The sequence below is a fragment of the Podarcis erhardii genome (genome assembly GCF_964252035.2).
Source record: "Podarcis erhardii genome assembly, chromosome: 6".
NCBI classification, from domain to species: domain Eukaryota; kingdom Metazoa; phylum Chordata; class Lepidosauria; order Squamata; family Lacertidae; genus Podarcis; species Podarcis erhardii.
In genome coordinates, this window is record NC_138510.1 from 90,284,025 (window position 1) to 90,356,113 (window position 72,089).

General features: G+C 46.0%; 1 protein-coding gene and 1 long non-coding RNA gene across 4 annotated transcripts; both read right to left on the reverse strand.

Moving 5' to 3' along the window:
• Window positions 1-698: 698 nt before the first annotated feature.
• On the reverse strand, window positions 699-7,509 carry LOC309343976. Of its 2 annotated transcripts, XR_014157458.1 has the most exons (4): window positions 7,225-7,509; window positions 4,608-4,789; window positions 1,955-4,179; window positions 699-1,794 (listed from the first exon to the last, which is right to left on the reverse strand). It is a non-coding gene; the product is annotated as an uncharacterized lncRNA (long non-coding RNA). The 2 variants fall into 2 exon arrangements; XR_014157459.1 differs by lacking the exon at window positions 7,225-7,509 and having other exon boundaries at window positions 4,608-4,853.
• A 10,693-nt stretch (window positions 7,510-18,202) lies between these two features.
• TMEM121 (transmembrane protein 121) lies at window positions 18,203-44,645 on the reverse strand. Of its 2 annotated transcripts, XM_081866140.1 has the most exons (3): window positions 44,546-44,645; window positions 19,278-20,160; window positions 18,203-19,130 (listed from the first exon to the last, which is right to left on the reverse strand). In XM_081866140.1, exons 2-3 carry the CDS (start codon window positions 19,413-19,415, stop codon window positions 18,477-18,479), a joined length of 792 nt encoding a protein of 263 aa, XP_081722266.1. In that variant the 5' UTR covers window positions 19,416-20,160; window positions 44,546-44,645; the 3' UTR covers window positions 18,203-18,476. The 2 variants fall into 2 exon arrangements, with proteins under 2 accessions (XP_081722266.1, XP_081722265.1); XM_081866139.1 differs by having other exon boundaries at window positions 18,203-20,160.
• Between the last annotated feature and the right edge of the window lie 27,444 nt (window positions 44,646-72,089).

Here is a 72,089-nt window from a genome sequence, read left to right on the forward strand (position 1 = left end):
CAGGAGACCAGCAGCCCATGGAGCCTTCTCAGACTTTGAAACCTAGGGAAGAAGACGGAAAATAATCAGGGAATGGGTTCTAGATGCTTCCTTGATACTCTCTCTCTTTCCTTTCCCTTCTCCATCACCATCACAGTCTCCTCCTCCTCACAGTCCAGGGGATGGATCTTAGTGGCACGACAGCAGGAGACAGATCAACACTCACCACTGGTAGAAGCACTGGTGGCATCCATCCCCTGGTCTCTCGGTCTCACATAGATGGTTCTCACTTTAATCCTCCTTCCTTCTACCACTACGCTTTCCTCCTTCAAACAAGTCAAGGGATGGAACTTAGTGGCACGACAGAAGGAGACAGATCACCACTCACCACTGGTAGAAGCACTGGTGGCATCCATCCCCTGGTCTTTCGGTCTCACATAGATGGTTCTCACTTTAATTCTCCTTCCATCTACTATGACGCTTTCTTCCCTCATACAGTCCAGGGAATGGATTTTGATGGAACGGCAACCGGAGGTGAGCAACTCTCAAATCCTGTGCAGACAGGAAGATCTAAGGAAGAAAAAGAAGAAGGTCAAGAGGGCACACTCTTTGGTTAGGAAGGGTGCAACCACAAAACGTGTTTTGTTGGAGGCAAGAAGGCAACATCAGTTGGCTCTCCCACCACATCTGGGAGCCTTGCGACCACCATCAAGCTCTGCTCCAGGCGTCAGGTGACCTGGGATTTCCACCCATGCCCAAAACTGTTGGACAAAAGCACTCCCAAGGATCAAAGACTTTATTAGAATAACAATAGAAATATTTATTAATTTATTTTTCTAACTGGATTTCTTGGGAAGGGGAACTGGGCAAAGGCAGGGGGGGCAGCTGTACTGGAGCTTCTGGCCTCACTGCTGTCACTGTCTGGAAGAGAAAAGAAGAAAAAGGATTCTTAATATTTCAGTTATGAAGATCAACACTCACCACTGGTAGAAGCACTGGTGGCATCCATCCCCTGGTCTCTCGGTCTCACATAAATTGTTCGCACTTTAATCTTTCTTCCATTTCTATCACGCATTCCTCCTTCAAACAGTCCAGGGGATGGATTTTGATGGAACGGCAACAGGAGGCCAGCAGCTCTCGAATCCTGTTCAGACCGGAACATCTAGGGAAGAAAAGGAAGAAGGTCACGAAATGGATTCTAGTTATTTCCTCGATTCTATCCCTGCACTGCAAGCCATTTCCTTCAAAGCATATAAGGGGCCCCTGAAGACAATCTTTAAAAACTAATCTAACCATGACCTGGTTCCCTATGTGTCTAAATCTTAAGGAATCTAAAGCTAAAGAAACGGGAAAGAATAAGAGATCCTACTTACAGACGGGATGATGGTTTCATTTTTTCCCAAACCACAATTCACTTCTCACACTTTCCCTCTCTCACTCAACTCTAATAGATGCTCTGCCCGAAGTTCTCGGCCAAGTCACTCAGCAGGGGACGTGTCACAATGGAGGACATGACATGGTTACTTTAGCTACCTTGCTTAACAATGGGCATGGCCTCACTGCTGTCACTGCCTGGAAGAGAAAAGAAGAAAAAAGATTCGTAATATTTTCATTTATGAAGATCAACACTCACCACTGGTGGAATCACTGGTGGCATCCATCCCCTGGTCTCTCGGTCTCACATAAATCGTTCTCACTTTAATATTTCTTCCATCTACCACCACGCTTTCCTCCTTCAAACAGTCGAGGGGATGGATTTTGATGGAGCGGCAACAGGAGGCCAGCAGATCACCCAGCCTGCGCAGACCGGAACATCTAGGGAAGAAAAGGAAGAAGGTCACAAAATGGATTCTAGTTATGGTTACTTTAGCCACCTTGCTTAACAATGGGCATGGCCTCATTGCTGTTACTGCCTAGAAGAGAAAAGAAGAAAAAAAGATTCCTAATATTTTCATTTATTAAGATCAACACTCACCATTGGTAGAAGCACTGGTGGCATCCATCCCCTGGTCTTTCGGTCTCACATAAATCGTTTGCACTCTAATCTTTCTGCCATCAACCACCACAGTATCCTCCTTCAAACAGTCCAGGGGATGGATTTTGATGGAACGGCAACAGGAGGCCAGCAGATCACCCAGTCTGCGCAGACCGGAACATCTAGGGAAGAAAAGGAAGAAGGTCACAAAATGGATTCTAGTTATTTCCTCGATACTCTCTGTCTCTGCACTACAAGCCATTTCCCTCAAAGCATCTAAGGGGCCCCTGAGGACAATCTTTAAAAATAAATCTAACCATGACCTGGTTCCCTATGCGTCTAAATTTTAAGGGATAGCCAAAGAAACAGACTGTGGAAAGAATAAGAGATCCTACTTACAGACGAGATGAAGGAAACTTCATTATGTCCACAAACACACTCTCACTAAATTCACTCACTAAATTTAGGAATATCTAAAGAAACGGGAAACCATCAAGCTCTGCTCCAGGCGTCAGGTGACCTGGGATTTCCACCCATGCCCACAACTGTTGGACAAAAGCACCCCCAAGGAATAACAATAGAAATATTTATCAATTTACTTTTCTAACTGGATTTCTGGGGAAGGGAAACTGGGCAAGGCAGGGGGACAGCTGTACTGGAGCTTCTGGCCTCACTGCTGTCACTGCCTGGAAGAGAAAAAAGAAAAAGGATTCTTAATATTTCAGTTATGAAGATCAACACTCACCACTGGTAGAAGCACTGGTGGCATCCATCCCCTGGTCTCTCGGTCTCACATAAATTGTTCACACTTTAATCTTTCTTCCATTTCTATCACGCATTCCTCCTTCAAACAGTCCAGGGGATGGATTTTGATGGAACGGCAACAGGAGGCCAGCAGCTCTCGAATCCTGTTCAGACCGGAGCATCTAGGGAAGAAAAGGAAGAAGGTCACGAAATGGATTCTAGTTATTTCCTCGATTCTATCCCTGCACTGCAAGCCATTTCCTTCAAAGCATATAAGGGGCCCCTGAGGACAATCTTTAAAAACTAATCTAACCATGACCTGGTTCCCTATGTGTCTAAATCTTAAGGAATCTAAAGCTAAAGAAACGGGAAAGAATAAGAGATCCTACTTACAGACGGGATGATGGTTTCATTTTTTCCCAAACCACAATTCACTTCTCACACTTTCCCTCTCTCACTCAACTCTAATAGATGCTCTGCCCGAAGTTCTCGGCCAAGTCACTCAGCAGGGGACGTGTCACAATGAAGGACATGACATGGTTACTTTAGCTACCTTGCTTAACAATGGGCATGGCCTCACTGCTGTTACTGCCTGGAAGAGAAAAGAAGAAAAAGATTCGTAATATTTTCATTTATGAAGATCAGCACTCACCACTGGTGGAATCACTGGTGGCATCCATCCCCTGGTCTCTCGGTCTCACATAAATCGTTCTCACTTTAATATTTCTTCCATCTACCACCACGCTTTCCTCCTTCAAACAGTCGAGGGGATGGATTTTGATGGAGCGGCAACAGGAGGCCAGCAGATCACCCAGCCTGCGCAGACCAGAGCATCTAGGGAAGAAAAGGAAGAAGGTCACGAAATAGATTCTAGTTATTTCCTCGATTCTATCCCTGCACTGCAAGCCATTTCCCTCAAAGCATCTAAGGGGCCCCTGAGGACAATCTTTAAAAACTAATCTAAAGAAGACCTGGTTCCCTATGTGTCTAAATCTTAGGGAATAGCTAAAGAAACGGGAAAGAATAAGAGATCCTTCTTACAGACGAGATGATGGTTTCATTTTTTTCCACACCACAATTCACTTCTCACACTTTCCCTCTCTCACTCACTCTAATAGATGCTCTGTCCAAAGTTCTCGGCCAAGTCACTCAGCAAAGACATGTCACAATGGAGGACATGACATGGTTACTTTAGCTACCTTGCTTAACAATGGGCATGGCCTCACTGCTGTCACTGCCTGGAAGAGAAAAGAAGAAAAAAGATTCGTAATATTTTCATTTATGAAGATCAACACTCACCACTGGTGGAATCACTGGTGGCATCCATCCCCTGGTCTCTCGGTCTCACATAAATCGTTTGCACTCTAATCTTTCTGCCATCAACCACCACAGTATCCTCCTTCAAAGAGTCCAGGGGATGGATTTTGATGGAACGGCAACAGGAGGCCAGCAGCTCTCTCAACCTGCGCAGACCGGAACATCTAGGGAAGAAAAGGAAGAAGGTCACAAAATGGATTCTAGTTATTTCCTCGATACTCTCTATCTCTGCACTGCAAGCCATTTCCCTCAAAACATCTAAGGGGCCCCTGAGGACAATCTTTAAAAATAAATCTAACCATGACCTGGTTCCCTATGTGTCTAAACCTTAAGGGATAGCAAAAGAAGCAGACTGCGGAAAGAAGAAGAGATATACTTACAGACGAGATGATGGTTTCATTTTTTTCCAAACCATAATTCAGATGCTCTGTCCAAAGTCGCTCAGCAGGGGACGTGTCACAATGGAGGACATGACACGGTTACTTGAGCTACCTTGCTTAACAATGGGCATGGCCTCACTGCTGTTACTGCCTAGAAGAGAAAAGAAGAAAAAAGATTCCTAATATTTTCATTTATTAAGATCAACACTCACCACTGGTAGAAGCACTGGTGGCATCCATCCCCTGGTCACTCGGTCTCACATAGATGGTTCACACTTTAACCTTCTTTCCGTCCACCATGACACTTTCTTCCTTCAAACAGTCCAGGGGATGGATTTTGATGGAGCGGCAACAGGAGGCCAGCAGCTCTCTCAACCTGCGCAGACCGGAGCATCTAGGGAAGAAAAGGAAGAAGGTCACAAAATGGATTCTAGTTATTTCCTCGATTCTATCTCTGCACTGCAAACCATTTCCCTCAAAGCATCTAAGGGGCCCTGAGGACAATCTTCTAAAATTAATAAATTAGTCTAACCATGACCTGGTACCCTATGTGTCTAAATCTTAAGAAATAACTAAAGAAAGGGGAAAGAATAAGAGATCCTATTTACAGACGAGATGGTTTCATTTTTTTTTTTTCAAATCAAAATTTACGTCTCCTGCTTTCCTTCTCTCAGAAAGCTCTCTCTAATAGATGCTCCGTCCAAAGTTCTCAGCCAACCAATCAGCAGGGGACGTGTCACAATGGAAAACATGACTCCGTTACTTTAGCTACCTTCCTTAACAATGGGCATTGCTCTCCTTAATATTTATTTTTCAGATATATCTTCCAGTGGGTTAAGTGGTTTTATTCAATTTAGAAAAGAACTAGAGCTGGCTTCATCCAGCACAGTGCATTTCTGAACAGGACAGGAAACACGGTGGAAGTCTTTTTTTAAAAAAACACACACACTTTTTTTAAGGTAGATAAGGACAAGATGAAATTATACAAATGAATATAAATATAGATGGGAAATGACTATGTATTGTGAGTACTTATCTACTTTTAAAATTTTTCACCTATGATCTTTTTCTTTTACTTCTTTATTTTTCTTTGTCCTTTTTTCCTTTTTCTGATATCTTTCATTTCACTGCTTTATTGTGAATAGCATTTTATAGAGGTATAAATAACTGTAAATATGAAAAGAGACAAAATATTCTCTAATTTTTTTCCCTTGGTTACATGTATTTTCTTTTTCTTTTGTGTTTTCTTTTGTTGTAAATATGTATGTTTTCTAATTTGTACTTAATAAAAATATTTTAATTTTTTTTTATATAAAAAAAGTGGGGAAAAAGAAACACCCTGCAAACACACACACTTTTAAACATGGCGGAGTCACCAAGGGACAACACTTCTGGGCTAGACTATGGCTGCTGTTTCTCACTTAATAGTTAAAAATAACCCCTCTCAACACCCTATAGTAATCTGTCCAGTATTATGATGGACAGGAGCAGGATTTCACCCTTAGACCTCCTCATCCCCCTGTTTCTTTCAGTTTCTGCCCAGTGTGTTCTGCCAATAAACAGCTTTCCTTAGGTTGCAAGGAAGTGAAATGTCATGAGTTTGTGGGTGCCAGACTCCCCTTTGCCATGAGTTTGTGGGTGCCAGGCACTGAACCCCTGGATACTGAACATCTAGGGAGTTGATCTAAGCCATGTTTAAATTTACCCAGTGCTTTTTTCGGGGGGGGATGCAGGGGTACATATACCCCTAAACATTTTGGGAATCTAACAGGAGAAGAAACAAAGATTTTAGAATTTCTTAGTTTCTTCTCTAGTACGGTGAATCGTCAGTTCCAAATCTGCCCCCGATGGCAGCCTCATTTCCATTCCTGGTGTTTCCTGAGTCTCCGACGGAAGCGAGCGTTTAATGTGTGGAATGTGGATGTGTGGTGTTTTAGCGATGAAAGTTTGGCCTCACTGAGGGGCAGTATTTTAATATGAGTAGGAAAATTACAAACTATTTTTCATCAACACAGCCAGAAAAGAAGTGTAAAGTTAATGAAGACTCTGTAAAAACAAAAGATGGGGCAAAGGTGTTGTGTAATATGAGGTAATGCATGTTCTTTGTACTTTTGTCTATTTACTGTTTTTATTTTCCTTGATTTGAACTGTAAAGTGGTGATTTCCTCAAGTCAAAATGAGAGTACCCCTAAACATTTTTAAAGAAAAAAAGCACTGAATGCTCCCCAAGCTCTTCGTTTGATTGTTGGTTATTAAAAACTGATTGAAACCATTTTATTTCATTCACAAAAGAAAATCTGCCATGTGATTATAATAAAGGTGACACATTTATTGATCCTTTTTGTAAGTTGTTTTTTGTCTACTTTAATGTATTCTTTATATATAGTAATAACGGGGTGGAAAGCAGTTTTGAATATGAAACTGGTGGGTGGCAGTCATTAATCCAGATCATTTTCATAGAATCATAGAATCTGAGCGTTGGAAGGGACCCAGGGGTCATCTAGTCTAACCCCCTGCGATGCAGGAATCTCAGCAAAAGCATCCATGGCAGATGGCCATCCAAGCTCTGCTTAAAAACCTCCATGGGAGAAGAGTCCACTGCCTCTCGTGGGAGTCTGCTCCACTGCCAAACAGCCCTTACTATCAGAAAGTTTTTACGAATATTTCATCAGAATCTCCTTTCTTGTAACTTGAAGCCATGGGTTCGAGTCCTACCCTCCAAAGCAGGAGAAAACAAGCTTGTTCCCTCTTCCGCGTGACAGCCCTTAAGTTATTTGAAGATGGCTATCAGATCTCCTCTCAGTCTCCTCTTTTCCAGGCTAAATGTACCCAGCTCCTTCAAGCGTTCCTCATAAGACTTAGTTTCCAGACTGTTGATCATCTTGGTTGCCCTCCTCTGCACATGTTCCAGCTTGTCAACATCCTTCTTAAATGGTGGTGCCCAGAACTGGACACAGGACTCCAGGTGTGGTCTGACCAAGGCAGGAGAGAGCAGGACTATGACTTCCCTTGATCAGGACCCTGGACTTCCGTTGGTGCAGCCTAGAACAGCGTTAGCATTTTTCTGCTGCTGCACATTCCTTGTGGCCGAGGCTCAGAGTAACACTAGGATCCTTCAGTTCATGGTGTCAACATGACTGTCATTAACTCCTAGCCTCATGGCCATGTCTCTGAAAACACAAACCATCCCAGCTTTTCAGAACCGGCTATCATGGCTTCTTTAATCTTTGTGTATTGCTCCACCATGTGGCTGAATCACATAAAGCACTGACTTTTATATATCTATTTTCACTTCCAAACGTTGCGGGGGGGGGGGGGCTTTTCCCACAGTTTGGCGCCACTTTGGAGTGAATCGGACAATGATAACTCCAAGATAAGTAATAATATTGGATGCATTAAGGAAATCTTACAATGGGGCAGCAACAGACAAAGAGGAAACCATTGTGTCACACCCCATTTCTGTGCCACTGAATAACGGCAGCTGTTAAATTTTGGTCTTTTGGCAGCACCTGGTTCTGTAGTTTTTCTGCTTATTTTAAGCTCAGATCCTCTTTGGACAATCATTGTCTTTTTTAGCCATATTATATGACAACTATGATTATGGTCATGGTTACCAGTAAGATCTGCAACAGAGGCTGGAATGTGGAATGTTCTTTTTTTAAAAAAGATTAAAAAATAATAATTCTGCATAATAATTTAAAATAATTTTACATCCTTAAGATATCAATGACTTCCCTTCTTCTCTTTTCATGGTTCATTTTGCATATCATAAATCCCTGCATATTTTACAAAAACTATACCAATCAGTTTTCCATTACTGCATCCCTCAAAACTTATTTTCATTGTTGAATTTATCTTAATGCCGCCAGTGTTTTAAGTTGTACACAATTCAATATATTCAATAAACTTTTTCTAATCCTCTTCAAACGTATGTTCTTCTTCTTCTTCTTCTCTTCTTCTATACGTTAAGTCTGCAAGTTGTGCATATTCTGTCAACTTAAGTTGCCATTCTTCTTTGGTTGGGACCTCGCTCGTTTTCCATTTTGGGGGTAACAAAACCTGGGCCGCAGTTGTAGCGTACATAAATAACCTTTTTTTTATATACCTGGGAATTTCAGTCTGAATTATCCCCAACAAAAAGGACTCTGAGTTTTTTTCGGGGGGGGGGGGGGTGTTACGGAATTACTTTTAAATGTGCTTTTCAATTCATCATGGATCATTTCCCAATACTCTTTTACCCTTTTACATGTCCACCACCACTTATGAAAGAACATTGGGAGTTGGGCCAGATGTTCTGGGCATCTCTTAACTCTGCACTTAAATCCACTACTCACATTTTTCCAGGTTAGGAACGGTAAAGCTTGCAAGTTCACTGCGTGCAAGCAGATTGCTCAGTGATTACGAGTTTATCTCAGTGAAGACCTTATTTGGAAAATCAATACATCCCAGGTGGTTAAGAAAGCCCAACAGAGACTCCATCTCCTCAGAGTATTGCGAAAGAACGGTGTGAATCAACATTTGATGATCTCCTTCTACCGGTCCACAATAGAATGTGTCCTTTCATACTGCATCATGGTGTGGTACGCTGGTTTGACATCAACTGATAGGAAGTGCCTACAGAGGGTGGTGAATACAGCACAAGATATTATTCCGTGAATAGTGGAAGAAAGTTGCCTCAGGAGAGTGATGAAAATTCTCGGGGATGATTCACACCCTGAAGAGTGAGGAAAATTCTCAGGGATGATTCACACCCTGGCCGGCACTTTCTTGATCTCCTGTCCTCAGGCAGAAGATACAGAAGCATGATTAGTCGCACCAACAGGGTAAAGAACAGCTTCTATCCGTGGGCTGTTAGGCTGCTGAATGAAAAGATAACAACAGGGCAACTGACTTTTGGGTTTGGTGGGTGTGCGTCAGTAAACAAGGGGAATTAAGACTAAGAGAGCTGAGTGGGGGGTGCTTGTGTAATCTCACTGTATACAAGTCGTACAAGTGACAACAAAGTATTTCAATTTAATTTCAATTAATCATAGCGTTATCCAAAAGGGATGAGACTGTGGCTGCAAAGGATGCTCTCCAACGTCAACTCCTGGCTGCTCCCAAGTGGGGAGACAGGCATTTAACTAATGTGCTACTCTGGCCGAGTAGCTGATCACAGGCTGCAATTCTCACAGTTCATCTGTCTGTTATGCTTCTGCCCCGAACTCTGCCTTTTTCTCCTATTTTGAGAATATGCTCACCAGAGGTATTTGTTTTATTTCCATAAACAGTGAGAAGGCGCAATCATTAAGTGCGTGCAACTGGACCTCCATGCACCAGTAGCCATGGAAACTCCTCCGAGAGCTTCAGTTTCCTCCTCAAGAATTAATTTACATGAAAATGCAGGTGTGGGAGCAGCGCAGATCTCTAACAAGCAACGCTATTTATAGCACAGATCCATAGGCTTTTCATAGACCGGGAGGCAGGGCTGAGGAGCCCATGGTGCCAGCAGGACACATCTGGGTTTGTCAGGGTTTCCATGGTCTCTGGCTGAACAAGTTTTGCAGGGTTCTCTCCCCCCCCCCCTTCAACCCAGAATGTCTCAAGGCCCTGCTTTTCAGGTGGTTGAACGTGTACCACCTGATTTACTGCGAAGCACCACTGCAAGGGACGCAGGTGGCGCTGTGGGTTAAACCACAGAGCCTAGGACTTGCCGATCAGAAGGTTGGCGGTTCGAATCCCCGTGACGGGGTGAGCTCCCGTTGCTCAGTCCCTGCTCCTGCCAACCTAACAGTTGCCATCAAAGTGCAAGTAGATAAATAGATACCGCTCCGGCAGGAAGGTAAACGGCGTTTCCGTGCGCTGCTCTGGTTCACCAGAAGAGGCTTAATCATGCTGGCCACATGACCCGGAAGCTGTACGCTGGCTCCTTCGGCCAGTAAAGCGAGATGAGTGCTGCAACCCCAGAGTTGGTCATGACTGGGCCTAATGGTCAGGGGTCCCTTTCCCTTTACCGTACCACTGCTTTAAAGGTACACACGAAAGCTGGATTCTGTGCAATTTGCATGTATTTTGCTACAGCCACCTGTGACACCAAGATGAAGTCCTAAGGCTTCCAGATTCACTTTCTTGGGCTGGCTGGATGCTGAGGAGTGTTGGGAGGAACAAGGTGGGAAGAGCCAGGGGATTGGTGATGGGACAACGATGCGTGGTCAGAGGGAGAAGAGGGAAGAGATGATGATGATGATGATGATGATGATGATGATGATGATATTTTATATACCGCCCTATACCTGGAGGTCTCAGGTCGGTTCACAGGTTATTTATGTATGCGACGTCAGCAGCAAGGGTTATAGTGGCAAAACACAGGAAAGATAAAAATAAAAATACACCCACTAAAGATGAATGGGTAGTCAAATTGTGCGAGTACTCGGAGCTCGCAAAGCTGACAAATGCAATAAGAGATAAACCTAAAAAGATGGTGAAAGAAGAATGGGAATGTTTAAATAATTATCTAGGGGATAAGGGTTCATCAAGAAAGACCTGGTTATGTTTAGAATGATACCGCATAGGGAAATGTTCCCTGATACCAAGATGAGGGATTCTATGGAATGCAGATAGAATTGATAAGAATAATGATCTGTTGTGACCTTGACGGAAGCGTACAATAGATGAGCCTTCTTGTGTTTTGGCTCATCTTCCTCTTTTTCTATTTTTTCCCTCCTCCTCCTCCTTTCCTTTTTCTTTTTTCTTTCCCATAATGGCTTATGTTCTATGCCACGTACTTTGATTTTTTTGTAGTTTTTTTTAGCTTTTTTCATTATTATTATGAAGGAATTTTCTTTTATAATTTTGGTTGTCTATATTTATATGTATTTGTATAAAGCAAAATAAAAGTATTTTATTTTATTTAAGAAAAGATCACAACATACCGTATTGGCCCGAATATAAGCTGCACCCAAATATAAGCTGCACCTTTAAAATTCAAAGGGGGAAAAAGAAAAACAAACAATACCCAAATATAAGCCACTTCCTTAATATTCTGCAGGCACTCACACCTGTTCCATTTTACCATATGTCTGTTTCAGCAACGATATCGTAAAAGCCAATTTTTGTAAGGTCGCAAATTTAAGCTGCACTTAAATTTTTGTTTGTGGGACATTCCTAGCCTTCTCATGCCTTGAGAGAGTGTCAGCAGCTGGAGTCTGGTGCAGATCAACAATAAAACAACCGTTGTCAGTGAATTCTTTCTTAAAAAAAAAACCCACACCAAAACAGCTCATGCCTGGTGATCACAGCCAGACTTCCCAGTAGGTCTTGCCCCGCTGAAGCTGTTACAAGGACTGAAGGTCCTCACATTTCCACCACTCTCTAAGGCTCCTTCCCCAGCAGCTTAAGGCTCCTTCGTTTTGTCCTCTACATTTATCTGCATGTTCTGGGAGACCAGGGGCAGGGGAGCTGGTCGCAGCAGGAGGGGAAGACTCCCTGGATTCTTCAGCAGTCCGCATGATTTCTGTCTCCTGGTACTCCTCCTCTCTTGCCTCTGAGTCTGAACTGCCCTCTGCCCCATCTTCCTGCTCACTAAACCCTGTTGCTTCTCCAGCTTCCAACACCTCCTTCTCCTAGCTTTGTTTCCGGGCCCAGTTCAAATTGCTGGCTTTGAGCTATCAAGCCTTAAATGGCTCAGGACCGCAACACCTCAAGGACTGCCTCTTTCCATATGAACCTACCTGAACCCTGAGATCATCTTCTGAGGCCCTCTTTCCTGTGCCTCCTCCTTGAGAGGTCTGGAGGGTGGCAACATGAGAACGGGGCCTTCTCAGTAGTGGCTCCCCGTCTGTGGAATGCTCTCCCTGGGGAAGTTCGCCTGACGCCTTCATTATACACCTTTAGGCGCCAGGCAAAAACGTTCCTTTTTGACCAGGCCTTTGGTTGACCTGATCGACATCCTATACCATTTTAAAACGTGAGTCTTTTGGCGGGGAGGGGGGCAGTGTTATTGGGTTGTCGCTTCCGTTTTGATAACAGTGGTAAGTACTTAATTCGTTCTGGAGGTCCGTTCTTAACCTGAAGCTGTTCTTAACCTGAAGCACCACTTTAGCTAATGGGGCCTCCTGCTGCCGCTGCCGCTGCGCGATTTCTGTTCTCATCCAGAAGCAAACTTCTTAACCTGAGGTAATATTTATGGGTTAGCGGAGTCTGTAACCTGAAGCGTATGTAACCTGAAGCATCTGTAACCCGAGGTACCACTGTATTTGTTGTGGTGTTTTATGTTGATCTTGTTCTGTGAACAGCCCTGAGACCCTCTGTTAGCAGAAGTGACTGTCGGCAGTCACATGGGACTAACTCCCTTATGGGATAGTTCCACATGTATGTATACTTTTGTAACCTAAGTCTGCCTTCAGGGATCCAACTGTGAACTGAATGAATGTGAGTAAATTGCTTTTATACAGACTTTAATAAGATTGTCGTGTCTGTTCTTTTTAAGAGGGACAAGAAGGGATCTTACCAGGAATCTTATACACAGAGGCTCAGACGAGCCTGCAACAAGCAAACCGCTGTGCGTTTAAAGGGGAATGTTTAAACTCTGCTACGATATAGAGCTTGCTAATGCAAGTTAGGAAGGATATCATTAAACAATATATCCTCTCCTGCCTCCCTGAACATTCCCACAATGGTAAAAGATCATTAGGAAAGGGATCCGAAAAAAGACTGCCAGTGCCACGATCTCTTAACATGACATTTGCCCTTTTCACAGCTGCCACAGGCTGAGCCAGGGGTTGCATTAAGCTGCCTGCTATGAGTTGCAGGATTGGTTCAACCAGGAACTTGAGTATTAGCATCTAAATAAGAGGGAGTGACAGAGAATGGTCCCTAAAATGATGGGGGAGGGAGCCTCCATCGAGTCATGCTGGTGGCTGTTTAACTGCCTCTTTCGGTTACTCCTCACCCCACAAAAAAAATCTTATCCCCCCACTGTGACTCTGAGATCTCTTCCCTACTTTAGTATACACCTCGTCCTTTGAAAGGATTTGCTGCCAAGGAACCACATAGCATCACTTCCGAATGGATTGTTTATTCTTTGGAAGAAAATAGGTCATCTCCCCTTCCTTCTGGCTTTCATCCAAAGGAAGCCTCCGTCTCCATGCCTGCCCCACTTCTCCCTTCGGCGGCAGCATCTTTTCTAACGGCATAGACCATGCCGAGCGTGCAGAAAGCTTAGCATGATGCTCCGAGTCTGGGACGGAATCATACAGCCGTTAAATGCTGACTGTACCTGGGGCAGGAGAGGGGAAGAGCTGCAGCAACAGCACCTAGCTAAGAGGTGAGTCGCAGTAGCCTTTGAATTTGGGGCGGCCCCCTGGAGTCCTCCCTGGAACTTGCCTTCATCCTGGTTCCTTTGCACCTCTGCCTGCTGGGCAAGCCCGGGGAATGCAGGCAGGCCATGTTGCTACCACTGTAGCCCTATCTGGAAGCCCTATCTGGGAAAACTGGCCCAAGGGGCCCTGATGTTGCAATTTAAAAGGAGCTGCCAAATTAAGGGCAATGTTCTGGCACAGCCCTAAACTTCCTGGCCAGGAGATGAGCTCTGGTTTCCGTCACAGAAGCGGTTTAGTGTTGCTGGCCACAGGACCTGGAAAACTGTCTGTGGACAAACGCTGGCTCCCTCGGCCTGAAAGCAAGATGAGCACCGAAAATTGGATTCCAGGTGGAAAAATCGAAATTAGAAACAGAATTGTTAGAACCCAAAACTAAGATTTTGTCAAAGATGTATAATTTGCTGCTGAAATGGAACACCCAGGATGAAACGGTGAAGTCTGCTATGATTAAATGGGCACAGGATGTTGGGCATAATATTATGTTTGCTGACTGTGAACAGCTATGGACCACCGGTTTGAAATTTACGGCATGTAATGCCTTAAGAGAGAATATTATGAAAATGATTTACAGATGGTACATGACCCCAGTCAAGCTTGCAAAAATTTATCATTTGCCCGATAACAAATGTTGGAAATGTAAAGAGACTGAAGGTACATTTTTTCACCTTTGGTGGATGTGCCCAAGGATTAAGGCTTTCTGGGAGATGATATATAATGAAATGAAAAAGGTATTTAAATATACCTTCTTGAAGAAACCAGAGGCCTTTCTCCTAGGCATGGTTGGCCAATTGGTGCCAAAGAAGGACAGAACTTTTTTTATGTATGCGACAACAGCAGCAAGAATACTTATCACAAAATATTGGAAGACACAAGATTTACCCACTCTGGAAGAATGGCAGATGAAGATGATCGACTATATGGGGCTGGCAAAAATGATCGGCAGAATCCGAGACCAGGGAAAAGAGTCGGCGGAAGAAGATTGGAAGAAGTTTAAAGACTATTTGCAGAAATATTGTAAAATTAATGAATGTTAGAATGATGTTGGACAGAAATTAAGTGGTTTCCAGCTGTAATGCTTAAGAGATACGGAAAATAAGGTTTTGAAATAAGTAAAAAAACTAATGGTGAGGATTTGCTGAACAAACAATCTGAATTGGAATATAAGAAAGGGAGGTATGAGGAGGTCTGGAAAATAAGTTAAAAGAAAATAAGTAAATGGAAACTATGTGTTTTTAGTTGTTTTTATTTTTGTATTTTTGTTGTTTCTTTTCTTTTTGTTTTACAATGTATTATTTTTGAAAACTTCAATAAATATCTTATAAAAAAAGAAAGAAAGCGAGATGAGCACCACAACCCCATAGTCACCTTTGACTGGACTTAACCGTCCAGGGGTCCTTTACCTTTTACCTTTTTGATTAAGTGGATCGTGGGGTGCTAAGAAAAAACAACAACAACACCAAATGCCTGTCCCTGCCATGATTGAGAACTATCCAAAGAGCCTCCACTCCAATGAACTGAACATCTCCTGGCTAACAGCTCAGCAGAGACGCCACACATTCCCAGTATGATTTGGAGTGAGAAAACAATGCACCTGTCTGTGACTTTGGTTTGTGTTGCTTTCTTCTCCAGAGGATGTTATTGGCTTCATAAAAGCTGCTCTGATCTCCCCACCATCCAAGAGAAGGGGAAGTGAACCAGTACACCAGAATATTCTTTTACAAACAACCACTAAAGGTAAACGTAAAGGACCCCTGGACAGTTAAGTCCAGTCCAAGGTGACTATGGGGTTGCGGCGCTCATCTTGCTTTCAGGCCGAGGGAACCGCTGTTTGTCCGCAGACAGCTTTCAAGGTCATGTGGCCAGCAGGACTAAACTGCTTCTGGCACAACGGGAAACCATAATGGAAACTAGAGCGCATGGAAACGCCATTTACCTTCCCACCACAGTGGTAGCTGTTTATCTACTTGTACTGGTGTGCTTTCAAACTGCTAGGTTGGCAGGAGCTGGGACTGAGCAACGGGAGCTCACCCCGTCGTGGGGATTCGATCCGCTGACCTTCCGATCAGCAAGCCCTAGGCTCTGTGGTTTAGACCACAGCGCCACTTGCATCCCTATAACAAGCAACCACTACAAAATAAGGATCCATGTCCAGTCCCAAAAGCGAAAACCCATCAGGTGACGGCAAGAGCGGCTGTCAGCCTTCCTGGTGGACTGCCTGGTGGTGTGCTGGTCCGCTCCTAGGAAGTGGGCTCCTTGTCTCCTTAACCTTACCTTCCTGCATGCAGAGGTACAAAACCAGCTGGTCCTAGTTGTGCAACGGGGGCTGCAAGGTGGTAGGATGGGTTTGGGGAAGTATATCAGCTAGAGGGGTTCTCTGCCATAACTTGGCTGCATGAAACTGGTTAGCTGGCCTCCTGAGAAAGACCGGGAGGAGGATCCTACAGAGATGGACTTCTGTTTGCAGATGTTGTGCGGACCTCTGGAGAAGAGCAGGGATGAAATTGAAGTGTTGGCAAATAAGACACACAGATAGTGAAAGCAGCTGCCCGCTGGGTGTCCAGAACCCTTTATTACATAAAAACAGAACTGTCTTCAAACAAAATAAAAACAGAGTCCTGTGCAGGGACCAAACTCTCCCTCGGAACTGTGTCGCTTCCCAGGCAAATGACAACATGATCTGAGAGTGGCCTCTTGTTGGGGAGCCCAGCATCTTTCTTACTTCCTTTTTGGGACGGCTGTAGCTGGATGACTCCAAAACACACACCCTGCTGTTATGGCCTGAGAGTAGCGGATTCGTAGGAGTGGTGGATATGCAATTAAGGCCCCCCTGGAGGGGGGCCAAGAGGCTGCTGCTCCCAGCACAACACCTTGCAAAGCAAGACTCCGCAGCACAGACCCCCTTGAGTCATCGACGTTTTCCCGGACACACCCCTCCTCTGCTCACCCTCTGTTTCCATCTCCTCATATCTCTCCCCGCCATTACTTGGCGGAGCGACAATTCCATGGGTCAGAAAGCTCAAACCTTTCCTCTGCCGCTGAGCCTCAGGGTCCCTCTCCCTCCTCTGCCATCAGCATGGTGGCATGGAACAGAATGGCTGGGTATTGCTTGCCCGGTTGAGGGGGGCGGGTTAGAGGAAGAAATGGCAGCCCATGGGGTTTGCCAGCCCCCTTCCTTTTGCACCAAGGCCCACCTCCTCAGAGAGGCATCCCATTGTTGGTTTGCATAAGGGAACTGATGTATTCTGTTCTGACACCCAGGCCGAGGTATCAAAATGTACAATGAAAACACGGGCCGGTGGCAACCTCAGCACAATTGGGAACTTGACCGCTTGGGCTATGGCAGCAGGCCACCAAATGGGACTCCTTCTCCTGTGCAGCTGAACGGGGCAAGTGAGCAATGGACCTCATGGCTGAAGGGGGCAGGGAGGTGTACGGCACATGGCGCATGACACATGCAATGGGAGCAGCTGCCCCCAGACACAGCGAGGCTGACCAGGAGAAGCCAGAGGTTGGTGTGGAAATTGGAGAAAAGATCACTGATAAGGAAGGGGCCACTGGGACATGGCCCTGCTTGGGTGTCAGTCTTATTTGCTGCTAGCAGCTTCAAAGCAGGACAGAGACACTGCAAGACCTTATTTCGGCTTGGATGGGGCTTCCATTCTTGGTAGCATTTTCATGGTGCTTGGATCCGACTGCTGCCCATCCTCTGCTGGATCTGACTGCTGCTCCTCTGACCTGCACAGAGGGACCGGCTCCTGCTCTCGCCTAGAGAAAGACTGTGTGGTTTATACAAAAGCAGCCCTGTTTTAAATTCAGCTGCTGCCACTGCTGCTAGAATAAAAATGAACCTGCATCATCCTTATGGTTGCAGCTTCCACTTGTAGCCCCATCTGGCAGCTCTCCTCACCCTGACCCCCTCTGGCGAACCCACCCCACCCCCGGAAAAATCAAGCCACCAGGACTGAGAGTTGGAAAATGAGAAAATCGTCCTACACCCACACCCCCAAAATAAAAATAAACCCAGGAACCTTGTGCTGAATTATTTGACAAAGCATCAGAATGACCCTTACAAAGCATTCCGTTGGCTGTCAAACACTGTTCCTGGCGCGGCTGCCTTAGCACTTTGGCCACCTTGGAGGTCCTCTTTTCCCAGAGTGTTGCCACGCCTCAACTTTTGCACCTACGCCTGAAGAGAACGGCATGGCTGCTGTGAGCAGCTGAACAGAACCAGGAGCTGCTGCCGGATGTTATAAAACTGTCCGGACTCTGCTGGAGATCCCAGCAATGATCAAACAGGTGTGGCTTTTTCGTCTTAAAAATAAGAAACTGTAAACACAGCCATTTTAAATAAGACACCCATGTTTACAGGGACACTGGTAAAAGTGCAAGGCCCGATTCTCCCCGCCCTCCCCTCCCCTTCCTTAGAAAAGACTGTGATAACAAAAATTCTCATTCCCGTCATGTTGTGATGCACAGGTAACAAACAGATAGAAAAGATCAGATGCTGACTGGGGCAGAGTTCTTCTCCGGAGGTCCATTTGGTTTTGTTTTCTTTCTAGAGGGCCCCAAGGAAATACCTGAGATGCATGGGGTGTCCCACCACTTTGATCAGAACCTTGTGCCGGGGGTGGGGGCAGCTCTGGGTGCTGGGGTGAGAGCACAATCCCCCTCTCCCACTCCGCCAAGGGAAGGTGTGCGAGCGCCAACGCCCGAGGAGCCCTGTCATGTGTCCAAGATCTCCCTGGTGGGCGACTGCTCGTGGGCAATGCCCTGCGAACTGTGGACCGTCTGGTTGTGGGGCACCGAGTTCTGCTGCAGCTCAAGCGCAATGGCATTTTGGGGAAACTCCTTCACCTGCTTCTTGTACTCGAGGAACGTGCAGGCCTTGGTGGCGATGGCGATGATGTTCTTGCCGATGAAGATGGTGGAGACTCTGCTGTCTTGGAACAACACCATGTTGATGGCGCGGATGAAGATGGTGACGACGTTGATGGTCACCAGGCTCAGGACGGGGTAGAGCATCATTTTCTGCGGAGCAATGTGCTCGCCTTGCATGCTGATCTCACTGAGCGATACGCAAGGGAGGATCAGGAGAAGAATGTAGCAGTAGAAGAACATGAGACCTTCTGCCCAGATGGGCAGCCCCGTCTTGTGTGGCTCCCATAGATTGGCTTGAATGTCCAAGATATCCAGGAGGTCTAAGGCTACCCAGAAGAGCCTTCCTCGCAAGTCCTCTTTCTTCCGAAAAGTGCGGATGTATTCCATGCTGTCCAGAGCCACGAGCACCAAGTATAGTCCTGGCACGCAGATGGAGAGCAGCAAGGTCAGTGCCTTCCTGGCCACTGTCTCCAGGTTTCTCTTATCAGCCTTGTAGTTCTGGAATATAAAGTAGAGTTTGATTTCCAGTACAAAGATGTAGAGGAACCACAGAATCATAGCATAGCCACGCTTGGCCGTTTTGACCTCAGCCCCCACCCAGACAGCCACGTAGCGCAGCACAATCAGAAAGCAGATGTCTCCTACCAGGACGATGATGCAGACGCCAATCTTACGGGGCCCCTGATTCTGCTCCACTAGATAAGCATCCATGAATGCCATGCTGGTCATTATAACAATAGTGGTGAGACACACATGCCGCTTGTCTGGGGGTGGAAGCACCATGGTGAGACAATGGAGGCGCCCACTATTCCCTCGGGCCTCCTTGCTACAAAGGCAGGCCTGCGCTCATCTCTGATGAAGTGTCACGAGGCGGGCAGCAGAAGTCCTCTGCCACAGAAGAAGTTCCAGCAAAGCAATGGCAGATGGACCAGAGACTTCATGTGATGTCCTCAGGCTCCAGTAGCCCAGAAACACAGCACCCTCGACACAATCATTGCTCCTGGAGGCTTTGCAACGTATGGATGGAGGTTCCTTCATGGAATGACCTCAAGCAAATCCTTCGCTGCCCCCTACTGGAGTTGCCTTCTGCCCAGGACTATTCTCAGTACCCCTGAAAGCACCAACCTTTTCCTTCCTCTCCCTTCCGTCCCTTCCCACTCTCAATTCTCTCCGACTTTTCACTACTAATTTCCTTCTTAGAGGTAAGAGGAGTCTCGCACTGGTCAGAGGGCAATCTTTCTTATGGACCTCCTGGCAGCAACTTGTTCAGCTCCTCAACAATTAGAGAAACTATCGGACAGCTGTATCAGTGTAAAAGGGGAATATGTTACTCCTCAGCTGGTTCAGACTCTTCCAGAGCCGCAGACAGGACCAGCACAGACGTTTCCCAGGGTATCCTTTCTCCTGTGACTTGTTCTGCTCCTCCTGACCCAAACCTATTTGGAGCAGGATCCATGGTGAACAAGACTTGCATTTCCAAGCAAGGGTTCTGCTCAGCCATCGCTTTCTGGGAGACATCCATTCAGATCTGAAATAAACCAAAGAAAAGACATGAGAGGATGTATCGAGAACCTACATCCTATCCGGTCGGGATCTGAGCTAATCCCTCACCAGTAAACATCACATTTTTCATTCATTTAGGCAAAGCTGGGAGATCACAGAAGAGAATCACTTGGTGGGGTTTACTAGATCCAATGAAAAAAATTAAAAAATTGTCCAGTAGCACCTTAGAGACCAGCTAAGTTTGTTCTGGGTATAAGCTTTCGTGTGCATGTTCACTTCTTCAGATACCATGCACACGAAAGCTTATACACAGAACAAACTGGTCTCTAAGGTGCTACTGGACAATTTTTTAATTTATTTCGACTGCGTCAGACCAACACGGCTACCTACCTGAATCTAGATTCAATGAGTCTTGGATAACAGATGCATCAGAGTCTCCAAACCAGCGTTCTCCAACTTGGTGCCCTCCAGATGTTTTGGACTATAACCTCCATCTTTCCCAGCAAGCACAGCTCTGGAGGGCAGCTGGTTTAAAATATCTGGAGGGTATCATATTGGGGAAGACTGCTTGGCACTCCCAGGGCAGAGATGATGAACAGTCAGATGTGGGGACCAGCAAACAGGAAGGTCTGGATACTGCCACCTTTTCACGCCTGAGACTTTCCCTGTGGCATCTGGCCAGCCGCTGTCAGAATGCTGAGCCATTCCTTTCTCTGTGTGCAGTCCCTGTGCTCTCATTCATTTCCCAGCAGCAAGCAAAGATCTCTATGGAAATCAGAGCTGTGGCAATTGGCAATTGTTGCGATCAAAGGAATGGAGATTCAAAGGCAGTCGGGCTCATGACTTCAGGGGTTCCATTCTGGTTTTGCTTGTTGCTTCAAATCCCAGATGCGTCCGCAAAGACACCCAATTTGCATATTTGCTTCCCTCATGAATTTGCCTGGCAAGAGCAAGACATGGGCCGGCAAAAGTGGAACTCCCAGAATTAACGCAGCAGAACAGCCTGCAGCAAGGTACCAAAGGCAAGTTTATTCCTAAAAGTGGCGGAATTATTTTAATAACTTGACCTCACTTTTCAATATTTAATTAAATCGTCTCTGCCTTTCTGTGGGTTGTTCTGAATAGCCTGGCAGCCACGCACTGGAGAACAACGTGGCTCTTCCTACATACCGTATAAAGCAGTTCTTCTCAATATACCGTATTTTTTGCTCTATAAGACTCACTTTTTCCCTCCTAAAAAGTAAGGGGAAATGTGTGTGCGTCTTATGGAGCGAATGCAGGCTGCGCAGCTATCCCAGAAGCCAGAACAGCAAGAGGGATTGCTGCTTTCATTGCACAGCGATCCATCTTGCTGTTCTGGCATCTGAGATTCAGAATATTTTTTTTCTTGTTTTCCTCCTCCAAAAACTAGGTGTGTCTTGTGGTCTGGTGCATCTTATAGAGCGAAAAATACGGTAATACATGTCTCTCAAGGCAAAGCTTGTCCGTCATCCCTCTTAGGCACCTCCATGCACTTTGGACTGGGGAAACCCAAACATTGGGGAGCATTGAACTCAAGCCCTAGTACGCAGGCAGACCCAAGACCTTCAAAGTGGTTTTGGTGGCAGTCAGGGCCGGATTTAGGTTTGATGAGGCCCTGTGCTACTGAAGCTAATGGGGCCCTTTATATGTCCAGCTGTCCTTTGTCAACAACAAATGGTCAGTGTTTCTTGTGTTGAATATATGCTATATGGTGATTTATGGACCTAATAGGAATCTAAAGCCATTTGCACATGCAGAATGTAGGCACCCTATATATCAGTGGTGTCCAAGCTTTTTTCAAAGAGGGACAGATTTGATGAAGTGAACATGCGTGAGGGCCGGCCAAAGTGGTTCCAAGGGTTGATGCTGGAGAGTTGTAGCTCTCTGTAGATGCATTGGTTCCTGTGCAGAACAAGCTGACCACAAGGCGCTCGGGGGCCGCAACAGATTCACTTCTCAGAATTGCTTGGGGGGCCAGATTAAATCGACCAGGGGGCCGGATTTGGCTCTCGGGCTGGATTTTAGACATGCCTGCTATATATAGAAATGAGCAAACCAGTGATATTTTAGGGAGCAGGCTATAGGAGCCTACACAACACAAAACGCTGTTGCTGTTTGTAGGTTTTATTTTACAGTGGTGCCTCGCAAGACGAAATTAATTTGTTCCGCGAGTTTTTTCGTCTTGCGATTTTTTCGTCTTGCGAAGCACAGACTTTGGAAAAGCTTCAAAAATCACCAAAGTCTTCAAAAACCTCAAAAAAGGCTACCACACCGTGTGCTATGAGTTGCTCCTTGAAGTGAATGCACGGTTTTAAGAAAAAGGAAACAAACTTGCAAGACAAAGGAAACAAACTTGCAAGAAGTTTCCATCTTGCGAAGCAAGCCCATAGGGAAATCCGTCTTGCGAAGCAACTCAAAAAACGAAAAACTCTTTCGTTTTGTGAGTTTTTCGTCTTTTGAGGCATTCGTCTTGCGAGGTACCACTGTATTTGTTTTTTATCTTATATATTGGAAATGTACATTCAGGTTGTTTTTTTCAATTTTTTGGGGCCCTAAGCTATAGCTTGTTTAGCTTATTCGTAAATCTGGCACTGGTGGTGGTAGTAGTTGCTACTGTTCATTTGGAAGAAGGCTGAGGGAGTGGAACCCTGGCATCTCTGCTTATCAAGCACTGGGATCCACCTCTGCTTGGGATCCACTACCAGTCTGAGTCTACAGAGTGGCCATGCTAGTTGACTACAACAAGGTCACCTATTTCAGTCGTGGGCTGGTCCACCGTCCCTCAGACCATGTGGTGGGCTGGACTATATTTTTTGGGGGGGGATGAACGAATTCCTATGCCCCACAAATAACCCAGGGATGCATTTGAAATAAAATGACACATTCTACTCATGTGAAAACACGCTGATTCCGGGACCGTCCGTGGGCCGGATTTAGAAGGCGATTGGGCCACATCCGGCCCCCGGGGCTTAGGTTGCCTACCCTTGCCTTAGATAATGAATGATGTCAATGTTTATTTCCCCATCCCCGTCCCCATTCCATATCTGCATATATGGGTGGGATGCGGGTGGCACTGTGGGTTAAACCACAGAGCCTAGGACTTGCCGATCAGAAGGTCGGCAGTTTGAATCCCTGCGATGGGGTGAGCTCCCATTGCTCGGTCCCTGCTCCTGCCAACCTAGCAGTTCAAAAGCACATCAAAGTGCAAGTAGATAAATAGGTACCGCTCTGACGGGAAGGTAAACGGTGTTTCCGTGCGCTGCTCTGGTTCGCCAGAAGCGGCTTAGTCATGCTGGCCACATGACCCGGAGGCTGTACGCCGGCTCCCTCGGCCAATAAAGCAAGATGAGCGCCGCAACCCGAGTCGGTCATGACTGGACCTAATGGTCAGGGGTCCCTTTACCTTTACCTTTTACCCACTTAGGTGAGCACCCCTGCTTGATTTCTGCAACAAAAATCTGGGTCAGCCTTAAGTGGGCACCTTTCCCAGTCCTGCTTGCATGCTCCCCAATTATCCTCTCCAGAGGAAAATTGTACCAGGCAGGCAGCCGTGACACAGCGGCTTCTGTCGGATGAGAGATCCACACCTAGCCTCACTTTCTCCTTCCCCACATTTGTCTGAAAAGGAAATGGTGCACTTGTAGAGATAGACGGAGATTGGTTTTTGAATAAGGAACACTGCCTTGGGAAAGGAGCAAGTCTGAAAAGCTGCCTAAAGATAATTGGAGGGGTGGGGGTGGGGAATAAACTGATGCCTCCCCAGGTCAAAGAGATAAGTAACTATACAACCTTTAGAAGACAACCTTTAGAACAATGGCAAGAAAAACTGATGAGCTATGCGGAGTTGGCAAAGCTGACATATAAGGACAACCATGACTTCAAGGAAGAATGGGAACTTAACAAACTGTCTAAAAAAACAACAAAATGATTTGGACTCCTTGGCAGGTTTTGAATAAACATCCACAAATTTATTAGTAGAATATATGACAGATAAGGTAATGATATGTACAATTTTTAACATGCAGAGAATAATATGTGTAAACAAATCAGAGGGGGGAGCTGAGGTAAGTCCTTAGGGGGTGGGAGAGGGAGGGAAGGGGGAAAAGGGGGAAATGTAATTGGTTATTTTGATTGATAATTGTTTTGTTAAAATGGTTTAGTAAAAATATTTTTTAAAGAAGAAGAAGAAGAAGAAGAAGAAGAAGAAGAAGACGACGACATCTGGATGCAGCCCTGTATGGCAAAGCTTTTTCATGTCGAAAGGAATCTGTTCTGGAAGTCCGTTCGACTTCCAAAGCATTCGACTTCCAAAGCACGGCTTCTAATTGGCTGCAGGAACCTCCTGCAGCCAATCGGAAGCCCCATTGGATGTTTGGCTTCCGAAAGAACGTTAAAAAACCGGAACACTCACTTCCGAGTTTTGATTGTTTGGGAGCCGATTTGTTTGGGAGCCAAGGCATTTGAGATCCGAGGTACGGCTGTATTATTATTGATATTCTAAGCTAAGGAGGGGTTGGTGTATGGGAGGCCAAGTTGCAAGAGATTTGCAAAGAATAGACAGCCCTGGGCCCTCCTATAAGCAGCCTGGAAGCCACTGTTAATTACTCCTTACCACTTTCACTTGATGACAGTTGTGCTAACAGTATCAAGGCATAAAAGTATCCCTTCCTTGCTCAAGTAAGCTATAAAATGAGCTCCAGTCTGAGTTCAGCCAGAATTAGCAATGTTTGATGTTCTTACGTCCCAGGCTGATCCCAGCTGCAAAATCTCTAGTTGAGTTAGCAACAGAAAATGAAGGTAGAAAGGTGGCGGGGGGGGGGTGGGAATAGGAAGTAAAATCTGCCATAAATCTAGCATTACTCTTCTTGAAACTGGTGACTTTGCAACTTAAAAATAAAATAAAAATGCTCATATAGACATTCTGGTAACGGTTCCAGAGGACCGCTCTTGTCTCCCATCACAATTCTGAGGAACTCTAGACATAGCTGTGCAGCTCATAAATATGAAATACTGTTTTTCAAACCTAATGTAAGAAGGAACAGAAGATACATCGTTTGGCCCTCAGTTCATTGTGAGGGGGAAAGTGGGCTGCAAGGAAGGCCCCGATTCTCTAGCCTCTGACCTCTGGTCAGGAGAAAGACCCACAGACAGCTCAAGCTGGGGCTCTCGCAGCACAAAGCACAATCCTTCTGCTCATGGGAATGACCTGGTGCCAGGGACCCAATCCTGTCTCACTGCCTGCTGCACTAACTTTCAGCTATTTGCTGCTGAGGAGGTTCGTCCATCTATTTTTCTTTGCTGCCTGCCAGGCTGCAAGCCCACCTGCGGTCTCTTTTTCCATAACTCATATCTGAGCACCTGATTCACACTCTAGAGAGGACTTCTTCTTCATCCCAATCCTGAATTTGCCTTCTCTGCTTGCATGCAAATGCCATCATCCTGCACTGTGTGGGCATGTGCTTAATTAAACAATATATAGTGTCAATAACGTTAATCAAATCCAATTTCTAGGCATTATCCATGAGCAAAGACTGGCATTTATTTTCATTTAAAATCTCAGCCGCTAATTCCAGGATGGATCAGACAGAATTGCCAGTGAGGCGAGAAGAGAGAGAGAAAAAAAAATCACATGGTGAGATCAGGGCACTGATATGACACATGCTGAGTGGCTAAAACTGTAGTAAGCGAGTAATAATAATAATAATAATAATAATTTATTATTTATTATTTATACCCCTGCCCATCTGGCTGGGCTTCCCCAGCCACTCTGGGCGGCTTCCCAAAAAATATATTAAAATACTGTAATACATCAAACATTAAAAGCCTCCCTAAACAGGGCTGCCTTCAGATGTCTTCTAAAAGTCTGGTAGTTGTTGTTCTCTTTGACATCTGGTGGGAGGGCGTTCCACAGGGAGGGCGCCACTACCGAGAAGGCCCTCTGCCTGTTTCCCTGTAACTTGGCTTCTCGCAGTGAGGGAACCGCCAGAAGGCCCTCGGCGCTGGACCTCAGTGTCCGGGTAGAACGATGGGGGTGGAGATGCTCCTTCAGATATACTGGACCGAGGCCATTTAGGGCTTTAAAGGTCAGCACCAACACTTTGAATTGAGCTCGGAAACGTACTGGGAGCCAATGTAGGTCTTTCAAGACCGGTGTTATATGGTCTCAGCGGCCGCTCCCAGTCACCAGTCTAGCTGCCGCATTCTGGATTAGTTGTAGTTTCCAGGTCACCTTCAAAGGTAGCCCCGCGTAGAGCTCATTGCAGTAGTCCAAGTGGGAGATAACCAGAGCATGCACCACTTTGGCGAGACAATCCATGGGCAGGTAGGGTCTCAGCCTATGTACCAGGTGGAGTTGGTAAACAGCTGCTCTGGACACAGAATGGACCTGAGCCTCCATGGACAGCTGTGAGTCCAAAATGACTCCCAGGCTGCGCACCTGGTCCTTCAGGGGCACAGTTACCCCATTCTGGACCAGAATTACCATTAATTCATGGTAATTGTGAGAAGAACAACAGTGGTGTGAGAGAGCAGGGAGGAGAATGGAGGAGAGTCGCTGCTCTCCTAGCTCCATCCCAAGTGCTGCAGAAGACATGGAGTGATGGTGGGGGACTTCTGTGGACTTCACTGACAATTTAGGGAGGTTGAAGATGGGGTCTTGAGAATCTAGGCAACTCTACATGTTATTCCTTGAAGGAGAACTACTTGAAAATGGTTTACAGATGGTACCTAACTCCGAGTAGGCTTGCTAAGATGTGTCAGACTGAATCAGGTAAGTGCTGCAGATGCAATGAGGTTGAGGGGACGTTCTTTCATATGGGCTGGACTTGTAAAAGGGTAAAAGAGAACTGGGAAATGATTTATAATGCATTGAAAAAAATGTTTAAAAGCACTTTTCCGAAACAAAAAACAAAAGCCCAGAGTCCTTTTTGTTGGGGATAATTCAGATGGAAATTCCCAGGTGTCAAAAAAGGTTATTTATGTGTGCTAGCACTGCAGCCCATGTTTTGTAAGCCCCAAAATGGAAAACGAGTGAGGTCCCAACTAAAGAAGAATGTCAACTTAAACTGATGGAATATCAGCAGCTTGTGGACTTAACATATAGACTAAGAGAACAAGAAGAACCTACATTTAGAGAAGATTGAAAAATGTTTATTGAATATATGTGTGGGGGGGGGGGAATTGTGTGCACTTGAAAACATGGGCAGTAAGATAAATTCCACAGTGTAAATAAGTTTTGATGGATGTACAGTGGTACCTTGGGTTACATACGCTTCAAGTTACATACACTTCAGGCTACACACTCCGCTAACCCAGAAATAGTGCTTCAGGTTAAGAACTTTGCTTCAGGATAAGAACAGAAATCGGGCTCCAGTGGTGCGGCGGCAGCAGGAGGCCCCATTAGCTAAAGTGATGCTTCAGGTTAAGAACAGTTTCAGGTTAAGAATGGACCTCCGGAACGAATTAAGTACTTAACCTGATGTACCACTGTAATAACGCAGTAATGAATGGTTGGGTTTATATAAAATATGCAGGGATTTATGTTACACAGAATGAACCCTGGAAAGAGCAGAAGGGAAGTCATTGATATTTTAAGGTTGTTTAAATGAATATTCTACATTGTAAAACAGAAAATTTAAATATATATATGTGTGTGTGTTTGTGTGTGTGTGTGTAAGAATCTAAGCAACTCTACACAGAACCTCATTTCATACCATGTGTACAAGTTGCTGATCAATTGGCTTTTAAATATAAAACACAGGAAATCCTTCTGCCCCTGCCCTCCCCATGCACACACAGAGCCAGAATCCTCCTGCCATTTGGTCACCTGGGTTTTCCTCCTGTGAGAGCTCTGAGCATCTCCTCTCATTCCCCCTGCCAGATTCCCCTTCAGCTCAGACTGGGAGAGCAATCTCTCTAAACAGTTAGGCAGTGGCTGCCACGTTTCCAGCTGAAAGATACTTTAGAATATTAGCAGCCTGGACAGCAAGAGAAGGGAAATAAAGAGTCTGCATTGCAGAAAATTTGAGTGACAAGGCAAGATGGAGTAGGTGGGATTTGAAAGAGGACTGCAATTTGGTATCCACGGGTAGAGGAATGGTTTGTTTGTACTTGTAGCCAGCGCTTCTTTTTTCCTTAAAAAAATGTTTAGGGGTACTCTCATTTTGACTCAAGAAAATCACCATTTTATAGTTCAAATCATGAAAAATAAATATAGCAAATGGACAAAAATACACAGATTCACAAAATGTTTAGGGGTATATGTACCCCTGCGTACCCCCAGAAAAAAGCACTGCTTGCAGCCCTCCCTTCACCACACGGTTACATCAAATTCATTAAAAATATTAAATTAAAACCACAAAACAACACAAAATCAAAGGAGGCATGCAACAATGCAACAGGATGTGAAGGCAGCCCAGTCACTAAAAGAGCCTCCCTTCTTGATCTAGGCAGGTTGAAGACGAATGAGACATTTATTCAGATAGCTAGGGTTGTATATGTCAATATCAACAACACCTTAAATAGGTCTAGGGAGCAGGCTGCAAGATTTCGTAGGAAGATCGGGAAGGCACTAAGGTCCTTTTATGCTTCTGATCATTAAGGTTTTTAGCCAGAGCTGTCTTTCTCATAGGGCTTAGTGGTGCATCACGCCAGGGCGCTGGCCTCTCAGGGGCGCCCCAGCAAGTGGGGGAGCTGTGCGGCTTTGCCGGTGGCCTCCCCTTTCCCTGCACGCCCGCCAGCTGTACCCCGCCAACCATAAGGCTAGCGGGCGGGCAGCTTCCCTCCCAAGCCTCTGTGGGGATCGCTCTCCTCCACTGTGGTGTAGTGGTTAAGAGCGGTAGACTAGTAATCTGGGGAACTGGGTTCGCGTCTCCGCTCCTCCACATGCAGCTACTGGGTGACCTTGGGCTAGTCACACTTCTCTGAAGTCTCTCAGCCCCACTCACCTCACAGAGTGTTTGTTGTGGGGGAGGAAGGGAAAGGAGAATGTTAGCCGCTTTGAGACTCCTTAGGGTAGTGATAAAGTGGGATATCAAATCCAAACTCTTCTTCTCCTGAGGAGGCTTGGGAGGGGCGCAACTTCACTCCCAAGCCTCTGTGGGGATTGCTCTCCTGCAGCGGCATGGGGAAGAGTTGCGCCCCCCCCAATGGCTGGCAGTGGACAGCTATGGCCACCCCAACACTATCCATGGTAATTTGGGGGCGCTGGGTGGATATTTGCACCCCTTGCGCGCATCTGCTAAAGACGGCCCTGTTTTTAGCTGGGGCAATCAGAATAAGACCCACATTTGACTATTGATTTGAAACCCTAAAATGTATTTTACAGTGGTACCTCTGGATACGAACGCTTCTGGTTGTGCACACGTCACGTTACAAGCTGCGCTAACCCAGAAGCAGTTGCTCCCGATGTGAACTTTGCCCCGGGATGCGAGCGGAAATCGTGCGCTAGAGGTGCGCGCGAAGTGGGAGGCATGCTTTTGCTAATGGTGCCTCATGTTAAGAACAGTTTCAGGATAAGAACGGACCTCTGGAACGAATTAACTGGAGGTACCACTGTACATAATTGACTTTTTATTTCTGTTCTTTGTATATCGTATTGTTGTTTTATTGCTATGGCTGATGGCTGAAGCAAATAAAGATTCATTCATTCATTCATGCTTCTAATCATGTTTTCAAGGTGTGATGGGGACTGAATTTCAGAATGGAGCTTATTCATAATAAACCAAGCTATAATCTATTGAGAGAGAAGGCTCTCCGTTTTGCTGAGCCCAATTCCAAACCAAGCTGCAGCAAGGAGTTAACTTTCTGTATCTCCAAACATCCAAATGCTCGCCCACCGATGCTACTGGTTTGAGAGCATTAAAAGCTGCAATGCCTTCCGTTATGCACACCCTTCCTGTCCATATTTAGCTCCCCCCCCCCAACACAGCACTGCCCTATTTATCACCCTCTGCTTCATTTCAATGAGGGGAAAGTAGCAACAGAGGAAAAATATGGCAGAAAGACAGGACGGCAGAAGACTTCCACAAACAGCGTCTTTAACTACAAGTCAGAAAGACCTGACAAATTGCACCACCGAAAGTGATTGAAACAGAGACGAGTTTCCAGAAGGCTGGGGAATTGCAAACGAAGCCTTGAGTGCAAATCACATCCCTGGAAAGTAATTGCAGCAACATAAAAAAAGGGGGGGATTCACTTTAACATCTAGAAGAAACAGGAGTGATATATTTGCAATCAACATGGATTTATTAAGAACAAATCATATCAAACTAACCATGGTAATTTCATTTCATGAATGATTTAGATGAATGATGGAATCACAGGACTGGAATGTACCCACTTGCCCCCGGCTTGTCTTAATGCAAGATGTTCATTATGTATGTATGTATAGATTAATTCATGCCAATTCACAAAACGGGCACACTTTCAGATTCATTTTTGTTTGGATTCATTAATACAGGACAAACAGTGCGGCAATGTTTTCAAAAGAAGGGACATGGATTCACAATTACGTCCCCCTGAGACGAAGGTCATTTATTTTGCGAAGCTGCTTCCGTAAGGTTTCCGGTTTCTTGTTCTCATCAGATTTTGGGTTCTCACAGTTATTACAGAGGAGCTCTTAAAATCCTGCGCCTGTGATTTCTGCTTCAGAATTAATATTGAGCAATCTTCAAGGCAGTGAGGAGCGCCTGTGGCAAACCCCTATTGTCCAAGTAGGAAGAGGGGCTTTTCTGGGTCATCCCCCCCCCTTTTGTTTTGAGGGGTTTCCCTTCATTTCTCCTCCCATTAATATCCAGCGTTGGTGGATAACCCTGGCACATTTTCTGGATCTTTCCAGCAGTTTCTCTCCTCCAGTGGCCATAGACCTGGTGTAGGATTGCAGTCTAAGTAAATTAACAACCAATTATTTAAAGTACAGTGGTACCTCGGGTTAAGAACTTAATTTGTTCTGGAGGTCCGTTCTTATCCTGAAACTATTCTTAACCTGAAGCACCACTTTAGCTAACGGGGCCTCCCGCTGCTGCCGCGCGATTTCTGTTCTCATCCTGAAGCAAAGTTCTTAACCTGAGATACTATTTCTGGGTTAGTAACCTGGGTCTGTAACCTGAAGCATCTGTAACTTGAAGCGTCTGTAACCCGAGGTACCACTGTATTCAACTGTCTTTTAAAATTTAAATATAATATCTCAGTTCAGGTGATATTCTGCATCTAGTTAAACTAGGTGGCAGTTTTTAAAAAATCCTAGGGGTTCGTATAGTTTTCTCATGGTCTGCTTCCGCTTTGTTTCCTATCTGGTGTAACAGAAACTTTCCCCCCCTGTTTTTTAAAAAGTTGCCTATGGGGGTGGGGTGGGGGTTCAATCTTTCACCGGCTGCCACCACAGCAAACACCTGCAACCCATAAACCAAGACGTCATGCCAGACTAAACTTATCTCCCTTTTTGATAGCTCTACTAGCCTGATAGATCGGGGGATTTTTGTGGATTTAGTATACCTTCATTTTAGCAAGGCTTTCAACAAGGTGTGTCGTCATGTTATTGTCAGAATGTGGGCTAGACAATGCTGGTAGGGGGACAATGCTTGCTGGACCAAACCGTGCTCATCAATAGCTCCTTGTCATTCTGAGAAGAATTGACAAGCAAAGGGCCAAAGGGCTCTGTCCCGGGTGCAGAGCTGTTCCACACATTTATAAATGACTCGTTGAAAGGAAAAGCAGGGATGCTCATCACATTCTCAGATGACACCAAAACGGGAGGGAAAGCCAGTGCCTTAGGAGATAGAAACAGGATCCAAGAGAATAGGATGGACCCAAACAAATAACATGCATGTCAACAGATAAATATAAAGCTCTTTTTACAGGTAGGGAAAATTGGATCCACAAACAGAGGATGGATAACATGTGATAAATACCTAGGTGACAAGCTAAAAAAAGGCTAACACAATTCTAAGCTGGATAAAGAGAAGTAGGGAGTTCAGATCATTAGAAATAATGGTACTGTTCTAGTCTGCTTTGATCGGACCTCATGAGGAATACTGTGCCTATTTCTCGGAACCTCAGCAGAAGAAGGTGGAACAAGTCCAGAGGAAGGTGACAAAGATGATGAAGGGCCAGGAAACCCAACTCCTATGAAGGTTGAAAGAGTTAGGGTGTGTTTGGTCTGGAAGCGGGACCATTGATAGGTGAGAGGAGAGCCATCATCAAAGATATGAAAGGCTGTCACACAACCAGATTTGTTTTCCGTTCCCCCTACGGATGCAATAGATTCATATTACAAGAAAACAGGTTTAGACTAAACATTAGGAAGCTCTTCCTGATTATAAGAGCTGTTGTTGGCCATGGAACAGGTTGCCTCAGAAGGTGGTGGACTCTCTTTAGCTAACGAATTGTACGTTTTGACCATGTAAAGGTAAAAAAAAAAAAAGGTAAAGGACCCCTGGATGGTTAAGTCCAGTCAAAGGCAACTATGGGGTTGCGGCGCTCATTTCGCTTTCAGGCTGAGGGAGCTGGCGTTTGTCCACAGACAGCTTTCTGGGTCATGTAGCCAGCAGGACTAAACCGCTTCTGGTGCAACGGGGTAACCATGACAAAAACCAGAGCACACGAAAACACCATTTACCTTCCCGCTGCAGCAGTACCTATTTATCTACTTGCACTAGCGTGCTTTTGAACTGCTAGGTTGGCAGGAGCTGGGACAGAGCAACGGGAGTTCATTCCGTCATGAGGATTCAAACCACCAACCTTCTGATCGGCAGGCCCAAGAGGCTCAGTGGTTTAGATGACAGTGCCACCCGTATCCCCCATGTACCAAGGATGCTGCAGTATTGGGTTGTCTGGGAGTTGGGCTAGATGACATAGCCCAACTCCACCTTTGTGGCAGTGTGGTCACTCTGTGCTTCCTTACACAGAAGCTCTTTTGCCCGTTTTGCTCCTCATCTCCTAGTTTGGAGAGATCTGTGATGGGATTCAGAGGCTGAACCCCAGAGGCTGGGGAATCCCAGCCTGCACAGGAGTCCCCACCTCCAGGGCCGGCTGAGCTGGGGCAGGGCCTTGATTCTGAAGCGCCTGCACCTGTGCCGGATCCTCAGGAGCAGGCACCAGGTGAATCCACTCTGGCTCCGGAGGTGGTTGAGGACTCAGTGCCTGCAGGTGAGTCTCCCCCTGGGCCCAGTAACCCTTCAGCCTATCCTGAACTGTAGAGGCTCAGGGCAGAGAGGCGAAGGGAACTGGTTTCTCCCAGGAGGAGTGCTCGCCTTAAGGCCAGGAGAGGCGGGTCTCCTGGGGGCCGGGACTGCCCCTGGCCTCAGAGAAGATAAAGGCCAGTCAGCCCAGTCCCAGGTTGTGGGAGCAACGTCGTCGTTGAAGAGCTGTTTCAGCCAGCATCCAGTCCTGTTCCCCCAGAGTTCCTCTCCTTGCCCGGCTTCTTGCTGTGGAACCCGCTTCGCCCGTGGAGGACTGTCTGCCGACCCTCAACTCAGGTCCTGGACCTCGCCCCACGGTAACCTCCCCCCTGGACCAGCACAAGATCTTTGTAGAGCTCTTCATAGTATGCATTGGTTTTCATCACCAAGATTTACCATTCTGAGTTCTCTTGTTAACATGCTAGGCATAAGAATGTTATTTTGATGTATTTATATTGATTCGGTTTTTCATGCTTTACCACAAATCACCTTGAGTGTAATGTCCCTGGCAAAGCACTATAAAAGGGAGGCAACCAGATTCCCTCACCATCTTGATCACACTCAGACTTTTCAGTCTGAATGTAAACTTGCTATATTGAGAATGTCAGTGTGCTGCACACTCGGAACTGTGGGAAAGCCCCTGCGTATGTTTCTATATCGGGTTCTATAAACTGTGATCAAGTTCAATTTGTGGAGGACTTGGAAGACAACCTACTTGTCTACAGCTTCCTATAACATCTACCCAACCATTTCACATTGAACATGTGTTATAATTCTGCTTGTCTTGCAACTGTCGGAGAGCCAAAATCGTATCGAGGAAGGTCTGATATACGTACAATTTGATATACAGATGTTGTTTTGCTTTCAGAATAGTCAGTGTTGTCTTGTAAGCTCACTTTGTATGCACAACAGCTTCCCTGCTACCTTCATGGCTCACACAGCCTACGAGGAAGTTCGGCTCCAGCCTCATGAAGCTCACCCACAATAAATGTAGCGTAACAGTGGTGCCCCGCAAGACGAATGCCTTGCAAGACGGAAAACCCGCTAGACGAAAGAGTTTTCCATTTTGGAGGTGCTTCGCAAAACGAATTTCCTATGGGCTTGCTTCGCAAGACGAAAATGTCTTGCGAGTTCCTGCGGGGTTTTTTTTCTTTCCCCCCCTTTTTCTAAGCCGCTAAGCCGCTTATCCGCTAAGCCGCTAAACCGCTAATAGCGCTAATCCGCTAAGCCGTCAATGGGCTTGCTTCACAAGACGAAAAAACCGCTAGGTGAAGAGAATCGCGGAACGGATTCTTTTCGTCTTGCGAGGCACCACTGTATCTCATTTGGGACCTGGTGTTACGAAGGAGGGTGGTGCCTTTGGCCGGTGGGAGTTGTGTGCAAGGCAGGATAGCACCATTTACAAAGCAAATATCAAACCCTCCAATTGTCCAACAAAATGAAATGATACAAGATGTAAAAGATGTGACCCTGGCCTTTACTGGTGCCTCTGAGAGAACATTCCACTATGCCTTTAAGAAACACGGGATTCTCTGTTGTTTCTGCCATGACAGACCAATACTGAAACGGTTCTGGAAGAGTGCTAATGTATGAGGATTCTTAGGAGATACAAGATGTTGATTCTATAGAGTCACTTGAGCAAAGGGCAGCTCTTTTTGCAGCACTGTGCCCATTTGAGCTAAAATAATAATAATAATACCGTAATTTATTATTTATACCCTGCCCATCTGGCTGGTTTTCCGCAGACACTCTGGGCGGATCCCAACACAATTTTAAAAACACCAAGCATTGAAAACTTCAATAAATAGGGTTTCCTTCAGATGCCTTCTAAAAGTCAGATCGTTGTTTATTTCCTTGACATCTGATAGGAGGGCGTTCCACAGGGCGGGCGCCACAACCGAGAAGGCCCTCTGCCTGGTTCCCTGTAACCTCACTTCTCGCAGTGAGGGAACTGCTGGAAGGCCCTCGGCGCTGGACCTCAGTGTCCAGGCAGAACAATGGGGGTGGAGACGCTCCTTCAGATATACTGGGCTGAGGCTGTTTAGGGCTTTAAAAGTCAGCACCAACACTCTGCCAAGTTACATGTAACCCTATTTCAGCTGCCTAGTGAATATGTACATGGATCATGTACATAGTGATTACATACATGTACAGGCAAACTAGTGTATTGGAAGAAGCAAAGATCCCCAGTGTCAAAGCAATGATTCTTCAACATCAACTTTGTTGGAATGGTCAAGTTGTACGGATGCCTGATTATTGCCTTCCAAAGCAACTACTCTATTCTGAACTTAAAAATGGAAAGTGTAATGCTGGTAATCAACAAAAGAGGTTCAAAGACTCTCTCAAGACAAATCTTAAAAAATGTAGTATAAACACCAACAACTGGGAAACACTGGCCTGCAAGTGCCCCAATTGGAGAACAGCCTTTGCCAAAGGTGTCATGTGCTTTGAAGATGCTCGAACTCAGGACGAAAGGGAGAAACATGCTAAGAGGAAGGCACACTTGGCAAACCCTCACTGTGATCAACTCCCACCCCGGACACCTATGTCCCCACTGTGGAAGGATGTGTGGATCCAGAATTGGCCTCACTGTTAAAATTGTATTCATGGAAGACCATCTTTAATCGGCTACGAGGGATCGCCAAAGAAGAAGATTATGTACATGGAAATTTGCTTCCATACATACATGGCCTCTAGAGTAGGGCTGCCATACACCCGGATTTTCCTGGACACATACGGAATACCGCATTTGTCAGTGGCGTCTGGGCAGAAATAGGCTACATGTCCAGAAAAATCCAGACATATGGCAGCCCATGTCGGCAGTGCCAATTTCCCCTTTAAAAAGCTTGAAATAGTTTGAAACGTGGCAACTCTACTGTAGACAATTTAAAGCAGACCAACAGCATGTCATAGAATTGTACAGCTGGAAGGAACCAGGGGAGTCTAGTCCAACTCCCTGCAATGCAGGAATCTTTTGCCCAACCGCGGGCTTGAACCCATAGCCCTGCGATTAAGAGCATGGCTGCGATAACCCATGGCCCTGAGATACAGCAGCATGGCTTAACTACAGAAGCCAACTGCAACAGAATCGCCTCTCCAAGCACAGATACACAAATCTACATCAGATTAAACAGCCCCAATAAACAATATTAAAAGGGTGGTTGATAAAAGATGCCAAGATTGTTAAAAATGGCTGCAAGCCACTGAAAGTCCTGGAGGAAAAGAAAGGCATTTGCTTGCCACAGAAAAGATTATCTCAAGCAGGTACCAGGGAAGCCGTTCTCGAAAGAGGTGTTGCCAAAATTCTTGCCATCTTGAAGTACATGCACACAAGAGTTTTTAACCCTGTTTTTGAGAGTCAGAAGGGGGAAACAGAGAGGAGCCTTTTCAGCAGGCTTAAAAACTCTCGTATGCATTTACTTGTACGCTTCATTTCATGTCTGGTGGATTTTTGTAATAATAGCATGTGTTTCTTTATAAATAATACTTATTCTGTGCTAAAATTCTTGCTAACTGGAAGTCTTAATAGCGCTATCTGGAAGGGGCAAGTTCCAGAGACAAGGGGCAACTTAAAAATGTGCCCTGGGCCACGTCACAAGTCGACTAGCATCCAATATATTAGATGGCCATACATTATGTCCTTACCTTGAAGTAGTTTTATTTATTTTAAAATTCATATTTAAACAGACCAATACAGTACAGTGGTACCTCGGGTTAAGTACTTAATTCGTTCCAGAGGTCCGTTCTTAACCTGAAACTGTTCTTAACCTGAAGCACCACTTTAGCCAATGGGGCCTCTCGTTGCCGCCACGCCACCGGAGCATAATTTCTGTTCTCATCCTGAAGCAAAGTTCTGAACCTGAAGCACTATTTCTGGCTTAGTGGAGTGTGTAAACTGAAGCGTATGTAACCTGAAGCGTATGTAACCTGAAGCGTATGTAACCCAAGGTACCACTCTGTTTGTTTGCTTTTAAAGTAGTAAACACACGCCGGGCGTATTTGCGTGACTGGCGGGTGGCGCTGGCACCCCCAGGAGGATTGTCGCGCCCCCATGGGCAGATCACTCCACCCCCGGGTGCACATCATGTTTGCCCCTCTACCACTGCCCCCATGTTGGAAACCCTGCTCCCCTTAAGCCCCCTTAAGACTCACGCGCAGTTGGCATGCATTGGTGGGGTGGGGTGGGGGGGTGCCTGGAGGATGCTGAGCTGTTGAGAGGGTGAGGCCCACCCCTGGGTGGCTGCTTGCCTCTTTGCGCACTCAAGCCGAATGCCTAAAGAGGGCACCAGTCCGGTATGATGTCAGAATAAGGTAAAGGTAAAGGGGACCCCTGACCATTAGGTCCAGTCGCAGACGACTCTGGGGTTGCGGCGCTCATCTCGCTTTATTGGCCAAGGGAGAAGGCGTACAGTTTCCGGGTCATGTGGCCAGCATGATGAAGCCGCTTCTGGTGAACCAGAGCAGCACAAGGAAACGCCGTTTACCTTCCCACTGGAGTGGCACCTATTGATCTATTTACACTTTGACGTGCTTTCGAACTGCTAGGTTGGCAGGAGCAGGGACCGAACAACGGGAGCTCACCCCGTGGTGGGGATTCGAGTCGCCGATCTTCTGATCAGCAAGTCCTAGGCTCTGTGGTTTAACCCACAGTGCCACCTGCGTCCCTTGATGTCAAAATACCGTACTGAATAAATTGTTCCAGTTGTTTATGACTTTTGTATTTTGACTTGAATTTACTGATTCCTTTTCCTTGAAAAATGCATCGAAAAGTACTGGGAATAAAGACGAACAATTCCTAGCTGTGCCCTTGCTTTGAAATGCTTTCACCACAAATTGGCGCCGATTTCCTTTCAGGGTCAAGTCAAATCCATTTTATTAGCCTAGCACTTTTTTAGATATGTTAACGTTAACTATGTTTTATTGTGAAATATTGCCAGCTTCACTGTCTTATTTTTTGGTATTATTTTACAGTATCGATTTTGTTTATTGAGAATCATTGCACGCGTTACTTTGGGCTGCAATCCTGTGCACACTTATCTGGAAGTGAGCTGACTGAATGCAGTGGGACCAGGGCTAGATTATAATGGTGCAATTGGAGCAATTGCATCAGGAACAAGGGCCTCGGGTTCTAAGCTTTCATTTTTTAACACGGCAGAATTCAGTGTTGCACAGACTGTCCTCTCTCCTTCTCCCACTTCTCCAGAGCAGATCTGGGGAAGATTTAGTGGGCAGGAGAGGGAACAAAGCTGTGTTACACTAGCAGCCATCCTTGTGCTGGCTTCTGATAGCAGAAGAGGGGGGTGAGGGCTGAATCTGTCCCACAGTTTTTATCCCTCCTGGAAGCAAAGTTCTAGACCAAAACATGAAGGCAACTTTCTAAATGATTTTTATGAGATGAGCTGCTCATACTTCTCAGTGTTCTTACCAATTAATAGAAGTCATATCTATGATTTGCAGGCGAGTCCCCTGTCTTGTGGGACATCTTCGGGAGAATTACAGGCTCAGGAGTCAACCCTACACAAATCGAGAGTGGAGTTCCAAAGGCGGTTAGAGGGCACCTTGCACACCTCCTTCTGGAAATCCTTGCAGCCAAGCTGGTGCCCAATTTGTGTATGAATAGGGTGAGCCTGTGACCTGGATTCAGGAACTAAAGTATTAACCATCACCAAAGAATGGCCAGGCTGCCCAGGTATTGCAATCAGTGACCATTATCAGGTATCTTGGCAGACAGGATTCCTGCTGTAGACCAGTCTCCTATGCTGTATGTATGATGATTTTGGGGTGGTCTTTGGCTAAGGGGGTTGGGCAATGTCCAAAGTCTTTAAAGGTTCCTGCACACTTTTGTTCGGGGTCTCTCCCCCCTTGCAAGGAGGGGAGGGAGCTCTGTTGCAACAGAACAAATAAATATCTGCCTTGCTTTCCACTGGATCCTGCCTCCATCCATTCTTCTCTGACCCCTCATAGACTTAGGGGGCTCAGTGTCCCATGGGGAGCTGGGCAGCAAAAGCCAAACCCCCTTTTTTTTACATCAGCACCCAAAACTGAGAGTACTGGACTCTCCATCTAAAACATGTAATAATCAGCTGGGAGATGATTTATAATGAAATGAAAAAGGTATTTAAGTATACCTTCCTGAAGAAACCAGAGGCCTTTCTCCTGGGCATGGTCGGCCAATTGGTGCCAAAGAAGGATAGAACTTTCTTTATGTATGTTACAGCAGCAGCAAGAATACTCATCGCAAAGTATTGGAAGACACAAGACCTACCCACCCTGGAAGAATGGCAGATGAAAGTAATGGACTATATGGAATTAGCGGAAATGACTGGCAGAATCCAAGACCAGGGAGAAGAGTTGGTGGAAGAAGATTGGAAGAAATTTAAAGACTATTTACAGAAACACTGTAAAATTATTGAATGTTAATGATGTTGGAATGAAATAAAGTGGTTTTAGCAATAAGGCAAAATAGGAATATGTAAAAATGGATTGATATTAGATGAAAATTCGAAGTTACAATATATGAAGATAAAGAAGTAAGAGTAAACAAAGAGGGTATGGATTTGCTGAACTAATTATTAAATGGAATACAAAAAAGGGAGGTGCGAGGAAGTCAATAAAATAAGTAAATGAGTGGTAAGATAATAGAAAGAGGGATTTATTTTTAACTGTTTTTCTTTTTCTTTATTATTTCTATTTTTCTGGTTTTTGTATTTTTTGTATTCTCTTTTTACTATTTTTGTAACTTTTTTCTTGTTGAAAATCTAATAAATACTATTTAAAAAACAACAACATGTAATAATCAGGCCAGGTTAAGATTGGCTTGCAGCCTTGCGGCTGTTCTAATTTGCAGGGGTAACATACCCAGAGAAACAGGAACCTTTACATACAAAAACACATCACCTGGTGAAAGCAATCCAGACTTGATATCTCTGAAAAAAGCACTCATCCCCCTTTCGCAGCCATTGTCTATATTCATTAGAGTTGCGTGAGGTCGCTTAGGTTGAGAATAGGTGACAGGCCCAAGACAGGAAGTCAGAAAAGGCAAGGACGAGTCAATTGAACTTAAAATGCTCAGAGTATTTTCTTTATGATTATTAAGGTTCCCAAAATGTTTTTGATGTTGTGAAACACCACACGTTCAGTGAATTTTTTTGCACTTCCCAAGGACTTGTGCCATGGTAAATTTCTCAAGTCTTTAAGACGCCACCACAAGGCTTTACTTAGCGCAATAACTGTCCCATGTGTTCCTTTTGCAGAGTGGGAAGCAGCCCCTATTTGGGGACTGCAACAGGGCCCCCAACCACCTTGAGTGGCACTTATAAAGGTAAAGGGACCCCTGACCATTAGATCCAGTCATGGATGACTCTGGGGTTGCAGCGCTCATCTCGCTCTATAGGCCGAGGGAGCCCATGTTTGTCCGCAGACAGCTTCCGGGTCATGTGGCCAGCATGACTAAGCTGCTTCTGGCAAACCAGAGCAGCACACGGAAATGCCGTTTACCTTCCCACCAGAGTGGTACCTATTTATCTACTTGCACTTGACGTGCTTTCGAACTGCTAGGTGGGCAGGAGCTGGGACTGAACAATGGAAACTCACCCCGTTGCGGGGAGTAGAACTGCCGACCTTCTGATTGGCAAGCCCTAGGCTCTGTGGTTTAGACCACAGCGCCACGCACGTCCCCAAGTGGCACTTAGGTAAAGGTAAAGGGCCCCCTGACCATTAGGTCCAGTCGTGGCCAACTCTGGGGTTGCGGCGCTCATCTCGCTTTATTTGCCGAGGGAGCTGGCATACAGCTTCCGGGTCATGTGGCCAGCATGACTAAACCACTTCTGGCGAACCAGAGCAGCACATGGAAACGCCGTTTACCTTTCCACCAGAGTGGTACCTATTTATCTACTTGCACTGTGACGTGCTTTCGAACTGCTAGGTTGGCAGGAGCAGGGATCGAGCAACGGGAGCTCACCCCGTCACGGGGATACGAACCACAACCTTCTGATCAGCAAGTCCTAGGCTCTGTGGTTTAGACCACACCGCCACCTGCATCGCTGAATGGCACTTACTTCTGAGTAAATAAAATATGCATCTTGTGTTGTTCCTACCCAAACCTAAAGGTGGGGAACCTGTGGCGACCCAACTTCCCTCACCCCTGAACTGGGGTGTAGCATGGGGAGCGCCAGGAGGGCTGTAGCCCTGGGCACATGATTCTGAGGTGGTGCAAGCCAGGCGCCCCTATACAGGGATCCCTGCCCTGCCTGCCACCGGGGTTCTCTGGGCCCCAGAGCCTGGCCTGGCGTTGCTTCCGGTCCTCGCTGAATGTCCACCTGGCCAGTGTTGGTGTGGATGCACCTGCCAAGGGCCACATCAGCCAGCCTCTGTGCCCCATGCCCGCCTGGTGGTGGTGGTGAGGGTTGGGCTGGTGTGGGTTTTGTTTACCCTCCACACCCAGCCCTTGGTCCTGCTTGGTGTGCACGCCCCGGGCACCAGCAAAGCACGCAACGCCTCTGCCCCTGACCATTGGCCAACAACTGGGTAGCCCTATGAACAAATGAAACTACACAGCTGTTTCTTTCTATGTTGCAAGAGTGGAAAGGAAAAGAAGCAAGGAAAAGATACACAGATTTCATATCAGCACTAATTTGTAGTAATCAAGCATCTTCTCCTAGAAATGTGTTAACAAGCATGCTGTAGCACAGGCAAGAATCAGCTTGAATTGTGGATTAAGCACCAGCCTATAGCTCCATGGCAGATCTCCTGCTTTGCTTGGGAAAGCTCCCAGTTTCAGTCTCTGGCATGACTGGGAAAGACCCCTGCCTGAATGTCCAAAGAGGTGTTGCCTGGACAATACTGGGCTAGAGGGACTCCCTTGGTTTGAGGCAGCTTGCTATGTTCACCTGGAGTCCGCCAGAGCAGCCCCACAGTCTCTAAAAACGTACAGGCCACTTAGGATACCTCGCTTGGCAGATGAATGTAATATTCATTTCACCACTGCCTCATTTAATGCACTCACAGATGCCAGCACTTAAATACTGGATAAGCAAACAAGCTTAATGTTTCCACAGGCTATCTCAATTCTATAGTATGAAAAGGAAATTGATGTTTTAGCAAGGTATAACAGTGCTGCTCTACTCTACTTTGTCAGCTCAGTTCTGATGTTCAGTTCTGAGCACTGCAGTTTAAGAAGGAAACTACCAAACTAGAAAATGCCCACAGAAGGTTGACAAAAGCAGTGAGGGCCATTGACCAAGTCCTGGGAGGAAAGGTTGAAGGGGAAGCATAGCCTAGAGGCAAGATGAGAGCCATCTTCAGGTAGCTGAAGGGCTATCATAGAGATGATGGAAGAGATTCATCTTGCTATTTCAGAGGGAAGGACCTGTAGCCATGGGTTCAAATTGGAAGAAAAAGCATGTAGAACTAGTATGACAGAAAACTTGTTGACTGCATGAGCTGACAGCGAAACAGACCAGGGACTCTCCTTCTAACCAGAGGCCAGGTGGCCAACTATCAGGGATGCTGTCGTGATGGATTTCCTGCATTGGCCATGAGTTGGACAGGTTGACCTTTGGATCCCTTCCAGTTCTGTGCTTCTATAGCACATCTGTTTCAGATTAGCGGCATTAGAAACCTCCAAGTCAGTCGATGCCCTAGCAATGTTTGATCCAAAGAGAGGCAATGCACAGAGTGCTCATAAGCACATAGAAAAAGCTCCAGCAGGAACACACAGAGAGAGAGAGAGACATGGATGGCCGGATACATAGATGATAGATAGATAGATAGATAGATAGATAGATAGATAGATAGATAGACAGGAGTTTCTGGGGCTGGTTTACATGGACAAACCTTCACACCCCACCCAGTACATTTCTCAAATGAGTACTGCTGCAGCCTGCCTGGAGGCCAGTCCTTTCCCTAAAGGCTCACCCCCAACCCTCTCATTCACAGGTTCTTTTGGGGGGGTGTAAACTGGTTATTCAGTGAGCATATTGAACAGCTTACCAGGAAAGCCCCAGCCTTTCCGAAGGAGAATGAAAATCCATTTGTGGCTAACAAGCCCCTACGACGTCTCAATCTAGAAACACTCAGAAAAGCAACGTTCTCCACACTCGGAACGGCAGCAGCAAAATATCCTGCTGACACCGTCTGCATGCACAACGGCGAGGATGCAATGTGTGGAAAAGAAGCTCCCTTTCCTCTCACGACCGGCCGAGTCTCAGCCATCTTAGCCAAGGGATCTTGGAAGCAGGCTGGCCCTGGGAACCAGAGGGTTGTTCTGTTCCAGGGCCTCCCTGACCCAGGCACCATGGAGAGCGACTGGAGAGCATTTGCAACGCCTTTGGCTGCTGGGGCTGGGATTCTCTCTTGCATGCTACAAGTAGTGGAGCATTTGGAGAACAGCTCCCGATTCTTAGGCCAGCCATAATCCTTCCCCACCGCTGCCCCAAATCCACATCCGCCCAGCAACACCAGGCTGGCGAGCCCTACTTTGTCAAGATGAAGTGGGACTTTGTCCAAGAGTTAGGAAGATGCAAAATTCGCGAGGATGCGAGCCTTGTCTCTGCATCTGGGAGCAGCAGCAGGGGGAATCCGCTCCTTTTGCATGCACGCTGTTCCTCTCCGTCTCCACCTCCTCGGAGCAGCTGAGAGCCAAGAGTCGCCTGGAGAAGCTTTGCAAGCCCCGGTCCCCTAGCCCCCCCCACCCCTGGCTCCCCTGCGCTTGCCCTCCGAGCCGTGGGGCTGGCGGAGGGCCTGGCGTGTGTGCTCAAGCCCCCCCCCCTCCAGGGCCGGCTGCTCCCCATCGCTCTCATCGGGGGCGGCCCAGCAGAGAGAGGAGAGGGCCCCCACCCCAAAGCCGCCCCCCACCCGTAGGGCCCTGGGGAGGGACGAATCCGGGGCGCTCGGTCGGAAGAGCATCCAGCTGCGGACGCCTGGCCCACCTTGCGCGCTCCCCGACGGGCTGCGGGACTGCGGATGGGGCCCGGCAGGCCCGGGGATGCCCGGAGGAAGAGGGCATCGCCGAGGGGGAGGGCGAGGGGCGACCCCTACCCGCCACCAACACCCCCCTGGCGTGCACGCGCCCCGGCTTCCTCGACTTCCTGGGCGGGGCGGGGGGCGCCGAGATGCCCTCCTCCCCCGAGGCACCTGGCCCCGATCCCGGCCCACGAGGCACGAAGGGTCCCCCGGATGGGGGGCGCCCGGCCGGCTCTGCGCTCTCCTTACCTGGCATCAGCCGAGCGGGTTCCGACGGCCGCTTCCAGCCCCCGTCGTGGCCGGGCGCGTCCCCGGCCGCCGACCCGCCTCTCGGCGCGGGCGCCGGGCTGGCCGAGGCGAGCTTGGCCGGCGGGGCTGCTTTGCGACGGGGCGAGCGGAGCGGCGGCGGCGGGAGCGCGCGCGGGCGCGCCGCTTGCGATGACGCGGCCGGGGGCGCGGCTCCGCGGATCGGCCTGCCCGCCCCCCCCCCCCCGTCGCAGGAGGACCCCCGTCCGCGCCGCCAGCCAGCCAGCTGAACTCCGATGGGGCGCGCGCGCGCGCGGGGATGCCCGGCCACGGCGCCCCAGAGGAGCCTTGCCGGAATCCCCCGAGGGGCGCCTCGCTGCCTCTGCGCCAGGCGCCCCTCTGGCAGAAGGATGCAGATATGGGGGCGCCCTCCTTTCCCCGGGGATGCCCGGGGTGGCGGAGCCAAGCGCAGATGCCCATCTGGCAGGAGGAAGCAGCACAGCTGGACGGGGCGCCCGCGGGCGCAGATATGGGGGCGCCCAAAGGACCCCGAGAGCCTGCCTGCCGCTGCACGGTGCCCTCATTTCCCCGGGGATGGAAGCGCCATAGGATCCCCGGGGTGGCGGAGCCACTTGCGTCCCACCCCCCTTGGTGTTTCCCTTTTAAAGAAAAAAATATTTATGCTTTTCAGGTTCATACATTTCACTAATTTTACAATCATTTCAACATTTCAGAACTTGACTTCCCCCTCTTTCTGCGGTTCTGTAAATTTATTTTTAATATCTTCTGCATATCCAAATTAACTTAATTTGCTCATTTATTCATCTACTTTAAATATATACTCTTGTAAAACGGCAGGTTATTACAATAATTCCTGCCCATGTTCTTATCCGCTTACAGTTTATTTGTAAATATTGAAGGAACCATTTCCATTCTTTTATAAACTGTTTGTTATCTTTATTTCCTATTCTTCCGGTAAGTTTTGCCATTTCTTCATATTCCGTAAGTTTTTGTATCCATTCTTCATTTGCTGGGACTTCTTCTTCTTTCCATTTTGGGGCAAGGAACATCCTTGCCGCTGTAGCTGCAGACATGAATAAGTTTCTATACAATTTAGGTAGTTCTGTACCTATAATTCCCAAAAGGAAAGCTTCTGGGTTTGGTTGTTGTGGTGGTGGTTGTTTTTACAAACGTTATTTTACACATCCTTTTCGATTCATTATATATCATCTCCCAGTAAGCTTGGCGTATCTGTTATCCACAAGCGAATGCTGGCAGGTTGCTTCCCCAACGTGCCGCCCCCGCCTCACTTACCTTCAGGGCTCGGGAGGAACTGGGTGTACCACACAAACAGGCACGTGTGCATTGAGACGGCTGTGCAAATTGAGATGGTGGCTGCCTGGCGTCTTCCCATGCTTTGCAATGTGGCCCACAGCTCCTTCAGCAAAGGCATGTGTGTGTGTGTGTGGATTCAAGGCCTGGTTCAAAAGATCCGGGTCTTAGACCCCCGTAACAATGTCCCTAACTCAGAGCTCTCCCACCGACTAGTTCATTTCACTTTTAATTTGCATAAGGCCTTTCTGTTTTGCAAGATCACCCAGGACAGTCCCATCCAGCTCTCCCCACGAAAGCCCATCCTAGCCCCACAGTCACTATGTGGAGCTTTCATACTGGGGGGCCTGTATATCTTTGAATACAGCAGGGAGCCTGGAATACATAATTCTCTTCTTTAAATACAGTGGACACTCGGGTTGCGAACGGGATCTGTACGGGATGCACGTTTGCAACCCGCAGCGTCCGCCACCCGCAGCAGTGCATCTGTGCACGTGCAGGTTGTGATTTGGTGCTTCTGCACATGCGCAAAGCGCAATTTAGCGCTTCTGCACATGCGCAACCGCCAAAATCTGGAAGTAACTGGAAGTGTCTGTAACCCAAGGTATGACTGTATAATTTTTATTAATTTTTCTATTTTACAATTTAAAGTACTCATTTTTACATCCTTAAAATATCAACAACTTCCCTTCCTCTCTTTCCATGGTTCATTTTACATATCATAAATCCCTGCATATTTTGCAGAAACTAAACCATTCAGTATTCCATTATTACATCCATCATAACTTGTTTACACTGTTGAATTTATCTTAATGCTGCCAGCGTTTTCAGCTGTATGGAATACATAATTCTCCGGAACGCCTGTCCCGGGTCTTATGCATGGGCTCAGGCGTCCCAAAGCATTTCTTTTCACCAGCGATCCTTCAGGGACAGAATTCCCTTCTGAGTTCCCTGTGGCCACAGTCAGTGGAATGACGCTTCCCAGCAACACACACTCCTCATGAGTAAACAAAAGGAACTCATTTAAGGTTGAGTTCTAATGGCTAGGGACGCGGGTGGTGCTGTGGGTTAAACCACAGAGCCTAGGACTTGCTGATCAGAAGGTCAGCGGATCGAATCCCCACGGCGGGGTGAGCTCCCGTTGTTCAGTCCCTGCTCCTGCCAACCTAGCAGTTTGAAAGCACGTCAAAGTGCAAGTAGATAAATAGGTACCGCTCTGGTGGGAAGGTAAACAGCGTTTCCATGCGCTCCTCTGGTTCACCAGAAGCATTTTAGTCCTGCTGGCTACATGACCCGGAAGCTGTACGCCAGCTCCCTCGGCCAATAAAGCGAGATGAGCGCCGCAACCCCAGAGTCGGTCACGACTGGACCTAATGGTCAGGGGTACATTTACCTTTACCTAATGGCTAGCAAGACTGGTTTGCTGGCAGGATTAAGCCTCTCCCCCCCCAAAAAGAAAACATGCACCCCCTGACTAAGCCAAATCAGATGGAAAGGCCAAAAATAGTGGCACAACATCCCAGTCTCAAATGCAGTAACAAAAACCCATTTCCACACACAGTTACGTATAAAAATGTTACTTTAATACAAAGTTACTAATTTATATAGATCAATAACAATTCATTTTCCTTCTGAACCCCCCACCCAAACAGACCTTTCTCGGTCGAAACTCAGCTTGCCTTTTCATCCTGCCTGACCCTCTAAATTTGGTGAGGCTTATTTCAAAACAAACAGACCTAGGTTTGGATTGTGTAATCCTCCGCTTCCGATAAACCGAACGGCAAGCTCTCTGTTCTGCACTGCTTGTCAAGCACGGAGAGGAAAGGTGAAGTATTTCTGCAGACACCCAGGAACTATGTGGCTGAGCATAAAAAAATAAAAATAAAATCAGTTGAGATCATGAGAGATAGAAGCATCTCGACAGTGGCAGCAGCACTGGAACGGAGGAAAAAATAAGCAGGTCACCTAGTGACTGTGCCCTAGGAGAGAGCTCCTGAGAGAGAGCACAAATGTGAGAATTTTGTGCATCCTTAAGGTTCTCCTGTGGAAAAACGAGAAGCTCCCCTGTTAATTAATCATTTTAAAGAGGCTCTAATTAACCACCATATGCTCAGCCTCACCGAGTAGGGAGCATACCACATGATGCTATCACTAATCATACTGCTCATCATTGAAGGAACGGGTAGGTAGCCGTGTTGGTCTGCCATAGTTGAAACAAAATAATTTTCTTCAACTGAATTGGCCTCTAAGGTGCTACTGGAAGAATTTTTTAAAAATCATTGAAGGAAACGCCTTTACAGAAACATTGGAAAGCGTGGCCGTGCGACAGGAGAGAAACAATACAGTGGTACCTCAGGTTAAGAACTTAATTCGTTCTGGAGGTGCATTCTTAACCTGAAACTGTTCTTAACCTGAAGCACCACTTTAGCTAATGAGGCAACCCCGCCACCGCTGTGCAATTTCTGTTCTCATCCTGAAGCAAAGTTCTTAACCTGAGGTACTATTTCTGGGTTAGCGGAGTTTCAAGTTAAGAACGGACCTCCAGAACGAATTAAATTCTTAATCCAATGTACCACTGTATTTCACTTGCCCTCGATCATTGTTTAGGCAGATTATGCTCATGTCCGATTAATTCCATTGCCAATCACTTGTAGAGTTTATTTTTCTACAGTTGTTCAGAATTGCCAGCACGGAGCCCCCGAGATGACTTTGGCCAAATTGCAATAATGCAGGAAGACCAAGTGCCTTCCAAGTCCCAGGAAGATTTGTTGTTGTTGTTTAGTCGTGTCCGACTCTTCGTGACCCCCTGGACCAGAGCACGCCAGGCACTCCAGTCTTCCACTGCCTCCCACAGTTTGGTCAAACTCATGCTGGTAGCTTTGAGAACACTGTCCAACCATCTCGTCCTCTGCCGTCCCCTTCTCCTTGTGCCCTCCATCTTTCCCAACATCAGGGTCTTTTCCAGGGAGTCTTCTCTTCTCATGAGGTGTCCAAAGTATTGGAGCCTCAGCTTCAGGATCTGTCCTTCCAGTGAGCACTCAGGGCTGATTTCCTTCAGAATGGAGAGGTTTGATCTTCTTGCAGTCCATGGGACTCTCAAGAGTCTCCTCCAGCACCATAATTCAAAAGCATCAATTCTTCAGCCTTCAGCCTTCTTTATGGTCCAGCTCTCACTTCCATACATCACTATTGGGAAAACCATAGCTTTAACTATACGGACCTTTGTCTGCAAGGAAGATACGGTAGTTAAGATAATTACTTGAGATTAGGGCAAAACCTCCTTACTTGCAGAAGGAAGCATCTGCTTGTCCTAGCATGGCACACCAATCGGACAATCTGATTTTAGCTTCCAGAACTGAACCAGAATTCTGGTTACTGTTTTGTGAAACTGCTCTTCTTAAATGGAACATGTGTCTGCTGGCAGAGCAATGGATAATCTCTCAAAAACAGGCCCGTTTCTGGCTTCCTTCCTTGATTACAGCCTTCATCCTGGCCTGCCTCTGCCTGGCGACCCACAACTTCTGCCTCTGCCAGGGCTGGACATTCCCAGTGTTGGTATTGCCTAGGGGCCTGGCAGGCAAGTGGTTTTGGGAAGCAGCTTCTGACGAGTCCATGACAAGGATCAGATTGAATTATTGTTGGGGATAATTCAGACTGAAATTCCCAGGTGTCAAAAAGGGTTATTTTTGTATGCAACAACTGCGGCCTGTGTTCCGTTTGCCCCCAAATGGAAAATGAGCAAGGTCCCAACTAATGAAGATTGGCAACTTAAGTTGACAGAATATGCGCAGCTTGCAGGCTTAACATATAGAATAAGAGGACAAGAAGAACATACGTTTAAAGAAGATTGGAAAATATTTATTGAATATATGGGAAATAACTGTGTACAGCCAAAAACTCTGGCAGCATTAAGATAAATCCAACAGGGTAAATAACCTTTGATTGATGTAATAATGGAAAACCGATTGGTATAGTTTTTGGGTGTAAAATATGCAGAGATATAAGATACACAAAATGAACCACGGAAAGAGAAGAAGGGAAGTCACTGATATTTTAAGTATGTAAAAGGTTTATCTGGAATTGTAAAATGGAAAATTTAATAAAAAATATATTATACATACAGTGGTACCTCGGGTTAAGTACTTAATTCGTTCCGGAGGTCCGTTCTTAACCTGAAACTATGCTTAACCTGAAGCACCACTTTAGCTAATGGGGCCTCCTGCTGCCGCTGCGCCGCAAGAGCACGATTTCTGTTCTTATCCTGAAAGAATGTTCTTAACCTGAAGCACTATTTCTGGGTTAGCGGAGTCTGTAACCTGAAGCGTATGTAACCCGAGGTACCACTGTACATACATACCTCCATGGAAGGAGAGTCCACAATTTCCTGAGGGACACTGTAAATGTAGGCTTGCCTGTGAAATGTGCACTTGTCCATTTGCTGAAAAAACGGAGCCAGGGTGGTATTCTCCTTTTCAAAGCAAAATAAGCAAGTGTGGGAGGGGGATGAAACCCCCCCACCCTCCTCACCTTGCTCTCTTTGGGTAGCTTAAGGACTTTCCCCAAGACTAGTTCAGATACCATAAATGGGCTTATCAACGCATCTTGGCCCCACTAGTGCAGTGGTGGCGAACCTATGGCCCACGTGCCAGAGAGGGCACTCAGAGCCCTCTCTGTGGGCACATGCGCCGGCGCCCCAGCAGGGCCGTAGTTCCGTGCCAGGGGTGGGTGAGGAAGAGGAGGAGGGCTCACGCCGTCCAAAGCCTGAAGCACCAGGGCCTGGCGAGCGAGTGAGGGGCTGAGCGGCCATTGACTTGATGCTCCAGAGCCTCCTACCTTGATTTCAGCAGGGCTTAACTCCCAGGTCAGTAAGCATATAAAGATGGCAACCTAAGAAGGGGCTGCTGGGTTCACAGGCTCACTGGACTTCCCTGCAGAAGCCAAGAGAGAAATTCATTCTGTGGAGGCTGTGATCTGATGGCAGCCGAAGAAAACGGCAAAATATAATAATATATTTATACACCACCCATCTGGCTGGGTTTATTTATTTATTTATTTATCTGTATGTGCGCACGCAGACAATCATTATTGTCTCATATTAAAAATTGGAAAAGGGTGGCTCTTAGTACAGCCTTCCAGAGTACACTAGTGGCCAAAATTGTGGACCCTTCTGGGAAAAATGTATTTCCGGGGTTTGATGGTTCATAACAACACTTTGTTTTGGAGTATTACCAGTGCTTTTTTCCTGTGGGGACGCAGGGGGACGCATACCCCTAAACATTTCATGAATTTAACGGGAGAAGAAATTCACTGTATTTATTTTTCCTGATTTGAACTGTATTTACTTTGCAGGGATTCAAACCACCGACCTTCCAATCGGCAAGCCCTAGTGGTTTAGACCATAACGCCACCCACGTTGAATATATGCTATATGGTAATTTATGGACCTATAGGTATTTTTCCTGATTTGAACTGTATTTACTTTTCCCCAGTGGTGATTTTCTTGTGTCAAAATGAGAGTACCCCTAAACATTTCTTTAGGGGAAAAAACCACTGAGTTATAAAATTATATATCAATGGAAAGATAATTTAATGAAGAATGTAATGCAATAACTTTTACGAGGCATTATTTATTACAACAGCTGTCGTAAAGAAGAAAAGTGAAACACACAGAAAAAAACGAGATATACATTGCCATGTTGGCACTTTGCGATGAATAAGTGGTTTTTGGGTTGCGGATTGGGCACACAGTCTTCTAAAATGTTCACCATCACTCCACTAGTGCAACTGTTCAGTTCAACTAGACCCCACTTTTTGCTTTCTCTGCTGTGCTTGCACAACTCCTTGCAGAGAGAACTTGAGGACACCCGAGGGTGTGCTTGGAGTGCCAGCCAGATTGTGCACCCTCACGCCCTGAAAAACACGGCACAACTGACAATAGCCATAAAGAGCGTAGTTGGCGATGCGACCTTTCAGTTACAAAGGGCATCTTTTCCCTCACGCTTATAGCTGAAAATGTTTTACTGTATCGCCTCGCAGGCTCTTTTGGTTCCTCGAGTCATGTGCTATGCTCATGTCACCGCTTATTTGCATGTTAATTAAAATTGCCTAGTTGCCTTTCATGATGCTTAGCTACGAGGGGAGAAAAAAAACACCCTAACAGATTGGCACTGCTGAGTGTTTTGTGCTTGGCCAATCAGTGTCTGGTTCGCAAGTATCACTTTCCTTAATTAGTGAGCTCTTCGGAGACTTCATCTCGTCCATCGGAGAAGCAGTCGAGTTTGTCGCTGGACCAGAGCTGTGCCATTTCAAGCTGCGCATAAGTGCGCCTGGCCATGCAGAGATGCGATGGTTAAGAGCTCTGCTCCACTGGCCTTTTCCTGAGCAATAAACTCCTTTCTGCAGTTAATTAAGGACTGCATGCCAGTTCCCCAGAGCAGCTGTAGCCACACTGCAGTTTAGCATTGGCCAGGATGACCATTCCAGGGCTTATTCTCACGCCGTAATTGCTCCTTTTGTTTTCCTGTGCTAGATGTGAAGTTGTGGCCAGGAGGGAGAAGTCTTATTCCAAGTGCCTAATTTCATTTCATTTCATTACATTTTATTTATGCTTTTCAGGTTTATACATTTCACTAATTTTACCATCCTTTTAACATTTCAAAACTTGACTTCCTTCCCTCTCTTTCTGCGGTTCCTCAAACTTATTTTTAATATCTTCTGCATATCCTAATTAACTTAATTTGCTCATTTATTCATCTACTTTAAATATATACTTATAAAACTGCACGTGATTACAATAATAATCCTGCCAATGTTCTTATCTGTTTACAATTTATCTGTAAATCTTCAATAAACCATTTCCATTCTTTTATAAAATGTTTGTTATCTTGATTTCCTATTCTTCTGGTAAGTTTCGCCATTTCTACATATTCCATAAGTTTTTGCATCCATTCTTCCTTTGCTGGGACTTCTGCTTCTTTCCATTTTGGGGTGAGTAACATTCTTGCCACTATAATTGGCATACATGAATAAATTTCTATACAGTTTTGGTAGTTCTGTCCCTATAATTACCAAAAGAAAAGCTTCTGGTTTTTTTGTTTTGTTGTTGTTGTTGTTGTTGTTTTTACTCAAGACATCGATTCCACAAAACATATTTTGTTGCACTGTGGAAAATATGAGAAAGCCAGGGCTGAACTGATATAACCCTTGCTGGTACCTTTCCCAGGAAAATCAGAGGCTCACTATGTCAGGTTCCTATTGGAAGACTGGACAAATGCTAGAACATTAGCAGTGGCAAAGTTTTTATCAGTGGTTGCAAGAACCAATGATCCCTATATTCTGAACAAAATGCTTGTTTAACCTGGAGGTAGGCTGTATGAATTGTGTATTGCTTTGTAACGATTTGTTGGGTCTCTGGACTGTAATAAAGATTGTTGTTGTTGGTTGTTGTTTTTTTACAAATGTTATTTTGAACATCCTTTCCATTTCATTATATATCATTTCCCAGTAAGCTTTAACCTTACTACAAGACCGCCACATATGATAAAAAGAACCCTCTTTCTCTCTACATTTCCAACACATATTTGATTTAGATTTATACATTTTTGCCAGTCTACTCGGTGTTAGGTACCATCGATATATCATTTCTGTATACGTACAGTCGTACCATGGAAGTTGAACGGAATCCGTTCCGGAAGTCCGTTCAACTTCCAAAATATTTGAAAACCAAATCACGGCTTCTGATTGGCTGCAGGAAGTTCCCCATTGGATGTTTGGCTTCCAAAAATAGTTCCCAAACCGGAACAGTCACTTCCGGGTTTGCGACGTTTGGGAGCCAAAATGTTCGGGAACTAAGCTGTTTGAAAACCAAGGTCCGACAGTAATTTTCTCTTAAACCATAGCAAGCTGTGAATTTTATATCCCTATTCCACAATTGTTCCCATGCTTCCATGTCTATATTATGACCAATATCTTTTGCCCTATGTATCATTGAGGATTTTGTTATATACTGAAGTTCTCACCCTGGGCCAGCAAGGGGATACTGTAGATAGTTATGCAAATAAGGGATCGAAAGTGACATTCAGTGATTGGATAGTTTTAGAAAATTGTTACAGTTACGTTGTACTGGAGCTCTATATAAGCAGGCTGACTGAACCCTTCAGTTCAGTTCTGTTCTGGCCTGTGAATAAACAAGAGCTGTTTGAAGAATCGCTGTGTCGTCTGATATGCTCACCCACAACTTAACAGATTTTACTTGCTCATCCTTTGTCTCCCATTCCAATAATATTTTATACATTTTAGGCAGCACTTTTATATTACATTCCAACAGGTCCCTCTCCAGTTGTGTCACCGTCATTATTTAGCCCCTCCACATTCAATCCAGACTAAGGCAAAAAGCCCTGAGGACTGGAAGGAAGTTTCCAAAACCAATGGCGGAAGGGTGATGGGCCTATTGTGGACTCAGACTTGTTATGATAAAGTTCTTTATGATGTCATAGTTATTACATCTCAGGTTCATATTTATTTCACTATATTATATATTAGGTGCCCTTAGACAAGACAAGGCAAGGCAAGTACAAATCCGTTTATTGTGAGGACCATGCCTGTGCACAAAAATCACAGGCCTTAGAAAATCTGTTTATAAAAAGCTAGAATTGCATTCCTCAGGTTTATTCCACGGAAATAACGCCCTGTGAACCTTTACACAACAAAGGGGGTCCTTTCACGTTGTTTCCAAGGGAAATACTTTTCATCACCTGAGCATAAGAAAATAAGGAGCACATCTAAATGTTGAAGGTTGGCTTCCCTTAATCTCCCTAAAGGGCCTGAAGCGTCTGAAATGCGTTGGGTCAATAAATATCTCCTTGGCCTACCCTTGTCGCTTTTTGCTCTTACTTCCAGTTCCTTCTGAAGGTTCCTACTTTTGTTTCATTTAATCACTGAAAAGCCCTAGAATCGCAGAGTTGGAGGAAGCCGTCCAGTCGAACCTGCAGCTCAGTGCAGGATCGGCAGGGCAGAATCAGCTACTGCGGTGTCTCTGACAGCTGCCTGACTGGCCTCTGCTTAAATGCTTACAGTGAAAGAGAGCTCCCACCTCCCAGGGCAGTCTATCTGTCCCACTGGCTTACAAAGTCAGGCTGTGAATTGGGCAGGGGCAGCTGGGCACACGTGGGACGCAGGTAGCGCTGTGGGTTAAACCACAGAGCCTAGGACTTGCCGATCAGAAGGTCGGCAGTTTGAATCCCGGCGACGGAGTGAGCTCCCGTTGCTCGGTCCCTGCTCCTACCAACTTAGCAGTTCAAAAGCATGTCAAAGTGCAAGTAGATAAATAGTAGATCAATAGGGCTTGCTCCCCGGTAAGTGAGTAAAAGATTGCCACATTCTTTGATAGGTTGTAAGTGAACACTGTGGCGTTAAACCACAGAGCCTAGGACTTGCCGATCAGAAGGTCAACGGTTCAAATCCCCACGATGGGGTGAGCTCCCGTTGCTCGGTCCCTGCTCCTGCCAACCTAGCAGTTCAAAAGCACGTCAAGGTGCAAGTAGATAAATAGGTACCACTCCGGTGGGAAGGTAAACGGCATTTCCGTGCCCTGCTCTGGTTCGCCAGAGTCCACATGCTGGCCACATCACCCGGAAGCTGTACGCCGGCTCCCTCGGCCAATAAAGCGAGATGAGCGCCGCAACCCCAGAGTCGTTCGTGACTGGACCTAATGGTCAGGGGTCCCTTTACCCTTTACCTGTCAGCAACCTTTTCCAGCTGTGGACCAGTCCACTGTCCCTCAGACATGTAGTGAGCCGGATATATATTTTTTTGGGAGGGGGGAATGAATGAATTCCTATGCCCCACAAATAACCCAGAGATGCATTTTAAATAAAAGGACACATTCTACTCATGTAAAAACATGCTGATTCCCAGTCCATCCATGGGCCAGATTGAGAAGGCGATTGGGCCGCATCCAGCCCCTTGGCCTTAGGTTGCCTACCCCTGGATTAACCCCTCCATGGGATAGTTCAACCAGACATGCCATTATGGGATAGCTGTGTTCAGGATCTTGTGTGTGTGTGCGCGCACGCATGTTTTTAAAAACTAGCTCCACGAGGCTGCTTCTTTGAGCTGGAAAAAGACAATCCCCCCCCCCGGCTGCTATTTTCCCTACTCACCCTTACCAAAGCTGCTATTTTTCCTACAGAGGAAAGCATATAATACAGTGGACGCTTGGGTTGCGAACGTGATCTATGCGGGATGCACATTCGCAACCCGCAGCGTTCACAACCTGCAGCGGCACGTCTGCACACACACAGGTTGAGATTCGGCGCTTCTGTGCATGTGCAAAGCGCGATTTAGAGCCTCTGCGCATGTGCGACAGCTGAAACCCGGAAGTAACCCGTTCCAGTACTTCCGGGTTTCGGTGGTCCGTAACCCAAAAAAACCACACAACCTGAAGCATCTGTACCCCGAGGTATGACTGTAATTCAATGGCTACTGTCTGTTTTCCCAAGCAGAGAACATATATTTAATTTGTAAGGGAAAGAACAGCCCGCTCCATCAGTGTAGCATCACAGGTCAAATTAACAGATTTATGCAGCTGCTTGAAAATGGGTGATCTGGACCATTGATCTGCCCGTGAAATTTAGTCTGTCCCTGGGATGCAGCATCAAATGTTTTTCCAGGATATGTTCTGCGGAGTGATGCTTGGAGGCTGCAGCCTGCCAAGAGGTTGGAAGAAACTTCCATGGGCTCTGTAATTTGCCTACCTCTTCCGTGGTTCCGCAGCTGGGCTGCCCTCCTTTGTGCCTGTCATCTGGCAGGCCTCAGACACACCCAGACGCCATTATTACAAAGGAAATTAGAGGCCTGCTCACAGCTGACTTGTGCCTCCTTTATTCTGAGCCTCATTTTCAGCTGTAAGTAAAGGTTTGCAGCAGCTGTAATCACTAGGTTTTCATTTAGCGTCTTTAGTTTCCAAAGCAGAGGGTGGGAAGGGAGTGAGGTTTTGTTGTTGCTTTTAAAGGTTATGGGGAGCAAATATATATATATATATATATTGTGTGTGTGTGTGTGTGTGTGTGTGTGTGTGTGTGTGTAAGTGTAAGTAAATTACTGTCTTGCATTCTATACTTTCAGCAAATTCCACGGGGCTGCTGCTCTCCATATATCTTTATATATCTATATATCTATATCTATCTATCTATCTATCTATCTATCTATCTATCTATCTATCTATCTATCTAGTGGTACCTCGGGTTACAGACGCTTCAGGTTACAGACGCTTCAGGTTACAGACTCCGCTAACCCAGAAATAGTACCTCAGGTTAAGAACTTTGCTTCAGGATGAGAACAGAAATCGTGCTCTGGCGGCATGGCGGCAGCGGGAAGCCCCATTAGCTAAAGTGGTACCTCAGGTTAAGAACAGTTTCAGGTTAAGAACGGACCTCCAGAACGAATTAAGTTCTTAACCAAAGGTACAACTATATAACATTTCTATTTATTTTCTATTTGATAAGATACGTTCACATCATAACACTCCACTTTAAGTCCCTGGCTCTTTAGAGCCTGCCAACTTCCTCCCCTCCTGCCTCACAGCTTTCAGAATTAACCTTTATATAATTGCATTTTGCACGTTTTCCAATTCTGGTTACACACATTACAAAGTAACTCAAAATTTAAATAAATATAGAAAGGTAGAAAGTTTCTCATTACAAGTCTTCAACCAACCCTGCTAGTGATGTTAATTGCTTACAATAATCTTTCAGATATCGTATATAATTTACTCCAGTCCTTTTGGAATGCTTGATCGTGCTGGTTTTGGATTTTTCCTGTCAGCTCCGCCAGTTCTGCAAAGTCCATCATCTTCATCTGCCACTCTTCTTTCGTTGGTACTTCTTCTTGTTTCCATTTCTGGGCTAAAATAATTCTTGCCACAGTTGCTGCATACATAAACAGTCTTTTCTCTTCCCTTGGTATCTCTTGGTATCACCCACTACACCCAGTAAAAAGGCTTCTGGTTTTTTAACAAAAGTATTTTTAAACATTTTCTTTAACTCATTATATATCATTTCCCAGAAAGCCTTTACCTCTTTAAAAGTCCACCACATGTGGTAAAAGATACCTTCCGTTTCTTTACATTCCCAGCACTCATTAGTTCTTGTCTTGTACATTTTGGCAAGTTTAGCTGGTGTTAAATACCATCTATATACATCATTTTCATAACATTTTCTTTAAGGGCATTGCATGCAGTAAAATTAATACCTTCCTCCCATAACCTTTCCCATGATTCTAATTGAATATTATACCCAAAATCTTTAGCCCAGTGTATCGGGGCTGCTGCTCCCTCATCTCTTCTCAAATTTATCTCAAACCTCTCTCCCATCACCCCTTGCCTGCCTTCCTGCTTTGGAGCAACACATCGCTCTTACATTTGCTAACGGGAGTAGGACAATTTCTGTGCAATCTCTGCTTTTCGTTTTTGAATCAAACCAGTTTCTGACAGCGAAAATTGACCAGTCTGTTCACCATCCCAGAACATTTCATTTCCTGAAAGCACCCTTGCACCCAGACAGAAAGAGGTGCTTGTGCACATAACACACTCCTTTCCCCTCTGAAGAAGCCGTGTTATATGGCAGTATAGGGTTTGCACAAATGGGACGCAAGTGGCGCTGTGGGTTAAACCACAGAGCCTAGGATTTGCTGATCAGAAGGTCGGCAGTTCGAATCCCCGCAACGAGGTGAGCTCCCGTTGCTCAGTCCCTGCTCCTGCCAACCTAGCAGTTTGAAAGCACGTCACAGTGCAAGTAGACAAATAGGTTAGCGGAGTCTGTAACCTGAAGCGTCTGTAACCTGAAGCATCTGTGACCCGAGGTACCACTGTATTTGCAAAGTCTACCTCTCTGCCGATACATGCTGCTTTTATCTACTCACAGAACATCTGCTTGCAGAGTGAGGAGTTACAGTTGCACACATTGTACATCGACACCCTTTTGCCTCTCAGATGCTCTCTGGTGAATGTCAGGAGTTCAGCCTACACTCGAGTAGGACCCTGGCAGAGACACATACCCGACTGGCATTTTCTTTCCCTCCTGGTCGATCGTTCAGAAGCTTCAGACGCTTTCTTCAGCCTTAACATCACAACGACCGATGCCAACAGGCATTGGCACACTTAGGGTTCCGCAGAGTTTGCGCAGTTGCGTAACAGACCTCAGCAACTCAGCCTTTTGGCTAATCTACTTTATTTACATATAAACACACACGGAGCACTGCAACATGGCTCCCTCGCTCTCTAGCATCAGACAGCAAAGAGAAAAAGAACAACGGCCAATAGTCCCACTTCACGGAACACAGTAACACAAACATCCTGTCTCCGTCACTTCCCACTGTGGAGTCAAAACATATACCGTCATGTGATAGACAACAATCCCATAACTGCAATCACGGAGCAGGAATTCTAACAGTGAGCCGGAGGGTACCCAGAAGTGCCAACAACTATAGCTTGCATCCAGCCGGGGTGGGGGTGGGGTGGAGAGGTAGCCAGGGTCCCCCACCCTGCTCAAAAGACAAAATAGGGGCCTGGTTTAGATGTTACCTTTATCCTAGCCCATAGCACCGAGTGCAACAAGGACTTGTTACGTGTCCTCTAAATTTGCTGCCCTTCACAGGTGGCACATTTTGGGAGGACAGAGTTGATTTTGGAGGGGGTGAGTATTTAGGATGCTATCTGTATTGCACACACACATTTTATTGGACCTGCTTTTGTCTGCCAGGCCATGGGCAGAACTCTGCATTTGCCCCCACCTAGGTATCCTTGCGTCCATAAAACATCCGTGGGTTTGGGCTCACCTAGGTGGATGATCACAAGGTGGGTCGAGCTTGCCACAGTGCTTTCAGATTTAAAAATAAAATAAAATTGTGCAGATAAATCGCATGGAGTTCCTTTTTCAGGAGAGAGACTTCATACCAGAGGAGGAATCACAGATCTTAGAGGTGCCCCCACATGAGCAGGGAAAGCTGTTTGACAAGTTTGCTTTTAACCCAACCAGTGCATGTTGGGCTATTTTATGCCTGTGCCATTTTAGTGCATTGAAATTCTACGGAGCTGTTCCTAGCTCTTCAAAGGCAGCTTTTGGAAAACCTTGAGGGGAAGAAGAGATGGCTGAGCAGCAATTCTTTCTTTCTTTCTTTCTTTCTTTCTTTCTTTCTTTCTTTCTTTCTTTCGTTGAGAGATTATTTAGTTCACTTGAAACTCTTTGGGTGCCGAAGAATTACCGTATTTTTCGCTCTATAAGACGCAGTTTTCCCCTCCTAAAATGTAAGGGGAAATGTGTGTGTGTCTTATGGAGCAAATGCAAGCAGCACAGCTATCCCAGAAGCCAGAACAGCGAGAGCGAGCGCTTCTAGCTTCTAGCTTAGCCACGCTCTGTCCCTTCCCCCCACCTCCCACAAAAGCCCCCAAGAGCCACACTCTCTTTAAAGAAGGGCCTTCTCAGTAGTGGCGCCCTGTGGAATGCCCTCCCATCAGATGTCAAAGTGATAAACAACTATCTGACATTCAGAAGACATCTTAAGGCAGCCCTGTTCAGGGAAGTTTTAATGTGTGACATTTTAGTGTATTTTTGGTCTCTGTGGAAGCCGCCCAGAGTGGGGCGAGCCAGATGGGCGAGGTCTAAATAACAAATTATTATTATTATTATTATTATTATTATTATTATTATTATTACTGCCTTTGCATGAGGTGGGGGAAGGGACAGAGTGTGCGGCTCCTGAGTCTTCGCTCAAGAGAGCTTTGCGTTGCTTTCGCTGAAACCAGAAGAGTAAGAGGGACTGATGCGCACCGATCTCTCTTGCTCTTCTGGCTTCAGGGATAGCCATGCAAAATCTCTTGAGCGCAGCCGGAGCGCTCCTGCCTCTTTGCTCAAGAGGCTTTGCATTGCTTTCTTGTTGTTTTCCTCCTCTAAAAACTAGGTGTGTCTTATGGTCGGGTGCGTCTTATAGAGCGAAAAATACGGTATATGTGCCACCTTCCAGGGGTCAAATTGTCACTGCCCATTTTCTCTTGAGCAAAACTAGATGCAGCAGTTTGCTATTGTTTCATTCTCCTCCTCCCAGAATAAATCAGAGAACTTATGCATATCATAGCAAATACAGTGGTACCTTGGGTTACATACGCTTCAGGTTACATACGCTTCAGGTTACAGACTCCGCTAACCCAGAAATAGTACCTCGGGTTAAGAACTTTGCTTCAGGATGAGAACAAAAATTGTGCAGCAACGGCGCGGCAGCAGCGGGAGGCCCCATTAGCTAAAGTGGTGCCTCAGGTTAAGAACAGTTTCAGGTTAAGAACGGACCTCCGGAACGAATTAAGTACTTAACCCGAGGTACCACTGTAAAGTATTTGTAAATGTGTGTACATAATCTGTTTATTGTCTACATCTGTATCTTGTGCTGTTTTCTGGTGCAGCGGTTAGAGCTCTGGACAAGGACCTAGAAGACCAGGGTTCAAATGCCCACTCAGCCAAGTTGCTGACCTCAGACCAATCACTGCCTCTCAACCTACCCTACCCTACAGGGCTGTTGTTGGGATCTAATGAAGGGAGGGAGAACGGCGTACACAATCTGGAGCTCCTTGAAGAAAACGTGTGCTGTCAAGGCAGTGAATTAACAAGCAAGCAAGCATTTGAGCCTAGCCAAATAATAGACATTTCTGCGGGAATTTTCGTCTTGAGTCTCCTTCCAAGAATTCCAAGATAAGAAACAATATTGCATGCATTAAGGACATCTCACAATGGGGCAGGAAGAGGAAACACCCCATTTCTGTGCCACTAAAAAATGGCATCTGTTAAATGTTGGTCTTTTGCCAGCTGGTGCATCCACAAGACTTTTAGTAGCCACGGAGGAGCCATTGTCCCTCCATCTTGCAGCGGCTGCCTGTATGTGACCAGGCCCAATTCAGTGTTTACTGCCTCTCTGTATACATAGCTGCTTGGACTCTGAGAGTACTTGGGCTGGGGACTGCCAGCAAATATTGGCTTTTTTGGGGGTGCGCCATATTTCAAAAAGTAAAAACCAGGACACCCCGAAAGTTGTTGAGCTTTAATTCTGGCTTAGGTCCATGCTGTCTGTATTATGTTGTTTTATGTATGCCAATCTATGTATATTGTGTGTTTGTGTGTTTATATTGTATTATGTTGTATTATGTACAGAATGCCAACCTAGCAGTTCGAAAGCACGTCAGAATACAAGTAGATAAATAGGTACCACTCTGGTGGGAAGGTAAACAGTGTTTCTGTGTGCTGCTCTGGTTCACCAGAAGCGGCTTCGTCATGCTGGCCATATGACCCGGAAGCTGTACTCCAGCTCACTCGGCCAGTAAAGCGAGATGAGTGCCGCAACCCCAGAGTCATCCACGACTGGACCTAACGGTCAGGGGGACCTTTACCTTTACCTTTAGGTCCATGCTGTCTGTATTATGTTGTTTTGATGCTGCAATATTTACATTGTAATGTATGAATCTGATTTCAACTGATTGTAGCTTATAGATGATATTATTTTACTAACATTGTGCACCTTTGGTGAAAAGTGTTTTATAAATTCTATGAAATAAAGAAAATAAAGCATGCTGGCTTCCAGTCCATTTCCAGACCCAACCAAGTGCTGTTTGTGACTTTTAGGGCTCTCCACAGCTTAGGAGTTGGATCCTTGCTGTTGTAGAAAAGCAAATCCATTTTCTTCTCTTGAGCGTCTACCAATGCATATGTAACTTTAAACCGCATGAGAGCACTTGCTTGTAGCCTATCTGTCTGAGTTAATTCCACCTCTAAAAATTGAGCCATTTTTGTTTCTCTCTCTCTGCCAACATGTTGAGGCAAGATGTCTGCTGCTTACTCTCTCTTATTCCCACTTATCCCTGTACATAGTTCCTTCATGAATAAAGCCTTTGAACTCCAAAAACTGTAAGAGATTGTTTCAATCTAATTCACCCAAGCGACAAGCTTTCCTAACACTTGTCAAGATACCTGTCTTCATATTGTTTAAGTTAGAGAGCCTTCTGTGGGTTCCTTGTCGTTCCCTGTCGAGGCTACCAGAGAAAGAGCTCTTGTTAATATCCTAGTTGTGGAATTAGTCTCTCCAGAGAGATTCGCCTAGCGCCTATTTTATTGTCTTTTGGGTTCCAGGCTAAAACTTATAAATTTTCCCAATCTTACTGTGTTTACGCCGCTTATGTGAATTTATGATCTAGAAATTATTATGGGCTTTCTTTCGTACTTACATTTAAGTTATTTCTTGTAACCTGTCTATGGATATGATTGAAGGGGGGCATAAAGATACTTAGAGTAGCTTTTTAAAAATAGCAAGATTCTGTGAGTGATTATTATCCCAGGGGAAGGGCATGTGCCCACAGGCTTCTGACTGCCTCCTGGGAGTCAAGGCTAAGAGGGTTGCAAATGTTTCCACGCTACATGCTACAGAGATTATCATGAACCCTCCTTCCCTTTATAGAGCATCTCCATGGCAACTACATGGAGATTTATTAGTCCTCTATTGACATGCTCACTGGGTCACTTTCTGCTTCAGCTCACTTTCTATCTCTAGTCCTCCACTGCATTCATAGAATCATAGAATAATATAATGGTGCAGCTGGAAGGGACCCCAGGGGTCATCTAGTCCACCCCACCCCCCACCCCCCGCAATGCAGGAATCTCAACTAAAGCAACCATGACATATGACCATCCAACTGCTGCTTGAAAACCTCCAAGGAAGGAGAGTCTACCACAGGCTTCCTCAACCTCGGCCCTCCAGATCTTCTGAGACTACAATTCCCATCATCTCTCACCACTGGTCCTGCTAGCTTGGGATCATGGGAGTTGTAGGCCAAAAACATCTGGAGGGCCGAGGTTGAGGAAGCCAGGTCTACCACCTCCCAGAGGAGTCCGTTCCATTGCCAGACAGCTTTTACTATCATAATGTTCCCCCCAATCTTTATTCAGAATCTCCTGTCTCACAACTTGAATTCATTGGTTTGGAATCTACCCTCCAGAAAAGGAGAAAATAGACTTTCTCCATCTTCCATGTGGCAACCCTTTTGATATGGGAAGATGGCTATCCGATCTCCTCTCAGTCTCCTCTTTTCCAGGCTAAACATACCCAGCTCCTTCAAGCGTCCCTCATAAGGCTTATTTTCCAGACCCTTGATCATCTTGGTTGTCCTTCTCGGCACACGTTCTGGCTCGTCAACATCCTTCTTAAATTGTGGTGCCCAGAACTGGACACAGGACTCCAGATGTGGTCTGACCATGGCAGAATAGAATGGTACTGTTACTTCCAGTGACCTGGACACTATACTTCTGTTGATGCAGCCTGGAATAGCATTAGCTTTTTTTGCTGCTGCATCACACTGTTGACTCATGTTAAGCTTGTGATCTACTAAGACCTCTAAATCACACACACACACACACACACACACTTCTGGCAAGCCAGGTATCCCCTGCCTTATATTGATGCAGCTAGTTGTTCCTGCCTAAGTATAGCACCTTACATTTTGTCTCTACTGAAATACATTGTTAAATACTGTAGTGGGTTGACATAGCAGACGACACAGCGATTCTTCCAAAGCAGCTCTTCATTTGTAAGCTGGAACTGAACTGAACAGCAAATAGCTCAGCCGGCCTGCTTTCATAGGCACCCGGCTATCATTATTGTAGCAACAACAATCCAAGGTTTCCCGCCTAAAGTAACTGATGTGGACCTGAGTGAAAACTACCGGTATATATATCTATATATATACACACACACATATATAGATATATATAATTGCATAGTTGTTTCCTGTACTTGCATACTGAACTGTATTCCTGTATTAAAGTGACAGCATCTTGTCTATCTCAGGCAGTGTTTTTAACATAAATGTCATCAATTCAAGGTGGAAATGGACCTTATAGCATTATATTTCATACAGAAATGCTGGCAGATCAAATTTCTCATTCAAGTCACTAGGTGTAACTCTAAAATCTCACATACTTCCCCTTGAGAAAGTCAAGTAATCAGTATATACCATATTTCCCCATGTAGAACACGCCCCCTATTTTGGGAGACTCCAAATTAAGAAAATGGGGGAGGGGGGAGTGCCCAAAATTGTTGACCCTTTTGGGGGGGGTATGCCGGAAATCGCTCACCCGCCTGAAATACGCTCCCACTTGCACGTGTCAAAAACGCCACCAATCCACTGTCCCCTCGCTGGCAGATACTGCCAATCTCCCGCCTTATTGCCACACCGACAGCCAATCAAGCTCAGTCCTTGCTGCAGCCACCAATAACATGCCCAATAGCAGTCTCCGGCTCCCGAAAGCAACATATAACATGTCCCCCTGATGCACTAAGCGTAAAGGGTAAAGGGACCCCTGACCGTTAGGTCCAGTCACGGATGACTCTGGGGTTGCAGCGCTCATCTCGCTTTATTGGCCGAGGGAGCCGGCGTACAGCCATGTGGTCAGCATGACTAAGCCACTTCTGGCAAACCAGAGCAGCGCATGGAAACACTGTTTACCTTCCCGCCGGAGCGGTACCTATTTATCTACTTGCACTTTGATGTGCTTTCGAACTTCTAGGTTGGCAGGAGCAGGGACCGAGCAATGGGGGCTCACCCTGTCACGGGGATTCGAACCGCCAACCTTTCGATCGGCAAGCCCTAGGCTCTGTGGTTTAGACCACAGCGCCACCCGCGTGTATAAAACAAGCCCCAAAATTTAACATGCTATTTTAATTTTTTTAAACCTCATCTTACACACGGAAAAATATGGTATTTGATATCGTTTTGAATTGTGCAGGCAGCACCACCAAAGCATGCATTTGTGCCTGTGTTTATAAGTAACTTTACCATAGATTAAGCTGTCTGCCAGGATTAGCTAGGTCACAACCACTCACCTTGCGAGGAAGGGCTACCAAACTCCTTGTTGTCTCTTTTTCCACCATGTGACCAGCAAGGATGTCTAAACTGGATGCTCCAAGCTTAGACTGTGTGGCTTTAACAAGCCACCTCTATCTTTCTATATAAATATTTAGAAACGCCAGTTTTGAAAACTAAGTTGTACTGCTTGTCTTTTCTTGTTGCTGTATGGAGAAGCACATGAATCTGACCTTTGAATCATTTGTAAGTAAACCATCTTTAACTTACCGTATTTTTTGCTCTATAAGACTCACTTTTTCCCTCCTAAAAAGTAAGGGGAAATGTTTGTGCGTCTTATGGAGCAAATGCAGGCTGCGCAGCTATCCCAGAAGCCAGAACAGCAAGAGGGATTGCTGCTTTCATTGCGCAGCGATCCCTCTTGCTGTTCTGGCTTCTGAGATTCAGAATATTTTTTTTCTTGTTTTCCTCCTTCAAAAACTATGTGCGTCTTGTGGTCTGGTGCGTCTTATAGAGTGAAAAATACGGTACCAAACATGTGGTATCTTTCTATGCTAAAGGAAGCTTTGTAAAAAAAACAACAACAACTTAGAAGGGGATATATTAAAGTTCTTACAGCCCATATTTCCACGCTTTTGTTTTGTGATTTAAAATGTTTGCTGGGGTTCCGTCACTAACACAGTACTGTACTTGCTTAAAACCTGAATCTAGGCATTCAGGAAATTCTGCTTTTATTCTTTATAACTATGACCATTCTGAATATGCCTGTGTACTTGGTGCAAGTGGCAGTAAAAAGTTTTTTTAAAAAAGTGGCAGTGTCTCCAGCTAGCTGAGAGCAAATCAACTATTCATTGTCGAGCATCCTGCATCATTCTAGTTTCCTGTCAATTTCCCCAAGTAATAAAGAAGTAATTAAATTTGTCAGGCTATTCGGCATGAAAGCCCACCCAGTGTCAACAGTGCCTTGAGTATCTGAAGCTCCTGAGAGCAAGCACAGGTCCCCTAATTAAAGATGTTTACTGGTTTCATGCACTTTCATTTACTACAAGGGCCATAATGAATTTCGGAATTAATTGTCTGCCCATATAAAGTGGGGGTCCTTCTGAATTCCACATCGGTCCCCAAGGCCTCGGAGTAATTTAATATTCTAGTGAGAAAGATAATTGATAGTAATTGGAAAATCAATTTTTCATTGTTTAATTCTCCTTTCCACAGGGTATGTGGGAAACAAATCACCTCCCGGACTGGGTATTCCTGTGACCATCAAAGCGTCGCTTTGCCTGTCACGGTAAAAGCTCAATTGCCAGGTTGCCGCTGTGGGTTGGCTGTCTTTTCTGGAGGGTTTGAAGTGTCTGAAAACATGTGGTAAGAAGCACTCGCCATATCCTTCCTGAGCAATGTGAATCCTTTTCAAACGTCGCAGAAAAGGATGCTGTTAAACCACAGTGGAAACACAGGGCTCTTTGTGGTTTCCCCCCTGTACTGTGATGGCCTGGGACTCGGGCTTGGACTCAGAACCAGAGGAGACTCAGTCTGCACCGGATCCTTTGCCTCAGGCATCATCTGAACCAAGTCTGTATTGGCAAAACCAATTTGGTGTTTTGCAACTTTCTGACTAGTTGCAGGACCTTAGCCAGACCTAGCAGAGTAAACGCAGAATCCACGGAAGCAATTGGCAACTTGGCTGCAGACAGGATAGACGAAGCATGAACCAGGAACTTGTAGTTAGGTGTTTATTATATACAGTGGACTATTTACAGGAACAGAACACGGATCTTTTGCTAGTTCTCTCTGACACAACTCTCAACTCCCACACTGACACAGAACTCTGAACTCAAACACTGAACTACCAGTTAGTAGGCCATTAATTATCACTCCTTTGAGAGAGCTTAACCAATCAGGGAGCGGTCTGCATGTCTTTGTTATCACCAGGCAGACTTACTCCTTCAGATTGCCTTCTGGCTGTCTGCCAAACTTTAATTGACTGGGGCTTGATCCTGAAGAGTCCCAGTCTGCACAGGTTCCTCTGCAACAAACACAAATAATCTGTATGTAATGTCCAATCCTCTTTCAGCCTCTTGTCATCTTTATTAATCTATTTATAATACCGGGTAGTTCTATATATTCTAACAACAACTGGGCAAGTGGGGAGGGAGGCAGAGATGAAGAAAACACTAATACTCAAATATGCAAAAACAATAATAAAAACACATTTGTGTTATTTATGTTCACTTAAAGGTAAAGGGATAAAGGGACTCCTGACCATTAGGTCCAGTCGTGGCCGACTCTGGGGTTGTGGCGCTCATCTCGCTTTATTGGCAGAGGGAGCTGGCAACCGCTTCCGGGTCATGTGGCCAGCAGGACTAAGCCACTTCTGGCAAACCAGAGCAGCGCACGGAAACGCCGTTTACCTTCCTGCCGGAGCAGTACCTATTTATCTACTTACACTTTGACGTGCTTTCAAACTGCTAGCTTGGCAGGAGCAGGGACTGAGCAACGGGAGCTCACCCCATCGCGGGGATTCAAACCGCTGACCTTCTGATCGGCAAGTCCTAGGCTCTGTGGTTTAACGCCACAGTGTTCACTTACAACCTATCAAAGAATGTGGCAATCTTTTACTCACTTATCTGGGAGCAAGCCCTATTGAACTCAATGAGACTTCCTTCTGAGGAGATATGTATAGGGCTGGGCTGTTAATTTCCTTAGAAATATGTTCAACTGCATCAGTAATCAATAAAGGTTGAAATAATAATGGAAACAAGTCACTATCTTTAGATGTGCTTATCCAGTTATCCAAATGGATCGGTGCTATATATATTATGTGTGTTTTTCTTTTGTTAGATTTTGATAATTTAAATGCATTTTGATCATGTTGCCATTTTTATTTTTTTTAAGTGAGCATGGACTCTAAGTGCAGTCCTATACTCAGAAGTAAGTCCTAGTTAAGTAAGTACAGGGTCAAGCCAGAAACAAAAATTTCCACAAGATGACATCAATGAATCAGGCCTTCGTCTCACGGCCAGTGTGCTGCCTTCGTGTTCATTTTGATGGGCCCCTATATTTTTTGCCTATTGAATCCGAATAAGTGCAGTCACTTGAACTTTAATGGAAAAACTTTGTTTCCTGGCACGCATTTCCTAAAGATGCACAACAGCTAGAAGGTATAATTACCTACAAGGCTGCACATTAATCTAAATACAGTCTCCTATCCCATTCCTTACCTTTCCCATTATTTATATTGATTTAGCACTCTCCTCACCACCTTCAATGTTTCGCTTGGTCTTGGTGTAAATCTGCTCCAAATTTAGGAACTGGTGCAGTAAATAAATACTAGAATAACAACTGTGAGGTTTTTTAATAGATCCTCTGCTTCACTAGTTCCTCCTCCTCCTCCTCCTCCTCCTCCTCCTCCTCCTCCTCCTCCTTTCGTGATCCCTCGTAGCCAAGTAAGATTGTCTTCCATAAACACAGCTTTAACAATGAGTCCGTAAGTGACTGTGGAGGCCAATTCTGGATCCACACGTCCTTCCACAGTGGGGACATTGGTTTCTGGGCAGGAGATGACCACGCTGTCGATTTGCCAAGCGTGTCTTCCTCTTAGCACGTTTCTCCATTTCATCAAGCGTCTTCAAAGTCCATGACACCTTTGGTAAAGGCTGTTCTCCAAATGGAGCGCTCGCGGGCAAGTGTTTCCCAATTGTTGGTGTTTATACTGCATTTTTAAAAATTTGCCTTGAGACAGTCTTTAAACCTCTTCTGTTGACCACTAGTTCCACCTCCTGGCTGACACCAACCACCACCCAAACCATATTGCGTGGACAGACGGAGTCCCCCAAGCCCTGGGTGCCCCCCGTGTGGACTAATGACTCAAGACAACATACTATGGGATTAAATTTGTCCACAACTTTATTATGTTTCAGATGTGGGTAGACCTTGGCTCAGGCATTGGGCGTATATCCTTCCCAGTCCCCAGCCGGGGATCTGGGGAACGTCAGGGTTATCCAGAATGTGTGTGGACTGGGCTGCCTCTGGAGAATGTCTGTTCAAGCAGAGAGAGCCCCCCCCCCATTATGCCGCCATCGCAAGAGAGAGCAATGACAACCTCTCGGCGTACAGCCAAAGTCTCCCCTCAAAGCAACCCCTTTAACGGGGAACCCTGGTATCGCTGCCGGAAAGAGAAGGGGGGCATGGGTCACCACTACACGCCCACCCCCATTTAGGGAAGACAGACTAAAGGATTCCGCCCAAGGCCTGATACCGCCAAAGTTGTGACGTTTTGCTACGGGAAAGACAAACCTGCCAATGCAGGAGAATTCCTTTCTGGCCCTTCAACAGCGACCTTGACATAGCAGCGCCCACGTACCTGTGGAGAAAAGGTTAACCTGAAAAAGAAGTCTTAAATGTGGGTGGGTAGGGTGGGAGAAGCTCTGGAGCCAACTGAAGATTCCCAGGTAAGATCCTCCCCCTACTGTGTGGGCAGGGTGGTCCCTCCCCCTACCTGGCCTGGTCACCTTGGCCACGCCCCCGCAGACGGGATTGGGCAACTGGCTGAGGTAGGCGGAGACCTCCAGGTATCCCGCCTGGGAAAGGCGAAGCCAAGCCTGTGCTAATGGTGCCGCACAGGGTCCCGGGGGCTGCGCACGACCACGCAAAGGGCGTCCCCCATTTAATGTGGTGAACAGTCATTCTGTAACCCCTGTTGAATAGCAGAATTGAACAGGAGGAGTTCACAGCCACGGTCACTCTGCAATGCAGCGCACAGCACGCCCTGAAGTCAGGTCGCTCAGTGTTATGCACGCTATAAGCAAGGAGAGGCATGTGGAGGGCAGGTTCAAGATTGATTTGGCACAGGGAGTTTCACATCTTCTGAGCCCAGCAATGTCTTCCGAGTCCGGCGCTCATGGCTAGGCTTGTCATCATCTATCAGAGAGTCACAGGCCACCCTGACAGCTTCATCTGCATTCTCCACAAGGCAAATTCTTGTAAAATGGAGATTAAGACACTCTTTCCCCACTTAACCTGCTGCCCACCCACTAGAGAGGCTCTGCTTTGGGTCCCACTAATCACCAGAAGCGAGGCTGGCTGGGACACAGAACAAGCCCTTTTCGGTTATTCTGACCCTTGCTCTCTCCAGAGATCCATTAGCCCCCACTTTACAGGCATTTTGAACTGCACTGTCCTGTCATGTACTCAGTTGTGAAGTTTTGCCTTTTCTTGGGAGTACTCTGTTTCCATGCTTCTTATTTTCTGCGGCTAGCTTGATTTTATGCTGGTCGAATTTTGAAATTATTATTTATTCATATTTATTGGTGTTTGTTATTTTTGTTTATTTTATATTCTTTGTTTCAATAACATCTATAACAACATTATTATTTCCATTTTCCATGCTCAAATCCTAAGCTAAATGAATGGGAGGGTGTTTCCCATCCCCCACACCAAAGGGTCAGGAATCATCCTGAACAGTGTGGCAGACTGGTCAAAACTGAGCCAAGGCCCTCTTGATCAGGGGTAAATCCCCTCCCTCCAGCAGCTCCCACCCACTCACCCCAAACTCTTCCAGAGGGCCCTCAACGCCCTGTAGTGGATTTTCAGGCAGGCTCAGGCACTAGGGAGGGAAACCTCCTCTTTCAGTTCACTTACCTTAGTATGCAAGAGATGCAGGTGGTGCTGTGGTCTAAACCACTGAGCTTCTTGGGCTTGCCAATCAGAAGTTCGGCGGTTCAAATCCCACGAAAGGGCCATTAGGTCCAGTCGTGACCGACTCTGGGGCTGCGGCGCTCATCTCACTTTATTGGCCAAGGGAGCCGGCGTACAGCTTCCAGGTCATGTGGCCAGCATGACTAGGCCGCTTCTGGCAAACCAGAGCAGCGCACGGAAACGCCGTTTACCTTCCCACTGGAGCGGTACCTATTTATCTACTTGCATTTTGACATGCTTTCGAACTGCTAGGTTGGCAGGAGCAGGGACCGAGCAACGGGAGCTCACCCCATCGTGGGGATTCGAATTGCTAACCTTCGGATCGGCAAATTCTAGGCTCTGTAGTTTAACCCACAGCGCCACCCGTGTCCCATAGTTGTTGTACATGGTGCATAAAAGGACACAGGTGGTGCTGTGGTCTAAACCACAGAGCCTTGGGCTTGCCGATCAGAAGGTCAGCGGTTCAAATATCTGTGACAGGGTGAGCTCCCGTTGTTTGGTCCCAGCTCCTGCAAACCTAGCAGTTCGAAAGCATACCAGTACAAGTAGATAAATAGGTACCGCTGCGGTGGGAAGGTAAATGGCGTTTCTGTGCACTCTGGCTTTCATCACAGTGTCCCGTTGCGA

What these genes read in the sequence shown, in the direction of transcription:
- TMEM121 (XM_081866139.1), bottom strand. Translation starts at nt 19,415, where the DNA reads ATGGTGCTTCCACCCCCAGACAAGCGGCATGTGTGTCTCACCACTATT.